The 67,938-nt window shown below is 52.7% G+C and overlaps 6 protein-coding genes across 6 annotated transcripts in view; 4 read left to right on the top strand and 2 right to left on the bottom strand.

Moving 5' to 3' along the window:
- The first annotated feature begins 14,884 nt into the window (after nt 1-14,884).
- On the top strand, nt 14,885-29,111 carry hs3st1l2 (heparan sulfate (glucosamine) 3-O-sulfotransferase 1-like 2). Its single transcript, XM_030105493.1, has 3 exons — nt 14,885-15,104; nt 26,779-27,171; nt 27,974-29,111. Exons 2-3 carry the CDS (start codon nt 26,911-26,913, stop codon nt 28,637-28,639), a joined length of 927 nt encoding a protein of 308 aa, XP_029961353.1. The 5' UTR covers nt 14,885-15,104; nt 26,779-26,910; the 3' UTR covers nt 28,640-29,111.
- A 1,676-nt stretch (nt 29,112-30,787) lies between these two features.
- On the bottom strand, nt 30,788-33,349 carry LOC115398632 (histone H2A.V). The gene is made up of 5 exons (XM_030105494.1): nt 33,131-33,349; nt 32,197-32,274; nt 31,989-32,102; nt 31,783-31,912; nt 30,788-31,696 (listed from the first exon to the last, which is right to left on the bottom strand). Exons 1-5 carry the CDS (start codon nt 33,332-33,334, stop codon nt 31,635-31,637), a joined length of 588 nt encoding a protein of 195 aa, XP_029961354.1. The 5' UTR covers nt 33,335-33,349; the 3' UTR covers nt 30,788-31,634.
- Nucleotides 33,350-33,803: 454 nt separating this feature from the next.
- LOC115398633 (transcriptional activator protein Pur-beta) lies at nt 33,804-36,773 on the top strand. The gene is made up of 2 exons (XM_030105495.1): nt 33,804-34,782; nt 34,823-36,773. Exon 1 carries the CDS (start codon nt 33,840-33,842, stop codon nt 34,761-34,763), a length of 924 nt encoding a protein of 307 aa, XP_029961355.1. The 5' UTR covers nt 33,804-33,839; the 3' UTR covers nt 34,764-34,782; nt 34,823-36,773.
- Nucleotides 36,774-39,844: 3,071 nt separating this feature from the next.
- Nucleotides 39,845-46,571, bottom strand: cnot6l (CCR4-NOT transcription complex, subunit 6-like). Its single transcript, XM_030105491.1, has 11 exons — nt 46,454-46,571; nt 44,085-44,206; nt 43,620-43,806; nt 43,466-43,551; nt 43,285-43,374; nt 42,947-43,015; nt 42,597-42,754; nt 42,216-42,522; nt 41,897-42,124; nt 41,598-41,800; nt 39,845-41,521 (listed from the first exon to the last, which is right to left on the bottom strand). Exons 2-11 carry the CDS (start codon nt 44,194-44,196, stop codon nt 41,294-41,296), a joined length of 1,668 nt encoding a protein of 555 aa, XP_029961351.1. The 5' UTR covers nt 44,197-44,206; nt 46,454-46,571; the 3' UTR covers nt 39,845-41,293.
- A 351-nt stretch (nt 46,572-46,922) lies between these two features.
- Nucleotides 46,923-49,543, top strand: mrpl1 (mitochondrial ribosomal protein L1). The gene is made up of 9 exons (XM_030105492.1): nt 46,923-47,024; nt 47,413-47,506; nt 47,889-48,156; nt 48,236-48,319; nt 48,394-48,465; nt 48,652-48,763; nt 48,887-48,987; nt 49,068-49,149; nt 49,363-49,543. Exons 1-9 carry the CDS (start codon nt 46,997-46,999, stop codon nt 49,473-49,475), a joined length of 954 nt encoding a protein of 317 aa, XP_029961352.1. The 5' UTR covers nt 46,923-46,996; the 3' UTR covers nt 49,476-49,543.
- A 15,091-nt stretch (nt 49,544-64,634) lies between these two features.
- Nucleotides 64,635-67,938, top strand: part of fras1 (Fraser extracellular matrix complex subunit 1) — a 45,578-nt gene continuing 42,274 nt past the window's right edge. The window contains exon 1 of the mRNA XM_030104122.1: nt 64,635-64,710. Coding sequence (XP_029959982.1) covers nt 64,635-64,710 — 76 coding nt within the window. The remainder of the gene's footprint in view (nt 64,711-67,938) is intronic.

Raw genomic sequence — 67,938 nt, 5'->3', positions numbered from 1 at the left:
AGAATGTGAATGAAAAAAATGTGCTGAAATATAAAATTTAAAAAAAAATGTGCATTTGGTCCAGAAAAAAATAGCCAAAGTGTTTAAATCTCACATATACATGTAGAGACAGAAATGTAAAGAAATGTTTTCTGCATGAACATACTGCATGATTTCTTGTGAAGTGAAAGCAGTTTAATTCTGTACAGGTTTGTGAATCAGTGGATCATGAACACATGCAGCTTCATAGTTCAGTCAGTCCTGTCCATGTTCATATCAGGATGATGATCCGTGATATTGTGATTTAAATTCTTCAAATTAGTTCTTTAAAGAACTGGGCTGTGATCAGCTGTTTGTGTTTTTGTTTTCACTTTAGTTCCATTTTAAATGGGATGCTGCTTGTTCATATGGAAACGTGGTTTTTAAGATTAACTAATAACTGACTGATCCAGGCTCAACCAACCCAGAGCCAGAGATTTATATGAACTGGAGCGTCTCGTCTCCTGAAGGCTGCTGCTCTGCTCAGGGCTGCTTTAGCTTTCTGCTGCAAAGCAATGGCTTGAAGACCCCCATTCACTGTTTTTCATTCTCGTATGTACATTTATTTGTTCGCTTTTCCATTGGTTTTGATTTAAGACTGACCTGAATAAAGATGTTCTTTTAAAAAAGAAAACTCCAGAGTCAAGTTATTATTGCCTGAATAGTTGCTTCGGAGGCAGATTAATAAACCAGGGATCTAGAACTCTTGTCCTTCCCTCTGCAGTCTGAAACACCTGATGCCTCCACTGACCCCTGCTGATGCTGCTGTTCTCCCTGTGGCCACCGGGGGGCGCAGGAAACCATGGGAGTCGAGTCTGTGGGCCGTTTCACAGCAGCCCTGTAAAGTCCGGGTTTTAGACCCAACCAGGACTCTCTGGGAAAATCCTCATCATTAAAGCCTGTGTGAAGAGTCTCCTGAACCCAGACCCGGATCTTTCAGGTGAACCCTGGACCTGCTGGACCGGCCGGTCTCGATCGGGACCATGGGAGGATCACCCGGCTGAGAGGGGTCACGGAGGTCACAGTGATGGAATAACAGAATAAACAAAACCAGCAGCCAGTCAACAGTTTCTGGTTTTTATTACAGGAAACTCCAGGTTTATGGTCATAAAATAGAAGAGCTAAAGTGACATGGAATTCAGTGGAGGGACTTACATTCTTTTTTCTTTTTGAATGAACTTTTTATTTTCTTTTTTCAGATTGACATAGAAAAGTGTCTGAGACAGGGTCAGCGTTGGAAAAAAACAGATGCAGGGTCGATTTGATGCCAAAATCTGCCACATCCACTTTAATGAAAATCCTCAGAATGGTAACTCAAAGACATTTTTATTTTCTGGCCAAAAACGGTGAATACGATGAATCTGTAAGAATCTGAAAAGGTCAGTTTTGTGATTGGTGTTTTCTCCTGATAGAAAATCTTTCAAAGCCCCATGCTTCCTGGAGGAGAGATGTTCCTTCTTTTTTCAGTTTTGTCATGATTTTGCTCCGTTTGATTGGATTTCTGTAGTATCGCAATGAATCATTAAACTGTTTTGGTAGATTTACATATTTACAGTTGCTACTGTTTACATCCATTGATGACATTATGTTCTGCAGTGTTTGTTATTTGGAGTTCACAGCAGCGCCTGAAAAGCAGTACCTCCGTCAATCCAGCAGAGGGCGCATTGTGATTGCTAGAGGCTTAGTAGTGCAGAGAAGAAGAGTGGGAGAATGGAATCTCAGAGTTATGAGGCATGTTGTCTTTGGACTGTGTCATTAAAAGACAAGCAACGCAATTTCACGTGTGGACAGTGAATCTTTTTAGAGGATATAACAATTTCCCAAGCGTTCACTAGCCTGGGAATTCCCATCCTGCCTGCGCCCTCATCTCGATTTTCAGGGCCGTCTGGCGACCAAGAGGAGAATTTGTCCCTAAGTCTGGGACCCAATCACAGGACGGGGAGGGACAGTTAGACGACGACGCGCACAATGCAGCTCTGCAGTTACTTCAGCGGCTGGAACCGACACGATTGGCTCTGGGTTGCAGCAGCCCCAGACTCACAGACATGCGCAGCGCCCAATCAACAGCTGCGGAACATTTCAAACTGCTGCTCCCTACCAGAACGTGAACAAGTGGTTCCCAGCCTGAATCTCACGTGTGATTCAGGCGGCGTTAGCCAGCCTAGCCGTTCACATTAAAGGTGCTGTAGGCAGGATTCCGCATCTCCGTCAGATGTGGTCAATCAAGATTGTGATTTAACCATCTAAGATGGCGTTTTGAAACCCAGCACAGCCAATCCTGTCCTGTTTTCTCTGACATCACGCCCTTACGCAAGTTAAGCCCCTCCCACAAGAACGTGCAATGAACGCCCCTCGACTAATCACGGTTAGAGCCTCAGGGGCTCTTCTGATTGGTCAAAGATACCTGGAGCTGTCGAGATTCCTTTTCAGCTCAGAACAGAGACAGATGGAAACGCTGCACCCTCGCGGTAGTGCAGTTATGCTACACTCCTAAAGGATTATCAATGGATACTCTAACATTTAATCCAAAGAAAACACAGAAAAATTAGCATTGACTAGCAAAATCCTGCCTACAGCACCTTTAATGCTGTTTTTTTATTGGCCTACCACCTTTCACAGCATCACCCTGCTGCTGAGACGGGGTTTGATCAGCGTCTGAACTATTTAATCCAGCAGAGGAATGGTCCCTGCTTAATACAAGCTAGCTGAATTTTCATGTAAACTCAAGGCCCACACACAGGACTCATATCTGAAAAACACTCTTCAGAGTTCATGATTTGCTGAACTTGCTGAGTCCATCGGCGTTTTCTGAACCAGCACCAGTCTATGGAGCTGTTTACTCCACACCTCAAGTGAAAACACACCTCTTCTGTGTTTTGGTTTCAGAAAGGTTTTCTGTCATTCACACTGAAACTAACCTGGCAAAAGCCAATGAACTGCTTCACACGTCCATCTGGGATTTCACTCGGTGAATCCATTCGGGGAAGGAGGGACTTGCTGCAGAACTCTTTGCGTTCATTGGACAGAAGGACACAGTGCGCCACCTAACCATGTTTAGTTTCAGCCAATCACTGCTAAGAAAAAAACCTCTTGATGATCGTTTTTCAAAGACGCAATAGAGGATTCATCCAAAACAGATTTAATCGCTGTCGGGACATCCATTGTTTTCGCTAGCCATGGTAATATTATTAGTAGTCCTTCGCTTCCTGCTTCCGTCAAAGCTTCATGTCCCGCCCTAAACGTGATTGGTCCGACCGAAAAAAGCCCGATCCCGAGCACATAGGCTCGAGCGGTGCAGGATGGATTCTCGTGGTGTGTGAGAACAAATACAGCGAGAATTCAGCTTGACGGCAAGGTTACACCGAAACACCCAAAACCACGTAGTTTCATGTTGGGCCACTAGAGGGAGCAGGGCCACCCGGAACCAAGTCCAAGTACGTCTCAGAGTCCAGCTGGGTCAGAACCAGGTCTCAGAGTCCAGCCGGGTCAGAACCAGGTCTCAGAGTCCAGCCGGGTCAGAACCAGGTCTCAGAGTCCAGGAGGTCCTGGCTGGGTCTCTACTCATGTTGTCATGGCGGCTGGGCTCACGCAGCGTTCCGTCATGTTGCTGTGCAGCATTCTCCCTCAGGAACTGTTCAGTGTGTGTGTGTGTGTGTGTGTGTGTGTGTGTGTGTGTGTGTGTGTGTGTGTGTATGTGTGTGTGTGTGTGTGTGTGTGTGTGTGTGTGTGTGAGCTGCTCCCAGACCAGGAGGAACCAGTGAAGACCTGGTACCAGTGCAGACCTCCAGGGTGGCGGCTCATCATGATCATGACTGATGGGAGACCCTCTGCGAGATAACGAGGACTGAGAGGAAAAAGCATGAAGGTGACCTTATGTGGCTTCTGCTTTAAGGAAAAGACACTTTAGTCCGTAAATAACCTTGCTGTGACCCGTCTCTGGTAGACCTTACACACACGCTTCTTGGCTCTTAATGGGTGTGCCAATTAATCTGGTCCCCCGAGCAACAACATGGATACATGGAACAAAAAAAAAAGTTCCTCTCTTATTGTTCAAGACCTTTTCAACAAATAAATGAACTTTATCTACATGAACTTGCCGTGTTGATTGTTTATTGTGTATTTAAGCCCTTTTTTAACTGCAGGATTAAATGAGGACCCAGGCGTCTCTGGTGGCCGCTGCAGCTTCCTCTGCTGTGAGGAATCATTCACAACATTTTTCAGCAAAATCCAACGAAATTGGTCTTTTTTAAGCACAACAGAAGAAGTAATAAAGTATTCTCTGGGATGACGTTACGATATCCGTCCATCCTTCCGTCTCCAGCTGAAGCGCTGCAGCCAATCAGAGCTCACGCTGGAGGAAGCCGGAGCACTGCCACTCACCTCCATTTTTGTTTGCGATACAGAAAGAAGAACATGCAAACTCCACACGTAACAGTGGGGCCAGGATTCCTCTGCCAGTGAAGCCAGCAGGTTGCATCAGTCCGCTCCGCCTCCGCCCCTGTCCTCGCTCCTTCCCGTCCCCCCGTCATCCTGTCCTGCCGTCCCAGAGTCCCAGAGGCCCGGAGGAGCGTCATCCTGGAGCATCTCCACGCTCGGAGCTGCAGACGCCGAACGCCCGGCGCTCTGGAGACCTCCTGCCGAGGGATTGGACCGCCAGCATGGACTCATCAGGAGGAAGGCATATCCTGAACCCGCCGGCGTTAATGACAGCCAGTCCGGCATTTCAGCTCAGGAACAACAACATTTCAGCAAGTGCAGCAAAACCACAAAAATAGATCCTCCTGACGGAGCTTTTTGCTTTGAACTGACAAGATTTACCTGCTCCGTTTGAACAAAACGTCTTTGGTGTAAAAACATGATCATCTATATTGTTCCTGAAAAATTCTCATTGTTTAACTCCAGAATCTACGAAGAAAAAAGACAAACAAGCAAAAAGAGGAGATGCTGGAAAAGAATAACAACATTTTTAACAGGAAGAACCAGAATCAGAGACTTTCTGTAGACAAATCTCCTCCTCTGGGTCTGGTTCTGCTGAGTCTCCTCTGGGTCTGGTTCTGCTGAGTCTCCTCTGGATCTGGTTCTGCTGAGGCTCCTCTGGGTCTGGTTCTGCAGGAATTCTCCTCTGGGTCTGGTTCTGCTGAGTCTCCTCTGGGTCTGGTTCTGCTGAGGCTCCTCTGGGTCTGGTTCTGCTGAGTCTCCTCTGGGTCTGGTTCTGCTGAGGCTCCTCTGGGTCTGGTTCTGCAGGAATTCTCCTCTGGGTCTGGTTCTGCTGAGGCTCCTCTGGGTCTGGTTCTGCAGGTTCCTTCCTTTCCTCTGTCTCCTCTCCGTGCTCGTGTTGAACAGTCGGGTTTTCTCTGCTAAAGTTCTTTGAAATGACTCTGTTGTTTTTGGCACTGTAAAAATAAAGTTGAACTGAAACAACTTAAACGACTCATCATTATTGCAACACTGAGGAAATGCATTTAAATCTGCAGTGTTGGCATATCTGATACTTTGTCAATCATTTTGAAATGAAATACAAATAAATGCAGGAGTTTTTCAACCAGCACGTTACAAAGCATCATGGGAGCTCAAGGCCTGGACACCAGAACTGAACACATTAAACCCAGTTGTTTGATAACAGAAATTAAAGTGAAAAACACAGTGCATTAAAATAAGCAGCTTCCACATTCACACCAGCGTCCAACAGAAAAAGAGGCGAGTTTTAGGATGTGATTGAAAAAGAGACGAAGACGACCAGGGTCTCATAAAATTAGCAAAAAAATCCCAATCAGAACCCCGTCTGAGCTGATCCGGGAGCAGCTCCCCCGGCGGAGGGCGGGACTGTCAGGGTGGAGCAAGGAATCATACCCGACTGCCCAGCGAGCAGGGAGTCGGTGGAGTAAGGTCACCTGCAGCTTCTGTTCAGGTACCAACATTTACCACACCATCGTCTGCATACGTGGACATGCACACACTCACACACACACACACACACACACACACACACACACACACACACACACACACACACACACACACACACACACACACACACACTCACACACACACACACACACTGCTTCCACCCACTGGGGGGATTGTTTCACAGAGGACAGCTGAAGACACTGGAACGTTTCCATCGTGCTGTTCTTGATACACACATCCTGCACTACAAAGAACTCCTCACTGTCAGTGTTTGTCCGTGTTACAGAGACTGTTGCATTGTGGGTTTTTTGGTGTTGTGTTGTGCTGTTTTGCACCAAAATCCACAACACAACAGCAACAAGGTGACAGAGCGTCATTGTGTGTCTTTGTAAATTTCCAGTGTTGAAACTGTTTTAATGTTTCATCAAACTCTTGTAATGAAACTGGTCCGTCAGAAAACATTGCCCCCTGGAAACAAGCCTGTTCTGCTGTGGGTTAACTTGCGTTGTGGCGTTGTGTTGCGTTGACCCTTCATTGCTAACTAAGGGCTTTCTCTACATTGTTTTCTAGGGGTCGAAGCAAAACAAGTGAACGTTGATCTGACTGTTTCCTGAGATGAAGCATAGAATGTGTCCATGCTGCCTGTTCTGAGGGCGCTGTGTCCAGCGTGCCCTGACCTCCGGCGCTCCAGGAGCCCACGGCGGCGGGATGAGGGCCTGCTTCCTGTGACCTGATGTTCACAGGTCACATGGTTCCTTCAGCCGTCATGGATGGAGGAGGTGGGGATTGTTCTGTTCTCGATGAACTGCCTTCCATCAGTCAGAACAGGTTTCAACCAAATACTGGAGAAACAGAAACGCCATGGAGACGATGCAGGCTGAGAAGAGGAGGAGAGGAGCGGCGAGGAGAGGAGCGTGGTGGAGGGGAGCGGCGTGGAGCCGGTGAGGAGAGGAGCGGCGAGGAGAGGAGCGGCGAGGAGAGGAGCGGCGTGGAGGGGAGCAGCGAGGAGCCGGCGAGGACAGGAGCGGCGAGGACAGGAGCGGCGAGGAGCCGGTGAGGACAGGAGCGGCGAGGACAGGAGCGGCGTGGAGAGGAGCGGCGAGGAGCCGGTGAGGAGCCGGCGAGGAGAGGAGCGGCGAGGAGAGGAGCAGCGTGGAGGGGAGCGGCGTGGAGGGGAGCAGCGAGGAGCCGGCGAGGAGCCGGCGAGGAGAGGAGCGGCGAGGAGCCGGTGAGGCGTCACGAAGCCCTGTGAGAAAACCCGTCTGACAGCCATATAATGAGTCTGTGTGAAGATCCACCAGCAGCTCATTGTGTCTTTATCTCTTCTTTCTAAACCGGGGGGGGGGGGGGGGGGGGCGGGGGGGGGGGGGGGCAGAAATACGGGGCTGCAGGTTCGGAGCAAATTACCCACGCTTATTTATGCCGAGATGTCGCCTCGTAGAGCGAGGAACCCCCGGGGTCTCTCACAGCGCCGAATCACCGGGCCTCATTGGGGGGGGGGGGGGGTACGAAAAGACCACAGCGTCTTCCAAGAAGAGCTGCACAGAAAAGAGAGGTGGGGGGGGGCGGGGGGCCGGGGGGCAGTCTGACGGGGGCAGCCGGGAACCAGACGATGAGGGGAACGCTCGAGGAAGATGGCAACAACACAACCATGGTTGGGGGGGGGGGGGGGGGGGGGGGGGGGGGGGGGAGCAGGCAGAGAGAGAGTTCACTGAGCCTCACAGTGAGGCAGGGAGGAGGCGGAGTGGGGGTGGAGGCTGGATGAGCGTCTCCCAGGGGTGTTGGAGGGAGGAAAATGGCTCACACACACACACACACACACACACACACACACACACACACACACACACACACACACACACACCCTGCAGAGCCGCTCAGCGGGGGGTTCGCCTTTTTGTTTGGGAGAGTGCAAGACAGCCTGAACACCATCCTCCACAGATAGCGGAGGCTGAGGCGCCGCTCATCCTCAGCTGCTGGAGAGGGCTTTGTTCAGCAGAGAGAGGGAATTCACTCATCTCTCTCACACACACACACTCACACACTCACACACTGTAAAACACGCTTCCCCCTCTCTGTCTTCGCCCTCACATCTCATGTCAGACCTCGGCGCTCTGGCGGCAGCCTGCAGCAGACGCTGATCCCGCTACACAGCGCTAACACACTGCTGCTCCAGAGCGTCCGGGCCGTCCCTCTACACCACAGCAACGCCAAAGGTCACCCACAACGAGAACCTCTCCATGCCTCGCCCATAGTGGACGCCCGGAAGAACTCCCACTTCCTGTTTGCAGGTAGATGGAGGAGACGGAGCTTAGCATCTCAGCAGGAGACAGAAGAGTCGTCAGCATAATACGTGTGTGAGACGGGTGTGAGATGGGTGAGACAGGTGTGAGACGGGTGTGAGATGTGTGAGACGGGTGTGAGATGGGTGAGACAGGTGTGAGATGGGTGAGACAGGTGTGAGACGGGTGTGAGACAGGTGTGAGACGGGTGTGAGACGGGTGTGAGACGGGTGAGACGTGTGTGAGACGTGTGTGAGACGTGTGTGAGACGGGTGTGAGACGTGTGTGAGACGTGTGTGAGGTGTGTGAGACGTGTGTGAGACGGGTGTGAGACGTGTGTGAGACGTGTGTGAGACGGGTGTGAGACGTGTGTGAGGTGTGTGAGACGGGTGTGAGACGTGTGTGAGGTGTGTGAGACGTGTGTGAGACGGGTGTGAGACGGGTGTGAGACGGGTGTGAGACGTGTGTGAGGTGTGTGAGACGTGTGTGAGACGTGTGTGAGACGTGTGTGAGACGGGTGTGAGACGTGTGTGAGACGTGTGTGAGACGGGTGTGAGACGGGTGTGAGACGTGTGTGAGACGTGTGTGAGACGTGTGTGAGACGGGTGTGAGACGTGTGTGAGACGTGTGTGAGACGGGTGTGAGACGTGTGTGAGGTGTGTGAGACGTGTGTGAGACGGGTGTGAGACGGGTGTGAGACGTGTGTGAGACGTGTGTGAGACGTGTGTGAGACGGGTGTGAGACGTGTGTGAGGTGTGTGAGACGTGTGTGAGGTGTGTGAGACGTGTGTGAGACGGGTGTGAGACGTGTGTGAGACGGGTGTGAGACGTGTGTGAGGTGTGTGAGACGTGTGTGAGACGGGTGTGAGACGGGTGTGAGACGTGTGTGAGACGGGTGTGAGACGGGTGTGAGACAGGTGTGAGACGGGTATGAGACAGGTGTGAGACAGGTGTGAGACGGGTGTGAGGTGTGTGTGTGACAGGTGTTTCACACACAGAAACACATTGTCAGTCATTCTAAGGTCAGAACGTCTATAAAAAATAAACCAATCCTTCCTTTCCTCTCAAAGTCCCTCCACAGGTTCTTGACTAATCCTCTGAAGACAGCCTCTCCTCGTCTTTGGTTCTGGACCCGCTGCAGCTCCACCCGTTCAGGCCGCGGCCCCCGCCTGCAGCCCTCTGCTCTCCTGCCAGGCTTCCAGCGCTGAGGGGACGGAGGTAACGAGTCCCGGAGGACTCAGGTGTGCTGCAGCACCTCGTCCTCGCAGTGTCCCTCCTGGAGAAACTGTTTCCACTGCAGGACGTACACAGCCCAGACGAAGCAGCGAGAAAGCCGCTGCACAAGGAATTATCGGGATCAAACCCGACACCCTGTGGTGGAGCCTGCCCACTCCACCAAATGAGCCACAGTCGCACATCATTAACAAATGTGTTTCTGGAGAAAACCCCTCGGAGCTCGTTTCCTGGGCCGGAGACGCCTCGTGGCTGGGTTAGAGAGACGGTCTCCCCTGATGGACCGAGGCTCGGATCTCATCTCTGACTGAGAGGAGGGAGCACTGTGGGGGGGGAGCGTCCCGTCCTAGCAGTACTGCTGTGGGGCAGGGTTGAATTTCTGGGTTCAGGACACATCTTCAGCCGTGATGGTGTTTTGAGGTTGTCCATGTTTGTATGTCAGGCCGTCCTCTGGACATCTGGCACGGCGGCGGTTTCCTCCTCCACATGTGCACGGAAACACAGGAGGGTGAAGCGTGAAGCCAGGCTACAGGAGATGGACGGCCTGCTGTGGAGGCAGGGACACGCCCCTCCCGCCCCAGGCCCCCTGTGGAGCAAGGCATCGTGGGTCTGGAGCTCAATTCTGTAATCGCTGCCATGAGATTAGACAAACGGAGCGGGGGCTCCTCAAGCTGAGCCTGATGCTGGTCTTCATCGGGGTAATTGCCTCCTCCTCCAATCCGGCTCTGTCTGGAGATTAGCCCTGTTCCACTTAACTCTCACCCAGGTTTCATCCAGCTGTCTGCTTTTTGGGATCATTTTTCTGCTGTACCACGGATGAAACATGAATTTAACACATTAAATGTTAGCGTTGATAAAGATAAAGTACTGTTTCACAGCTTTTCTCCACTGAGAGCCTCCTGCTGAATTAACAACGGAAATAATACTCGTTTGCTTCATAGAGAAAAAATCACCACAATGCAGTGTTCCTGTGAGCTGCTTCTGGCCGTGGTCTTCAGTCTGAAGACAGAAGGTTCAGAGCTTCACTTGTTCGCAGCTTTTCTACTGATAGGAAGAAGAATAATCAGTTTTTCAAAATGGTGGATTTTGAGTGAGGAAATTTGAGTTTGATAGATTATTTCTTGAATGGAACAAAGCATCTCTTGGTATTTGAAAGTCTGATTATTTCTCTTTGTAAACAGTGTTTAATGTGTCTGCTGGTAGAAAAACTCCTTTTCTTGTGAATAAGAAGATGAATGTTGTGTCTGCACTGTGGTGTGGCCAGGCTGACTGATGGAGGGCTGTCAGTGGACCAGGACCAGCGTTTTGAGCGGAGCTCTGGCCCAGATATAACGGACTGATGGATTTCCACTCAGCATGACAGGCAGCATCACGCTCATGTGGCCGGGTTTCACGGGTAAAGTCGTCTTCAGAATGCCTGAAATGGTTCCCAGAGCCAGTCATTCACTTTTAACAGTTAAACCAATTAAGGAGCATCTTTTATTGTCTGATCGGCCTTACGGTTAGCATTTCGTTAGCGTGCACGCTTCCACAGGAAGTCAGAGAACACTGTGTGCACGACTGATGAAATCTGACCGCGAGCCAGACTTCACGCTTCGCTTTTCTGCACCATGACTTCCTGTTCCACTTTCAGGTGCCCTGCTCCGGCGCGCCGGGCCGCTCCGGCGCGCCGGGCCGCTTCAGCGAGCGACCAGCTTCTACGAAACACAACATGTGGTGACGGTTTCTCAAAACATCAGCGAGACAGCGAGTGTGTGTGTGTGTGTGTGTGTGTGTGTGTGTGTGTGTGTGTGTGTGTGTGTGTGTGTGTGTGTGTGTGTGTGTGTGTGTGTGTGTGTGTGTGTGTGTGTGGTCTGATCACAGCGGTTGGTGTTTTGATCATGTGATCGCTGGCAGCAGTGCGCCGCCTCACATCGGACCCAGCCAGCAGAACACACATCAAGTCTGTTTGAGATCCGACACAAAGTGGCAGAATAACGGTAATTAGAAGCCCAAACGCGGGGCTCTGCTGTGGTAGACCAGGTGAGGTTAGAATACATACCTTTCGTTTCCTGGTGTCTGGTGAGCGACATGCTGCTCTGCCACAGACCCACAGGCAGAGGGAATCAGGCTCTCGTCTGTGTTGCTTTGTGCTTTTGCACATTTCTGGTTACGAGTTATGATGCAAATAAATCAGAAACTATCCTGTAGGACCACTCACTCACACTGAGCTGATGAACATGTGTGTGTGCAGATGACTTATTGAATGAAGGATGCAGCTAATCGATTTACGTTCATCATAACTCTGAACCAGAAATGTGCAAAAGCACAGAAAACGACTGACCTCTGTCAGTGGACTGATCACTGCAGGCTCCTGTGAGCGAAGTAACAAAAGGTTCATCGTGTCCTTTCAGGGCTTCCGTAGTTACGGGCCTACAGATACAACAGTCTGTCAAATACTAATAGAATCTGCTGTGGAGGTTGTGAAAAGAGATGCACGAGGGAGTAGAGTGTAGAGTGGTTTACAGTTTTTCACATTTGCTAAGACACGCTTCTTGAAACCTCCATCCATTTTCTCAAAACCTTAAACACAAATCCAAAAATCCACACTACATTCACAAAAACCTCAGACATTTCTGTCAAAATCAAACTATCGCCTCAAAACCAGTTTTCCTGTGTTCAAAACCACATTCTGCATTCAGATCTCACACACAGCAGGTAGAAACATCTTCACCTCAGATCGTTCATCAGACTCTACATGAAGTCACTGAGGACACAGCAGCAGTCTCACTCTGAAACCTGCTGGGTTATTTTCCAACCCATTTCCTGGGTAGCCCTAGATTTTGTGCAGATTGAGTCACTTTTACCCGAAATTAGATGAATTGTGTCGACCCAGCAGAGTGAGGTGATGATTTGAACAAAATCACCATTTTGAACACTCCTGCAGCTCCTTCTCCTTCTGGCATCTGGAGACTTCTGGCAACAAACGCAACAGAAAACTGGAGTCCTGTGTTCTCACAGAGGATTATTGCAATGGAAAAGACATGACCTCCCTCTCCTTATACTCATGTGTGGCTGTGGCTCAGTTGGTAGAGTGGTTCTCCAGCAGTTATGAGGTTGTTAGTTGAAATCTTTTCCTGCCCTGAACCCCAGCTGGCTTCCAGTGGAGGGTTTGACAGCCTTGCATGGCAGAGGGCACGTGTTTCTGAATTCTGAGGGTTTACATTTTTACTATAAAGTAACTTTCCCAGACCTGCTGATAAATCCTGACCCAGCATCAGGGTCAACTCTTTAGCCTAAATGTCTGGGTAGAAATGACCCAGCATTGGCTCGGTCCCTTTTGGACCCAGCGCTGGGTCAGCAGTTTCACAAAATGTGGGTTATTTTTACAGTAACAAGCAGTTTTCAGAGTGTGTAGTGCACAGAACATGTTTATTTTACGTATTGGAAATGCATTCAGAAAAAAAACCCATCTAAGTCAAAGTGATATCTAAATTGACCGTCATAACAAAAAATAAATACGAAACAAACAAAACCAAAGCAGACTCCTGCATGGTCCCGGTCCTGGAGGTTCAGTCTCCAGCATCTTGTCTTTGTGCACACTTGGTCTGATCACACCATTAGAAATATGTGTGTTCAGTTTTGAGTTGTTGTGTGTAAAAGATGACGGCTGTGTTGGAGTTGTGTTCACATTTTGCTGCCAGTGAGTACAATTTTGCAAAAATGTTGTGAAATGTGTTTAGTGACTGAGAATGTGTCTGAGGTTTTGCAAAAAAGAGCAGATGGGTTTTGCAAATTGAGCATAGGACCAGAACAGTGTTTAAGTTTTTGCCAAAAGAGTGTTTGATTCGAAAAATGAGTTCAGGCCCCCGAGAGTCTGGTTCAGGCAGCGGGGTTTAGTGTTTTAGCAGTTGTGAAAAACTGTATTACCCCAGCACAGGAGTGACAGCCGTCATTACAGGAGAGCCCCACTGAGAGACGCCTCCGCCTTTTTAACCCCACCATCAGTGCCCCCCCCCCCCCCCCCCACCAAACCCCGCCCCTTCTAATGTGAGGAATCCCCCCTCCCAGGCTCCAGCAGACACCACACTATATACTACGTACTTTGACCAGATTTTGTCCTGAAATGCATCTTGTACAAACGGAAGCGTCCGTCTGGGATCTGCAGTCTGAGTGTCTGGTTCCCCGAGAGCGAAGGACTGATGAAGGAAAGTCAAAGAAAGGGAGGAGAGAGACGGAGGACAATAACCTAATGATCACACAACGTGAGAGAGCAGGAGGAGAGAGGGAGAGGAGGAGAGAGAGAGGAGGAGAGGAGGAGAGAGAGAGGAGGAGGAGAGAGAGAGGAGGAGAGAGAGGAGAGGAGGAGAGGAGGACGAGGAGGAGAGAGAGGAGAGGAGAGAGAGAGAGAGAGAGAGGAGAGAGGAGGAGAGAGAGAGGAGGAGGAGAGGAGAGAGAGAGGAGAGAGAGGAGAGAGGAGGAGAGGAGAGAGAGGAGGAGAGGAGAGAGGAGAGGAGGAGAGGAGGAGAGAGAGAGGAGGAGGAGGAGGAGAGGAGAGAGGAGGAGGAGAGAGAGAGGAGGAGAGGAGAGAGAGAGAGGAGGAGAGAGAGAGAGCAGGAGGAGAGCGAGAGGAGGAGGAGAGGGAGAGAGGAGGAGAGAGAGAGAGCGAGGAGAGAGAGAGGAGGAGAGAGGAGGAGAGAGGAGGAGAGATAGAGAGAGGAGGAGAGGAGGAGAGAAAGAGAGGAGGAGAGAGAGAGGAGGAGAGGAGGAGAGAGAGAGGAGGAGGAGAGAGAGAGGAGGAGGAGAGAGAGAGGAGGAGAGAGAGAGAGAGGAGGAGAGGAGGAGAGAGAGAGGAGGAGGAGGAGGAGAGAGAGAGAGGAGGAGAGAGAGAGAGGAGGAGAGGAGGAGAGAGAGAGGAGGAGGAGAGAGGGAGGAGAGAGAGAGAGAGAGGAGGAGAGAGAGAGAGGAGAGGAGGAGAGAAAGAGAGGAGGAGAGAGAGAGAGGAGGAGAGAGAGAGGAGGAGAGAGAGAGAGAGGAGGAGGAGGGAGAGAGGAGGAGAGAGAGAGAGCGAGGAGAGAGAGAGCGAGGAGGAGGAGAGGAGAGAGAAGAGGAGGAGAAGAGGAGGAGAGAGGAGGAGAGAGGAGGAGAGATAGAGAGAGAGGAGGAGGAGGAGAGGAGAGAGAAGAGGAGGAAGAGAGAGAGAGGAGGAGGAGGAGAGAGAGAGGAGGAGGAAGAGAGAGAGAGGAGGAGGAAGAGAGAGAGAGGAGGAGATGTTTTGCTCCATGGTGATTTTATGATCTCAACAAACTTGATGGGAAATAAATAAAGAGAACGAGAGGAAGAAAGAGATGAATGTGTGAGAGAGAGCAAGAGAGAGAGAGAAAGCCAGAGAGAGAGAGAGAGAGAGCAAGAGAGAGAGAGAGAGCCAGAGAGAGAGAGAGAGGGAGGGAGAGAGAGAGAGAGGACTAATCTCACACATAAACACTCTCCCTCCCAGTCTCTCAGTCAGTTGCGACAACAGGCTCTCCGAGGACGACACCACAAAGCAGCATCGCTCGCACAGCCGCTACACACACACACACACACACACACACACACACACACACACACGCACACACGCGGAAGAGGGAGGAAGGAAGGAGCGCAGAGAAGAAGTGACCCGGAGGAAGTGGGAGAGGCAGCGGAGGTAAGACTGGAGCTCATCGCCTCGTCTCTCCTGGAGCTCGGAGCCCGGCCGGGTGTCCGGACGACGGAGGTCAGGTCAGGGGTCACGGCAGGGCTCTGTCAGACCTGTGAGGGTCACGGGCGGGGAGTGGATGAAAGCTTGTCAGGGGTCAGAGTTCAAGCTGCTGCTGCTGAGCTCCGGCCGGTCGGGAGAAAGCAGGAAAACGCTTCTGTTCATTAAACATCATGGAACTCTCATCAGATTTAATTCAGTTTGTGACAGTTTTAACTTTTCTCTTATTCATTAGTACTCCTAACATTTTATCTATCAGTGTAATTCTCATTTCTCGTGGTAAATGTCTCCCGAGTGTTTGCTTCATGCTCAGATTTCAGATCCGTAGGGAAGTCGCTGCAGGATGAGCTAATTTCACGTTTCAGTCTGTATTTACCGCCGTGAATACAGACCGACTCTCACAGCGTTTAATAATAATTACACTTCTGTTCCATTCAGTTTGTAAAAGAATTTCTAACGTATGAATGTTTTTGAAATTCCAATAAAAAAGGCGAAAACTGTTCTGTTAACTACAGAAACGAGGTAATAATCCTGAAGTGTGAGGCAGCTCAGGGTCAGGGTTTTTAATGTCATAGTTCATTTTTTTATATCCAGACTTAAAGAGGAATTAAAACTGGTGGCTGCTGGGAAACAGCCGTCTGGACGAACTCGCCCTGAGTCCTGACCTACCGCTCCCACGTCCGGTGGAAAAATTAGAAGCAACTGTTGCTTTTTATTTGCTGTTGTTCCGTGGTGGACTCGGCCCACTGGACGGTCCTCTCCTGCGTCCTCCTCCTCGTGTTGGAGTCCCGCTTTGTTTTTTGAAGCACTTCCAGGCTGAGTTTGCGTTGCTGCACATCAGGTATTTCCTCCGGCAGAGTGCGAGACGTGAAGCTGGAACGAGGCCAGCTCCGTGCCACTCCCCTCCGGCTCCCCGCCTCAAAAACAACCAGCGTCAGACAATGGGGGTCTGCATGGAGCCGAGCGGGGCCGGTCCGGGGCCGCGGGGCCGCGGGGCCGCCGGGGGACGCGGTCCTGCGTCGCCGACCTTCAGCCTGGTTACTGAGGGACAATAAGAGCAGGAGACGAGGACAGACGGGCAGAAGGGTGAATGCTCTCATTGTCTGGGCGGCGGGGGGGGGGGGGGGGGGGGGGGGGGGGGGTGATCTGCCTGTGAGGTTAATGTCACACACACATCCTGTGGAGGACCTGGGATGGATCTCTGGAGCCGTGTGGCCGATGGCTCCGTGTCAGACGATACTGCGGTCCTTTGCTCGCCTCACGGCTTCCCTCTAATTAGAGGTGCTGTTTAGAGTCAAACCCGTCCGGCCGAACCTTCTCCCGGTTTACTGAGCAGGTGGAGACCATGCTAGGTGGAGGCGGCGGCCCTGGACCCCCATGAGGAAAGCAGGATGAGAACTGAGACTCTGGCTCTGAGAGAAGTTTCCACTCAGGCAGATGACGGTCCGGCGACGAGGCGCTCCGCCTCACTCGGACATCTGAAAAGCTTTTCACGTCTTTTATAGAGACCTTGACTTTCTGGACGCCGCTTCCAGCGGCTGCCAAAGCTGTTACTGTGTGAAAATGTCAGCGATGCAACAGAAGTTCAGCGGCAGATCTGGACATGAAGCACCGTCCGTAGAAGGCAGACGGGCAGAGCGGGTGGAGATTAACACTCCTCCTGCAGCTGATTCCACAGGTTCTCAGGGCTTTCCTCCTCCTTCAAGCTGTTTTGTGTTTACCTCCGTATGGAGTCACTTTAATTTGTCCAGAAATCTGATAAAGATCACAGACTGCAGCGGCTTCTGACTGAGCCGCAAATCCGACTGGAGACAAAAATCTTAATTCCTCACAAAGCTGGAACCTGCCGGCTGCGAGAAGAGAGAGCAGAGAGTGAGCTTCACCTCTGAGAGAACACAAAGCGGCAGGAAGAGGCTGGCAGAACGGAGCGGAGGGCGGCTTCAGCCGCCGGACCGGTCCGCCAGCTGGAAGACGAGCAGGGAAAGCACAGGCCGCAGGGTTTGAGAGGGTCCGCGGTGGGTCGGTGCGGGGGTGAGGGTCTGCCGTGCGGGGGTGAGGGTCCGCGTGTGGGGGTGAGGGTCTGCCGTGTGGGGGTGAGGGTCCGCCGTGCGGGGATCTGGGGGTCTCGGGGTCTGGGGGTCTCGGGGTCTGGGGGTCTGGGGGTCTGGGGCGCCTCCCTGGGAGCAGAGCACATTCCGGCTGCTCGGCCACATTAGGGCATTAGCTGGAGCAGCAGGCTGAATAATGCATGGCCTTTATTTATGAGCAGAGTGCAGATGTCCTCTGAAGCGTGCTGGACCACGTGGACTCCTGTCTCCGTCACTTCTGTTGACACTGCAGTTTCACGGTGACCGGCCATAACTTTATGACCCCCTGCACTGACTCTGAGCTGCCTGAAGCCAGGCGTCAGCAGCAGGGGCAGCACAGTGGACCACCCTGGACTGGTTAGTGTCCTCAGCTGTCTGGACGTCTCAGAGGACAGAGACACGTCCAGACGATTCACAGAGAAGACCCAACAACTGCAAGAGCGAGTAGAGGGGAGGAAAAATCCTTTAACAGGAAGAAACCTGCAGAACCAGACCCAGAGGAGACTTCCTGTAGAACCAGACCCAGAGGAGACTTCCTGCAGAACCAGACCCAGAGGAGACTTCCTGCAGAACCAGACCCAGAGGAGACTTCCTGCAGAACCAGACCCAGAGGAGACTTCCTGTAGAACCAGACCCAGAGCAGACTTCCTGTAGAACCAGACCCAGAGGAGACTTCCTGTAGAACCAGACCCAGAGGAGACTTCCTGCAGAACCAGACCCAGAGGAGACTTCCTGTAGAACCAGACCCAGAGCAGACTTCCTGTAGAACCAGACCCAGAGGAGACTTCCTGTAGAACCAGACCCAGAGGAGACTTCCTGCAGAACCAGACCCAGAGGAGACTTCCTGCAGAACCAGACCCAGAGGAGACTTCCTGCAGAACCAGACCCAGAGGAGACTTCCTGTAGAACCAGACCCAGAGGAGACTTCCTGCAGAACCAGACCCAGAGGAGACTTCCTGCAGAACCAGACCCAGAGACTTCCTGTAGAACCAGACCCAGAGGAGACTTCCTGTAGAACCAGACCCAGAGGAGACTTCCTGTAGAACCAGACCCAGAGCAGACTTCCTGTAGAACCAGACCCAGAGCAGACTTCCTGTAGAACCAGACCCAGAGGAGACTTCCTGCAGAACCAGACCCAGAGGAGACTTCCTGTAGAACCAGACCCAGAGCAGACTTCCTGTAGAACCAGACCCAGAGGAGACTTCCTGCAGAACCAGACCCAGAGCAGACTTCCTGCAGAACCAGACCCAGAGGAGACTTCCTGTAGAACCAGACCCAGAGGAGACTTCCTGCAGAACCAGACTGTCAGCTGTTCCAGGGGTAGAAGGAGAGAAAAGGAGGGACAGATGGGACATTTGAAGAACAAATCCTTAAACAATGGACAGCCAAACGACGACACGTCAATAACAAACCAGTCAGGTCTGCTGAGAGCCGCCTTGTGTTTGAGTCGCTGTGATCGGTGTGTAGCAGAGCCTCTGCAGTGCTTCAGGTGTGAGACGCTGTGTGGACGGACGGTTGTCGGACCGTAGCTTACAGGTCAGATTAGCGTGCAGAACGCTGTGTTGGGGTGAAACACAGCTAACAGTAGTTTACAGACAGAGTAATCCTCAGGTCACCAGCAGGAAACTCAACACGTCCCTGAAATCAAACGGTTCCATTCTCAGACTAACTTGTTGAATGAGGCGTTGCCAGGTGAGCTGGCGGTTCCTTCGTTAGCGGTTAGCAACTCCGTGCTAACTCAGGCTGTGTTGCCGGTGCAGGAGAAGCTGGGAAGACTTGTGTTTCTGGACGGTCCTGCAGCGGTCCTGGATCTCCCCGCAGTGTCCTGTTCTTTCAGTTTGGCCGGAGGAAGCCGGTCGCTGAGTCAGACACAGGGGGCTGACTCTGAGCTGAAGATCTGGACTGGTCCTGATCCAGGAAGGACTTCTTACTGATCCTGCCTGGAGCTTCTTCTTGTGTCGTTTGGTTGGGGTCAGCAGAGTCCGTCCTGGTCCTCCCTGGTGATGAGGCTGGACCGGGTACGAGCCCTTGAAGTCCTGGAGGTCCATCCTGTCTCTCAGTCCCCCATCATGTCCTGGTCCACAGCAGAAGCACCTGCAGTAACAGCCTCAGACCAGCAGGGGTCTGAGGAGACCCTTCCTTCCTGTGGACGGATATGAAGGACAGAAAATAGTAACAACGCTTTTTCCATTAGTTTTTCCATGAGTCCAGAGTTCAGTGTGTTTTTTTTGTTTTGTTTTGTGTTTTTTGAAATTCGTCAGATCGTATCTGTGCTAAAGCTGGAAAACGTTGTTGTACTTCAGTGTTTCCTTCATGGTGAAAGAACAATGTCTCAAACAGAAACTGTTTGTCCTTCACGGCTTTGCTGCTGTGACAAAGGTCTGATGTGAGCGACAGAACAACTTTAGGCCACGCCTCCTCCACGCTTCTGGTGTCCTGCCAATTAAAATCAATCTACCCAATCCGGCGTCCATCGACCGGCTCTGTACAGTAACACACCGCTGGCCCTGGAGCCTGGCGCACTCCCAAAATTTAAGAAAGACGTCAAAGCAAGGTCGAAGAGGGACGGTCCAGAGGGAGGGGGCCGCTGCCTCGGATTAGCGGGGTGACCTTGATGGATTCAGGACAGCGGGGGGGGGGGGGGGGGGGGGGGGGTTGGGGGGGGGGGGTTCAACTCACAGTCTGGGTGGCAAACTGTACGGACGTGTGCTCGGTTAGTGATGGCTCTCATTAATTTCTAATTCCAGAGAACCCCACTTGGCCCTGGGGGGCTGTGTGTGTGTGTGTGTGTGTGTGTGTGTGTGTGTGTGTGTGTGTGTGTGTGTGTGTGTGTGTGTGTGTGTTGTTGCGTGACAAGCAGGAAGGAAATGGCGTGCGGGGGTTAAGTAGGAAGGCTCTAAAGCTATTTAAGAGTCATAAAGTGCTTGGTCAATCAAAACAGCCCCCTGCTGTGCTCCTCATGGCTGCTGGGTCTGTGCACGTGAGCGTGTGTAATGTGTGTGTGTGTGTGTGTGTGTGTGTGTGTGTGTGTGTGTGTCTTCTTGTAGATACTGAATAGTGAGGACCAGGGGGAGTTTTTAACCAACAGAGTGAGTGTGTGTGTGTGTGTGTGTGTGTGTGTGTGTGTGTGTGTGTGTGTGTGTGTGTGTGAGCGGGCTGAACTGTGGCTCTGTTGACCAGATGTGTGGTTTCAGTCCCTCTGTCGATGGTTCCAGTAGATAGTCCTGTTCACACCACAACGTTTCTCCTGAAGACGCAGCAACGTTCGAGGCAGGCTGGGTCTCCATTCACACAGCGGCACTGGTCCTGGTTCTGGTACCAGTCCATATTCTCCTGGTCCCGGTACTGAACAAGCCAGATTTGGCCAGTCGTTGAGTTTTGGTCCTGGTTTGCAGTGAGGACCAGGTCTTCAGCTCCTCACCGAGCCTCTGCATCGCCGTCACACACCTCAGGTGAAGAGACAGAGCAGGCAGGCCGGCTGTGATTGGTCCGCTCTGCTACGTCAAGGTGGATGTTCAGAACCTCCACATGTGCTCCACAGGATGGTGGACTTTATTTTAGAAGCACAGTTAAATTCAGACCAAAACATCCTGGAACTGGTGCCGCGCTAACAGCTCAGTACACCAGCTGCTAGCTGCTAGCTGCTAGCTGTTAGCTGCTAGCTGTTAGCTGTTAGCTGTTAGCTGCTAGCTGTTAGCTCCCTGCTTCAGTCTGCTGGTTTCACCCCAAGTCAGCTGACTGAGCTTCCAGGGGTGAAGGAACTCTGTCGAGCTGCGGCAGAAAGACAAAACTTCAAGGTGACGCAGAATCGGCTGAATTTAGATCAGCCGTTGAAATGGCAGCGTGGCAGCTTCCTGGACGAACGGTCAAATCAAAGTCCCCTCTGGATTCATGCCTGGAGCATAAAACGCTTTAATGGAGTCATTAGAGAGCATCAAGTTAAACAACTCCAGTACCAGTGAATCAATGAGAGCCTGGAAGCGGCACTGGCTGAGGTCCACCCAGCTTCAGGTCCTCAGTCCAGCCTGAAGGTGAGACAGCAGACCTCTGCAGGTTTCAGCTGCCTGCTTCACACCAGCAGCAGAATGACCCTGATGAGGCTAAAACAGCAGGGATTCCTTTGGGCCTCTCGCTCTCCGTCCTCACTGTAACTCCATCTGTGTTTCCCTGCTTGCTCCCCGTCGGCGGGATCGCGGCGGCGCTCGACCACAAACTCCCGTCCAGGACCCAGTTGAAACGTGGGCCCGCCGGCCCGTGACGCTATCGACCTGACGCTAAAGGCTGGCGGCCATCTGTCCGCTCGCCCTCGCTCTCACACCCAGTTCAGGAAACCAGGCCCATGTGGGTCTGATCCCGCCCCGCAGCCCCTCCGCCGGGTCGGCCTCCCCTCTGTGGGAGAGCTGACATATGTCCTGACGACCCGCATGTAAACAGGGACGGGGGAGGGGGGCAATGCGGCATTAAACTGGATTTACATGGGCTGGGTTATAACTCTCTGTTTGACCAACATTCCCTTCCTCAGCTTCTTACACAGATGTGCTTACTGCACAGCCCAACCCATAGCAATACCAATCTATTTACATCCTCACTCAGTGTAAATTAATTAAGATTTACCATTTCAATAACTTTCATTATGCATAAAACCAGGAGTGTGTTGTACCGCTTTAGCTTAAGGCTGCTCCAGCACAGGCATCAAACAAGGCTTAAAATGAAAACACAGCATGGTAAAACAAAACAAATGAAAGCCTCTCGGTCTAGGAGTGTGAGCGTTTTCTTGTTTTATCTTCGTGTCTGTGTGAACGGTCCTGCCTTTGTGTCCAGGCTGTAGTAATGAACATTCCATCCACCAGAGGGTGCTGTTTTACATCTGTGTACTGAGTGGAGTCTTTATTTCCAGAGGAGGAAGTCGACGCGCCCAGCAGGATGCTGAATTCATGGTCAAATGAAAGGGAAGCGTTGAAGGCAGAGTTCCAGAAATCAAACATCTCTCTCTCTGTCAGCAAACTCTCAGAGAGCAGAGTAACTCGCTGTATGGAAACAGTCGTGTTGCTGAGACGTTATAACGCCGTTGTTCTCATCGTCCGTCTCCTAGCATGTGCAGACCAGCTGTTTGCCACGGCTGCAGCGCCACCAGCTCAAGCAGCGTTCTGGAAAGCTTCGTTTCGCCCCGTTTCCATGGAGACGGAGCTTTTTCAAACACTTGTGTTTTTGTGTAAACGTAGCACCGAAACATTTCATTAGAACACGTCCGAGTTGAGCAGCTCATCGTGCGTTCAGGAGCAGCTGCTGCCAGACTCCGGTGTTCTTGGTGAACATCCTCACTAACGCGGCTTCTTCTGGTCTGGATCCCGTCAGACTCTGATCTCTGATCCCAGACGGGATCCGGCCGACCCGGTGGAGGCATGGCGAGCCGGCACCACCACGGCCATCACCTTCCTGTACATCCAGGAGTCCTACTCACCGCCCGGTCTGTGACGAGGCTTTGAGTCCAGCACGGCGTCGGTGAGGTCCATGTCGGTGATGAGACTCGACATGGTCTGATTTCAGTTCTCTGAAGGTCATCAGGAGGTCAGCGCGGCCGGCTCTGTTAGGACAGACGCTTGACTTAGAGCTGATTCACAGCAGCACAGTCTTCACACCTCGTCTGTTTGCAGGGTGGATTGGGCTTACCGTATTAGATATAAGTGCTGGTATCGGTGCTGGGTTTCGGCATGTAGCTGAAGGCTCGTACTGCCACTTCAACTCTGGGAAGACTCACTGTGAGTTGAGGACATGATCTGGCTTGTCTCCAGTCCAGATTCTGATGCAGCCTTATGGATGCCCTACTTACTGGTTTAATTTGAGAGAGACGTCAGGAGTCTGATGTTACTCTGAGCTGGTTTTAGGCTGGAAGGAGGAATCCAAACAGTCCAGTGACCTAAACTTGTCTTGTCTTGTGTCTGGCTTGGGGAATGATCCAGGATTACTCTGTCTTTATCCAAATAGTCCCCAGCTTCCAGAGCACCGTAACAAGAGGGAGGCTAAAGGCTTCAGTGGAAACACCTTCCAGTTGCAGCTCCGCCAGCTCTCCGTTCAGCAGAACTGCTGGTCCTCAGCTGGTCCGGTATGGCTCCGGGTCTGGTCTGTAAATAAAAACAGGAACAACAGTTATATTATGTGGCCAAACCTTTGGAGGCTGATCCAGCAGCACACAGAAGCACAAACAAAACGTCAATCATGTCACCGTCGCCTTGAGAAGATGCAGTCTGCAGATTATTGGCTGTATTGGTAGATTACTGTGATCTTGTGTTCAAGATCTCCCAAAGTTCTACCAAGAGTTTGTACTACTAGTAGTACTGTGGTCCATAACCACATTGTCAAGATTTAGGTCTTGACTTGGTCCTGGTCTCTGAACGTTTTCGCCTTGTCTTGGTCTTGACTTGGTCCTGGTCTCTGAACATTTTCGCCTTGTCTTGGTCTTGACTTGGTGCTGGCCTCAGAATGTCTCGGTCTTGTCTTGTTCTTGGGATCTTCTTGGTTCTTTAATGTCTGCTCTTCGTGTTTTGAAAGTCATTTCCTCAGCTCAGCAGCGACCTGAACACAGCTTTGATTCCTCGCTGGCCCCGTTAATGAGGTTGAAACTGCAGCATGTTTTACCTCTCTCTCTCTCTCTCTCTCTCACACACACACACACACACACACACACACACACACACACACACACACACACTGGAAGCCTCTTGATTCCACTGGAAGTGGCTCGTATCTCACATTTGCTTCATGTCATCAGAGAGTTTGGAGGCTGGCAAGGCGGCGTGCTGGGCTCTAAAGGCTGTGATGGGGGGGGGGGGGGGGTCTCTGGAGGACCGGCTCTGCATTGTCAGACTCAGAAAAAGAACTTCCAGGCCTTTTCATCTGCTTTTCCTCTCTTTCCCTGGGCGATAAGTGGGAAGCACCAGAGGAAGGTGGCAGGACTGATTCCCGCTCTCTCAGAGCTGGACCTGCTCAGACTGCTGCCCCCCCGCTGTGAGCTGGCCACCTTCCTTCCAGGCGCGGAGCGGGAATGAGACGGGAAACAGCAGCCAGCCTCTCTTACATTTCCTTTGTGCTTCTGAGCAGCGCTCGTCCTCCACCTCAGGAGCGCCGTGATTGGCTGGACGTGGCGGGGCAGTTTGGAGGTGGGGCGAGAGAGACGGAGGTGAGAGAGAGAGCAGAGAGGCCGGAGAGCGAGGCGGAGAGAGGAACCAGTTTATCTGACTGTCACAGCCTGCTCTGTACCACACACTCACACTCACACACACACACACACACACACACACACACACACACACACACACACACACACCTCCTGCCCTCCCTGCCTCCTCCCCCCTTTACAGGATAATCCTCCCCTCAACCACCCCCACCTCCAAAATACCATCGCTCAGTTAAAGATGTTTCTGAGGGTCTGCACACACACACACACACACACACACACACTCACACACACACACACACACACACACACACACACACACACACACACACACACACACACACACACACACACACACACACACAGTCTCGTATTTCTATCCTTGTGGGGACCTTCCATTGACTCCCATTCATGTCTAGCCCCTAACCCTGACCCTTACCCTAACCCTAACCCACACCACAACAAAGCCTAACCCTAAAGAAATGTTTTTGCACTTTTACTTTTTTCAGTAACAACAACATGGTCAAGAAAACACTGTTTCTCCTACTTAGGACCGGAAAAAGGTCCCCACAAGGCACGTCGTTCCACGCTTTGCTATCCTTGTGGGGACATTTGGCCCCGACAAGGATAGAAATACAAGAACACACACACTCACACACACACACACACACACACACGCCAGGACTCATAAGACACTGGTGCTCTGCAGATGGAAACATTTGCCTTTCACAGATAATTACCCCCCTCCCCCCCTCCTCCCTCCCTCCCCCTCCTTCTCCCCCCTCCTCCTCCTCCTCCTCCTCCTCCTCCTCTTCCTCCTCCTCCTCCTCCTCCTCCTCCTCCTCCTCCTCCTCCTCCTCCTCCTCCCCCATGTGTGTTTGTCAGCACGCCGTCTTCATGCATCATTGAGATAATCTTGGCACAGTTTTTGTTGTTTGTTCTTCAATCTGCAGCTAAACATGAATCACAAGGAAGGAATGAGAAAGAAAGAGAAGCATCTGCAATCGTTCATGAGACTATCTATCCATCCATCCATCCATCCTTCCTTCCATCATGCTTCAGGGTATCTCTTTAGGTTGTGATTGTTGGATTAATTGTTTGGAGAAATGCATTATGAAAAATAAAGTCTTTGACTGTAAAGACATTAATAATGAGCAACGCCTCGTTGGTTCTGAGAACGGAGAGGAGTAGCTGGTCCCTGCCCTTCCTCCCGGCCTGGCTCTTCTCCTCTCCTCTGACGTCTGCTTCTCCGGAGGTGTGGAGCGCCTCAGCAGCTCCTTCTCCAAAAGACAGAAGAAGGTTTGCCTGTTTTATTGATGAGCGGCTGAGAGGCTGCTGCAGGGCATCCCCCATTAGCGGAGCGGCGGGGGCTCCGTGAGCAGGAGGGGGGGGGGGCTGGAGGGAGGAGTGGAGGTGAAGAGGAGGGCACGGGGGGCGAGGGGGGGTCAGGAGGTGAGGTGGAAGAGGAGCGACCTGACAGAGGAGTCACAGGAGAGCAGCGCTGCCCGGATAAACACACCGCCCACCCTGACTGACACACTCCTCACTGAGGTCAGCCAGGTGAGAGGTCAGCCAGGTGAGAGGTCAGCCAGGTGTAGGTGAACCAGGTGTAGGTTAACCAGGTTTAGGTTAACCAGGTTTAATGAGGTTCAGCGGAGGAGACTCATCTTCCAAACATTTTATGGCGTTATTGGAAAGCCGTTGTGTTTTTGTCTTTATCAGCCGTCCATCTGACACTGCTGCTGCAGTTATTCTCAGGAGGTCTGATCTTGGATCTGGTCTGACTGCAGACACAGCGGTCCTCCAGTGGTTGAGGGTTTGATTCCGCCCCCTGGTGGTCCTGAGCAGGACCCTGACCTGCAGGGCTCCTCGGTGAGGAGCTGCAGCGTCTCTGTCCCCTGGAGACACTCCGGTCCACAGAGACCCGACCGATCCGTCCGCACAACAACATGACGACAGCGTCTCCACGCCGGCGGGCTGGGGCGGGGCGGGGGTGCCGCAGCGATGCTCCCAAAACGCCCAATTAACAGCGTGGAACAAGCAGACAGGGTTCCTCTCTGAACCGCTTCAGCGTCACACTAATTAATAAGTCGGTCACATCCTGGCCCAGGAACAGGAGAACACCTGGTTCACGGGGGCTTCAGAGCCGGCCCTCCCCACCGCCGTCCTCTCAGCACACCTGACTTCACCTCCCCGCTCTTCGCTCAGTACCGTCTGTCTTTCCTGCGGTTCGGATCAGTCCGACAGTCGTATCAATCAGTGTTTGAACCCAGAGGAGCCTGGCTCAAGGAGCCGTGAAGCACAGCAGCTCTGCTGAGGACATGACTGAGTTCCTCTTCTGTTCTACTGTCCCTCCTCACAGGTGGTCCTACCCAGCAGCCCCCGGCCCCCTGCTGAGCGGCCTGTGAGCTTCTGAGCACCCCTGCACCTGTGTGTGTGTGTGTGTGTGTGTGTGTGTGTGTGTGTGTGTGTGTGTGTGTGTGTGTGTGAGACCATGCTGTGGACGCTGCTGCTCGCCCTGCTGCTGCTCCTGCTGCTGCAGACTCAGCTCTCGGTGTGTTTGAGGTTGAGGGGGCTACGCTCCGGGGCTTCGAGGTCGCCCGCCACCTCTTCCTCCTCCTCCTCCTCCTCCTCGTACAACGCCACCCAGCAGCGGCTGCCGGGGGCCATCATCATCGGCGTGAGGAAAGGCGGCACCAGAGCCCTGCTGGAGATGCTGAACCTGCACCCGGATGTGGAGGTGGCCAAAGCCGAGGTACCAGCAGCCGCTGCCGTCAGAGCACACACACCGTCTCACACACACACACACACACACACACACACACACACACACACACACACACACACACACACACAGTCTCGTATTTCTATCCTTGTGGGGACCTTCCATTGACTCCCATTCATGTCTAGCCCCTAACCCTGACCCTTACCCTAACCCTAACCCACACCACAACAAAGCCTAACCCTAAAGAAATGTTTTTGCACTTTACTTTTTTCAGTAACAACAACATGGTCAAGAAAACACTGTTTCTCCTACTTAGGACCGGAAAAAGGTCCCCACAAGGCACGTCGTTCCACGTTTTGCTATCCATGTGGGGACATTTGGCCCCAACAAGGATAGAAATACGAGAACACACACACACACACACACACACACACACACACACACACACACACACACACACACAGCTCTCAGAGCACGCCAAGAGAACAGCAACACGAGGAGAACCTCCGGCCGTCCGTCACGGCCGTTGGCTGGAGTCTGGAGAAACACGAGCGTCAGATAAAAGCAGCCGCTCACACCGTCACGGCTCAGTGGGCGTTAACGACTGTTTTCCGGCTTTTTCTGGGAATGAAGATAAACGTGATAAAGCAGAAGTTTGGTCTTTGTTCGAACATGAGGAGACTCTGAATATGTGTACAGTACAGATAAATCCAGATGCCATACCGACACGGGGCCGATGACGCACTGCTGGGACGGCCATACTGGGCTCCAGACGACCTGAGCTCCCGGTCCAGGTGGATCAGGTCTTCCTAACCCGGGTCTTCCCCTACAGGTGCACTACTTCAACGTGGAGGAGCACTACCGCCGCGGCCCGGCCTGGTACCGAGCCCAGATGCCCTTCACCGCCGAGGGCCAGCTGACGGTGGAGAAGACCCCCGGGTACTTCGCCGCCCCGCAGGTTCCGGCCCGGGTGTGGGACGCCAACCCCGCCGTCCGCCTGCTGCTCATCGTGCGCGACCCGGCCGAGAGGCTGGTGTCCGACTACACCCAGGTCCTGCACAACCGGCGCAGCCGCCACAAGCCCTACCGGCCGCTGGAGGAGCTCCTGCTCCGCGGGGGCCGGGTCGACCCCGGGTACAAGGCCCTGCAGAGGAGCCTGTACCACCAGCACCTGGCCCGCTGGCTGGACGTCTTCCCCCGGGACCAGATCCACGTGGTGGACGGGGACGCGCTCATCCGGGACCCCTTCCCCGAGCTGAGGCGGGCGGAGAGGTTCCTGGACCTGCCCCCCAGGATCGACCCCCACAACTTCTACTACAACGCCACCAAGGGCTTCTACTGCCTGCTGTCCGCCGGACACGACAAGTGCCTGGACGAGTCCAAAGGCCGGCGGCACGCCCCGCTGAGCGGCGCCGCCCTGCAGGAGCTCTGCCGCTACCTCCGGGAGCCCAACCAGCTGTTCTTCCAGATGGTGGGCAGGTCCTTCTCCTGGTGCTGACCGGACGCCGTCCGGACGCCGTCCAGACTCTGCAGGCTCGTCCAGGGACTCGGGACTCGGGAGGCGGGGACGCCTCGTCCTGCTGGTTCCCTCTCAGGTGGAGGACTGACGTCCTCGGTCCAGCTGTCCGGCACGGCGGCTCCTCTTCGGAGGGATCCACCGTGCCTCGGGGCGCTGGGGGTCAGAGGTCACTTCCAGGTGACGTGCAGACACAGGTTCCTGGATTCCATGGTTGCACTATGAACTCTGATCGTACAGAGAACTGCCCAGGTTCAGTGTGAACACACACACTCTGGTTCGTCTTTCTGCTTTAGTCCCTCAGTGTTCTAGTTTAGACACTCTACTTTCCTCCCGTTCTGTTAGCTAGTTGCTGAAATATCTTTTTCATGAGCTGGTTTGGGTTTTCTTCTCATGCTGAAAGCTGATGTTTGTGTTTTTTAGAGACGGTTCTTCTAATAAATGTTTCCACTCACTCGGCGTTCCGCCTGATTCCAGTTCACAGGGTTTGAAAACGTCAAGCTGCGAGGTGCGCAGACGGCGTCCTCCATGTGTCCACCTGTATGAAGACGTTCTCTCCGACGTGCTGCGAACGCCCCGGATCAAAGCCGGCGGCGTCTCGTTTCATCTCCGTCCTCCAGGCTCCCTCGGCGGCGGCGCTGCAGGTCACCCGGAGGACGGCCTCCTGCAGCTCCGCCCCAGCTGAGAGATCTGGACCTGAGCAGAGGAGCACTGACTGGAAGTGACTGCTGCCGCCCCCCCCCCCACCACCATTCTCCTCTTTCTGCTTTCTATACAAGGCATGTCAGAGCGTTCAGCCCAAAGAGGACAACGAAAAGCTGTCTTGGAGGGTGGATGAGTCAGAAAATGCAGTTTTACTCTGAAAATGAAGTGATATCTGTTGATACATTTCACTTTGGTTTTAGATCCAGATTTGCTTCTATATAAACCATGGATACGCCAGAAATAAGAGCGTTATGATGTTAGTGAGGAGGGAAGGATGCCTGGTCACAGTTTGCCCTGTGGGGGGCATCTGAGCCTCTTCTGCCCCAGCAGAGGAGAGCTGAAGTCTGACCCTCCGGCGTCCTCTGGTGGACGGGGAGACGCAGGAATGAAGAAGAGACAGATGATGGGACTGCTCCAGCACTTTAAAGGTAGAGTTTGTGTCTGTGGAGGAGCAGAGGCTGCGTGATGACCACCTTAATATTTCCTCCAAAACCAATCAGGCACTACAGAGAATGACTCCAGTGTCAACATGAGCGTCCTGGTTTGGAGAAAACACAAACTTCTGGCGTTCCAGAGCTCTGGCTCTCCGTGGGATCTGGTTGGAAGGTTAAGCTGTACCATGAGCCACTGCACCAACTCCTTTACTGTGTTTCTCCATGAGTTTGGCTCATTTCTTGAAACCGAAATTACATTTTCAAAACAGTAAGATCATTTGTCAGAACAGTTCAGCTCAACACCAGAGATCACTGCTGAAGCTCTCCTCTCTCCCAGAACCGTTCTCTCATGTTTCAAAGCTTCATTTCTTTCCCATAAAAACCTCAGAGCCTTCTGAACAGCTTTGGCTCATTTCTCCAAACAGGTATGTTGCTGGATCTGAGGATCAGTAAGTTTAGATCAACATGATATAATCACTTTAAATGGAGCTACATGTAGAGTAACTGTAGCTAATCAGTCGTAAAGATGTTCTGAGACACAGACCTGCACTAGTACACTTCCAATCTGATGAACTCAATCAAAACACTGTTCTGAGTAGTTTGTCCATGTTGTTTTGAAAATGTAATTTCTGTTTGAAGAAGTGAGTCAAACCACTGGAGACAAACTGTAAGAGTGTTATCAGGACTGTGGTTTCACTGAAGTCTCAACACCTGCTTCTGTGCTCTAAATCCATCACTGTCTGGGCGGAAGTGGCAGTCAGCTGCTGCTTCACGAGGGAACACGTGTCAGTGGCGCCCTCTGCTGGCAGAACAGGAAAACAACACTGAAATCGGGCGGAAGCTGGTCCAACGAATGAAAAAAAATCAAACTGCAAACACTTGGTTTGTGTGTGAATGTGTGTGTGTGTGTGTGTGTGTGTGTGTGTGTGTGTGTGTGCTGCTGGAGGTTCAGACCACTGGACACACTTCAGGTTACAAAACAAGTCAAGCAGATCGTGCCAAGGTTATTTATTCAAAGATAAAATACGCAAAGCCATTTCCCTGAACACAACAGCTTTCAAAAAAGGCTCAAACACGTCTGGATGTTTCTGCAGGGACACGTCACACACTCCTGCTGAGAAAAGGTAACAACTGGTGAGGCTGACATGCAGCGTGAGCGCCGCCCGGCTAGAGGATACCTGTCAGTGACATGTGGTGGACGCACGGCGGGACGAACCCGCCGCACCAACACACACTTTCAAGTTTTACTGTTTTCCTTCCTGCTAAGAGCTGTAAACATGAACACGAGACACTGCCGCCCGGCGCCACAGGAAGAGCTTCGGACATTGGCTTGTGGTGTAAAAAAGTCAGTTTAATACATCAGCGTTCTTGTGCAGTTGAACAAATTACAGTAAGTCCGAAGGGAACAGAACAATCAGAAGCACCGTCTCACGTCCAGCTGCTGTTACCTTGTTTGAGTCCCAAAAAAGTCATATTCTTTAAAAACACGTTATAGTAAATATTGTAACTTCAAGAAAATAACCACAAAACAAGTTTTTTTTTTATATAAAAAATGGTTTTAACAATTTCTTTTTTCAGTATAAAACATTACAGAGTCCCAGGCCAATCAAACAAATTCAAAGAATCATGAACTCCCCAGTCAAACGTTCTACAGTGACATACAAAGGGTTTACTGCCGTTAAGGGTTGGATGTACGCTTTTTCTAGTTATGGGAAAATAGAACAACACAAAGTCTAACAATCACTCTTGGTTTGCTATAATAATAATAAAAAAGAACAACTGTGAACTCCTGGTCCGTTCAAAGCCCAATCCCCCGAAATTTCTGCTCAGCGCCGGATCTATGCAGTCTTCTGCTGGCCCTTCTTCCCGATGAGGGATTTGTGGATGTGGGGAATGACACCTGGAGACGAGAAGCACCACAGATCAAACAGCCGGAAACGCTGCTGCTGCTGAGAAAACCAGGAAAAAGCAGAACCGCCGGCTCACCTCCTCCAGCGATCGTTGCCTTGATAAGGGAGTCCAACTCCTCGTCACCACGGATGGCCAGCTGCAAGTGGCGAGGGGTGATACGCTTCACCTTCAAGTCTTTGGAGGCGTTTCCCGCCAACTCTAGTACCTGGTGAGCAAAACAACAATGTGAGCACAGACAGGCCCACCACGCTCCGTCCCGCCACCACGAGGAGTGGCCTTACTTCGGCGGTGAGGTACTCGAGGATGGCGGCGCTGTACACGGCCGCCGTGGCTCCGACGCGGCCGTGGCTGGTCGTGCGAGTCTTCAAGTGTCTGTGGATACGGCCCACTGGGAACTGGCAGGAAACAGGAAGGTTCATCACAAGACAGAACAGAACAAAACAGAACCTGTGTGTGACTACATAGCAGGGGGGGGGGGGGGGGGGGTACCTGCAGGCCAGCCCTCTGGGAGCGGGACACCGCCTTGGCCTTGGCTTTGCCGCTGTCCTTTCCTGCTTTGCCTCCAGCCTGGATGGAGAGAGCAGCAGACACACCGTCAGGCAGCTCAGACGCAGGGTCAGGTAGGGAAACAATGAAACAGCGACGGTGAAGCCCCTCTCCAGCGAGGTGGTGAGGTCTGATCCAATCACAGGGAGGGAGGGCACAAAGGGGCTGCGGCGCTCCCGCAGCCGGTAAACACTCCCGCTTTCCCGCCAAACACCACCAAAACGAAACCAAGCGGCCGCGGTGCGCGAGGCGACCATCGATCACCGCACGATCCGAACCACGCACAAACCCAGACACTCCGCGGGATAAATACACACACACGGAATAAAGAGGAGAAGCCCGGGCGGACGCTGTCAGCGGGATCCGGTGCGTGACCCCGGGACACACCGAAAACAAACCGCCGCCTTCAAGTTCCCCCTCACACACTCAACCCGAGGGAAAAAGTTAGAATCACACACACAGCCGCCTTCACGCCACACAACAGGTTTATATCTTCACACACACAATAAGAAAGAGTCGAAATAAGCAAACACACCGAGTGTAGCCTGCTAGGGCACCGCTCACCGGGTCAAACTGCACTTTTCTCAATCAAACTTCGCACTTATAGTGAATAAACTCACTCCGTTAAACCTGAGACGTTCTAAAAATGTCTTAGAAAAGACTAACTCTGAGCGAAAAGCTTAAAAAGTCGGACTTTTAGCGGTAATGCTAACGCGTTAGCTGACAGTTAGCTCCTTTTGGCCACACACACACACACACACACGAATTTTATCTCCCGGTAATTTAAAATCGCGCTCCCCGCAGCCTCGTGTGAACACCGCCGCACCGGGCCCGGGCCCGCGGGCCAGGCCGTCCGCCGGAGTCCCGCTGCACCTACCATTTTTCCGTGTCCTGGGTTGATTGTAGTAGTGAGCGGATAGAAACAGTTTGGGCTCCGAGAGCGAAGAAACAATAAACCCTTTCGCAAATCTTCTGCATGCGACCCCTCGTGGGAGTCCACGCAGCCAATCAGAGCGCGCCTTGCTACTTCGAATCTGCGCTCGGACCAATCAGGGGGCGGCTTGCGGGAACTCTCACCCATCCCCCACCCGAGGATCACGGAGGCTGCCTTTGCGCACGGAACCAACAAGTAGGCGGGACTGACGGCGGAGTGTCCTTCCAGGAACGTCCGTGCCAAAAAATGTACAAAACGCATCACACGGCCCGGTTAATTCTTCCATTTCAACACAAAGACACGCGTTACTCGCAAAGATACCATTTATTATGCACGGAGTTTGCATGGAACCCTTCGTCCCAACATTAAATTCAGCATGAGACTCACGCTGGGGTGAATACTTGTTTAATACTGACCCGGAGAGCTGAAGGTTGTAAATACAGTACCGACTCAAGTGTCATCGAAGGGGGCGGGTTCTATTTGTTGACAGGCACGAAAAGGAGCCAATGGCGTGCCGCATTCTGAATCTGGTGTTGTGAGTGGCAGCCGCGGCATCCAATCAGAAGGCGGCAGCAGCGTCCGGTTTCCTCCGCTCGGAGGGGGGAGGGCGGGGGTCAGAGATACGCAGAGAGACGGGCTGCTGGTGGCGAAGATGGCGGATGGGGACAGTGGCAGTGAGCGCGGCGGCAGCAGCGGCGGCGGCGGAGGGGGAGGAGGCGGCGGCGGCTTCCAGCACTACCAGCGGGAGCCGGAGACGCAGGAGCTGGCGTCGAAGCGGCTGGACATTCAGAATAAACGCTTCTACCTGGACGTGAAGCAGAACGCCAAAGGCCGGTTCATCAAGATCGCCGAGGTGGGCGCCGGGGGCTCCAAGAGTCGGCTGACCCTCTCCATGTCAGTGGCGGCCGAATTCCGCGACTACCTGGGGGATTTTATAGAGCACTACGCCCAGCTGGGGCCTAGCACCCCGGAGCAGATCGCCCAGTCCTCCGGCGGGGATGACACCGGGCCTAGACGGGCCTTGAAGAGCGAGTTCCTGGTGCGGGAGAACCGCAAATACTACCTCGACCTGAAGGAGAACCAGCGGGGCCGCTTTCTCCGGATCCGGCAGACCGTCAACCGAGGCCCCGGCTTCGGAGTCGGGGTGGGGGGCATGCCCGGGGCCGGCCTGCAGGCCGGACAGACCATCGCCCTCCCGGCCCAGGGCTTGATAGAGTTCCGCGACGCCTTGGCCAAGTTGATAGACGACTACGGGGGAGACGAGGAGGAGCTGTCCGGCGGCGGCGGGGCCGGCGGCTACAGCGAGCTTCCGGAGGGCACCTCCATCATGGTGGACTCCAAGCGCTTCTTCTTCGACGTCGGATCCAACAAGTACGGAGTTTTCCTGCGCGTGAGCGAGGTGAAGCCCAGCTACAGAAACTCTATCACCATCCCCTTCAAGGCGTGGGGCAAGTTCGGCGGCGCGTTCAGCCGCTACGCCGAGGAGATGAAGGAGATCCAGGAGCGGCACCGGGACAAGATGTACGAGCGGAGGACCGGCGACGAGTCCGAGGGCGACGACGTGGACGACGACTGACGGAGGTGGAGGACGGAGGGCGGAGGTGGAGGTGGAGGAGGCTCACGTGTGAGGATGAGGCTGACAACACGATGCGAAGCCTGCAGACAGACAGCGACGACTATTGTGTGCATGACAAACGAACTCTGAAACAGCGGTTTTAAAGTATATTTGACTGAGAAATTATGTCTATAAGAGAGAAAATGTTCTAAAGTTAGAGGTGGATGTTTAGCTAATTGAGTGCGGACTGCAGTAGTCAGCTCCTGTATGAGATTCCCCACTGAGAACAGAATATATATAAATATCTATCTATATATAAAAACCTATCTCTAAATATATATATTGAAATATATATATATATTGATTGTACATTTGATAACCTCACACATGTAGCCCAGCAAATTCGGTTTGACAGTGCTTCAGATAAAGCAGCAGCCTCCTGGTGGGTACCTGATGGAGCGAGCTCACCTGGTCTGTGTGAGGAAGAGGAGGAGGAGGAAGGGTGAAGGATGTGCTGCTAACACAGTAACCAGCAGGCAGAGCGGCGGCCAGGCTCCGCCGTCGCTCAGTGGCGTTCGTTCTCGTCTGAAACGGACTTGGAAACAGCATACAAGAGCCACGGTGTCAGCAACACGCCTGTGTGTGTGTGTGTGTGTGTGTGTGTGTGTGTGTGTGTGTGTGTGTGTGTGTGTGTGTGGCATCACAGGACATCTGCTCCTAGCCCAGCAAGGTCTCACTCCACCTCCACCCGTGAAAGGTGATCTGTTACAAGCACAGGGCTAATTTGGACCCTCTCCAGAGAAGCCCCCCCCCCCCCCCCCTGCCCCCTGCCCTCTGCCCCCCCACCCCCCCCACCCTGACTCCTGGGCATCTTCCTCCTTCCCATCCACACGCTGGTGTCTCAGGTGCCGCCCTGTCCCGCCCGGGCGGGTGGAGGAGGTGGTGTTGCTGGTGCTGGAGCCTGTGCATCGCCCTCCAGAGGTCCCGGGGTGGGGTGGGGGGTGGGGGGCTCCTGCGGGGGTGGGGGCTGACGTAGCTCCACGGTGCACCGCCGGGATCCTCTCCTCTGGAACGGGTACCGTTACGGCTGGAGCAATTTTCAGTCTGATTGTAAGAAAAATTAGGTGCTTTTGGAAAACAAACAGAACCCCGTCCAGGGTGCTGTACCGACAGAAAAAACTAAAAATCTATATATACTGGAAGAGATTTACTTACTAAAACAGATCAAGTATAGATAGAATTATTTTTCAAAAAGAGATATATTGAAATATGTCTCAGAAATATGAGACGTTTATGGAATAATGCTGCCTAAAGTGGCTTATTTAAACACTAAACCTGGACGCAGCTGTCCAGGGCGATGTTTCATACCTGCTTTGTGTTTTTTTCCTAACATTTCGTTTCTTTGAGGAAAATCTGAAGAGAGATTGAGAACACACTCAGCACTCCAGTTCACTTTAGCGAGCATCCAGTCGTTTCCAAACCGCCGGCTCCTCCGTCGCCACGGAGGACACCAACACCGCCCTTTCTCTTTCTCTTTCTTTTTCTTCTCGTCTCCTCAGCGCTCCTTTTTTATTTTTAAGAGAAAAGAATGATGATTTCTGCATGCCTGCTCTGACGCGGAGCTGCCTTCTGTTTGTTCTTCATATTCTAAAGGCTGTAACACGGTATTTATCCATTCTTCAGAGCGGTTTTCTGTTCAGTTTCCTCCTCGGCCTGATCATAAACGGAGCTGAAGCGAGAGCCTCGGCGCTCTCTGGGAATCGTCACCGTTCATCATCCTGAATTTTCCCATTCCCACGCCACTTCCACACAGCAGAGGAACGCCATACACTCAGAATAATCAACCTGGGAGCAATAGTTTTTGTTGGGTTTCTTTTCTATGGATATGAATATGCTATATACGATATTCCACATCCTTCTTCCTGTACTGTGTTACGTGAAATGGCAGCTGTTTCAGTCGTGTGTTCTGCTGTAATATTCTACCCACTTCCTTTCAACAACCAATAAAAAGAAAAAGGTTTTTGCTCAGGACAGGTGTGATGTTTCTGTCCTCCCAGCACTTCAGTGCCACTTTTAAAAAAAACCTTTCTGTTCCATGTTAAATACCTGGATGGGTTCGTTTGGCGGTTCCCTTCAGGATGAGAAAACAGGGTTCTGACAGATTGTTTTTTTGTTTTGAAACTTCTTTATGAGTAAATGTTTTGATCACACTCCCATAGATTTCAGTACGTTAACATTTAATAAAAGGTTTTGAAAATATTTAGCTGCTCTAGAGTGTTAATTATTTTGACAGACATTTATGTGAGGTTGTTTAGCCACACAAAGTAATATAAGAGCAATAAACACTGAACTCTGAAGAACCTGCTTTAACCTCCTGTTCTGGCCGGATCTGTTTTCACTGGATTCTGACACGTGGACTGATTCACTTCTCATTTCAAAGCGTTGAAATCTCACTCCTAAATGTTTGGGGGCTGATTTCACATCAGTGTGTGAGTTTTACAGAAACAGAACCTAACAGAACCTCATATTCCACCTTCACAAACCAGTAAAACGCCACATTTAGCTGTCAGCTGATAGAACCCTGCTCTGAAGCCGGCGAGTTCCTCCTGGAGCCGCTGTGGGAGGAGTCAGGCCCAGCCAGGTGAAAGGTCATGACCTCCGCCGAATCTCATTAAACCAGCCTGTACGTCCCGCTCACACCACAGCAGCAGATCAGGACAGGAAGAACAACCCTGAAGGCTTCCATAGGAATTTACTGTTTCCTCACGAACATCACTGAGCGCTGCGACGGCGCCGAGGAGCGAGTGGAGGCTCTGGATCAACCAATGACACGAGAGGAAACCCACCGACAGCTACAGGTTGAGTCTAGTTCCACCAAAGTCATAACCTCTCTTATTGCAAGAATCAAACACAAAGTGAGCCAAAAATGAGCTGCAACTGCTCTCTGACGGAAGGGTGGAGCGGCGGGTGGAGGGGTGGGTGGAGCGGCGGGTGGAGCGGCGGGTGGAGCGGCGGGGATGATGGAGTCATGGGGATGATGGAGTGACGGGGAGAGGCTCCCTCTGAAATCTCCAGTCTTCTGTTCCTCTCAGTACCTGGTGAGTTCCACCAGCGTTGGAAGAGAAGCCGGCCGCCGTCGGGTCTGTCCAGGAGGTGGCGTTGGAGTGCAGTGGCGAAGGGAAGTATTCACACCCCTGAAGGTTCTCCCTCTGTGTCATTTGGCAAAATTCATTCTTGGGAATGATGCAACAAGTTCTTCACACCTGGATTTGGGGATCCAGTCCAGTTCTGTCAGGTTGGTGGACGGCCATGCTGAGGTCTCTCCAGAGCCGCTCAGTGGGTTCTGGTCAGGATTCTGGCTGGGCCGGTCTAGAACGGTCCCCGGGCTGTTCTGAAGCCACTCCTTCGTTATTCCAGCTGTGTGCTTCGGGTCATTGTTGAAAGGTGAGCCTTGGGCCCGGTCTGAGCCCTGAGACTCTGGAAGGTTCTCCTCCAGGATCTTTCTGTACCTCTACGTTCATCTTTCCTTCAGTGGCAGCCGGTGGTCCTGTCGCCGCAGCTCAACCCCCACGAGATGATGTGAAGAAGCAGAACCGTCTGAAGGAGGATCAGAAGAATGGAAGCATGGGAGTTCAAAATGAACGTCGCTGCAAAGGCTCTGAATACTGACGACCATGAGAGACTTCAGTTGAACTTTTTCAGAAATTTGCGAAAACGTCTACATTTCTGTTTTCTCTGTCAGGACGGCAGCCCAGTGCAGACTTGATTCTGGCAAACGGCTGCAACGACACAGAGCGAGAAGCTGCAAGGCTCTGAAGACTTCCCCAGCCTACCAGCTCCAGCACTCCTTCTCCTGCTCTGTTGGTAAAAACAGCCCCGTCAGCAGGAGGACGGTTCGATCCCCTCAGAGACGAGACAGACGGCCTGTCAACGAAGACGGTCGCAGGGAGGTTCAGTCCTGGAGACCATCAGGACGCTGAGCGAGGTTAGACTGGGACTGAAGTACAGGACTCCGAGCGCCGCCATGAGGGATCCACTCAGCTCAGATCCACCCAGGGGAGGTGGGATCCACTCAGATCCATCCAGGGGAGGTGGGATCCACCCAGGTGAGGTGGGATCCACTCAGCTCAGATCCACACGGGGGAGGCAGGATCCACCCAGGTGAGGTGGGATCAACCCAGGTGAGATTAGATCCACCCAGGTGAGGTGGGATCCACCCAGGGGAGGTGGGATCCACTCAGCTCAGATCCACCCAGGTGAGGTGGGATCCACTCAGCTCAGATCCACCCAGGTGAGGTGGGATCCACCCAGGGGAGGTGGGATCCACTCAGGTGAGATGGGATCCACTCAGCTCAGATCCACACGGGGGAGGCAGGATCCACCCAGGTGAGGCAGGATCCACCCAGGTGAGGTGGGATCAACCCAGGTGAGATTAGATCCACCCAGGTGAGGTGGGACCCACTCAGCTCAGATCCACCCAGGGGAGGTGGGATCCACTCAGCTGAGATCCACCCAGGGGAGGGGGGATCCACTCAGATCCACCCAGGGGAGGTGGGATCCACCCAGGGGATGTGGGATCCACTCAGCTCAGAAACTGACGCCTCCTCCTGAAGACGCTTTGATTCCCGACTCTTCATGAAAATTTGAGAAGCAGAGCAGTAGAGATCCTGTCTGTGGAGATCCAGTCTACAGGGATCAGGTCTACAGGAACCCCACTGGGTCTCAGACCTCCACCTCGCTGTGTTTCATCGCTCTGTTTTCTATTGAGTTCTGCTGTGAGGGATCCTGACCAGCAGCATGAGGCTCCTCCACAGGGACATGTCCTCCTCCTGTCCAGCACTCCTCCACAGGGACATGTCCTCCTCCTGTCCAGCACTCCTCCACAGGGACATGTCCTCCTCCTGTCCAGCACTCCTCCACAGGGACATGTCCTCCTCCTGTCCAGCACTCCTCCACAGGGACATGTCCTCCTCCTGTCCAGCACTCCTCCACAGGGACATGTCCTCCTCCTGTCCAGCACTCCTACAGGACGCTCACGGAACCACGAGGGACATTTAGCCCCGCTCCCCTGGTAATCTGTGACAGATTGTACACCAAACCGATCACATTTATATTGAAGTTTATTGATAAAATCTGTCTCCAAATAGGATAAAACTCTCCAGTAAAATAAAATGATTTGCTTGTGGTCTTGTTACAATCTATACATTATTAGCTGCTACCGTCCCGGTCTGATGTGACGCCGCCGTGGTTGGACTGACAGAAGGCTGAGGAGCTACACTGGAGACCCGGGAGGACGCGGCGCTCCGTCCGTCCCAGAACCCAGAACGCCGCTCTGCTTTACAAAAGGCAACAGTGTTTTCTGCTGAAACTAAAGTACATTCCTTTGCCTCTGGACCTGAAGTAGAGCTGGACGCCCGCCGGGCCCAGGCCCACCTCTAAGACCCTGTCCACCTGCTGACGGAGCACCGGCCCGGCTCGCAGGCTGAGGGGTCAAAGGTCAAAGTGCGTCGGCAGAGCGGTGCGACGCCGTCTGTGCTTCTCCAGGATGGTTTCAGAAGAGCTGCTTCCTGCCGGGACGCACAGCACCGCCCTGAGGGACTGCCTCCTCCACACACACACACACACACACACACACACACACACACAGAGAGACACACACACACGCACACACGCACACACACACACAGAGAGACACACACACGCACACACACAGAGAGACACACACACACACACGCACACGCGCACACGCACACACGCACACACGCACACACGCACACACGCACACACACACAGACACAGACACAGACACACACACACAGCTCCTCACTGGAGGAGCAGACGGACTGGCTGGGGTTCTTTGGTGGGCGATCGGGAAGCGTTGGTGGGAGAGCGGGGGGGGGGGTCTGGTTCTGACGGGTTTCTCGGGGGGCAGGGCGGAGCTCAGCGGAATCTCGTCGGCTGCAGACCCTCTCAGATAAAACGATTAGTGTTTTAAAAGCGGCTCCTCCGGAACGCCACGGCCCAGCGAGGCAGCTCTCCTTTTTAAAAACCGCAGCTAGCAGCGTCCCACGTGTTGAGAGACGGGTGAAGGCGTCGGTCTGAGCCCCCTCCAGACGGACCGCGGCCCCCTCGCCGCCGAGAGCCCCGGCACGGGTCTTCACGTGTAAAAAAACCCAGACGGAGTCCGTGATTTCAACTTTAAAAACCGCACGGGTCAATCTTTGAAGTAAAAATCTGCGTTTTAGAAAAAATATGGATGTAAACAAACGGAGAGCCTGGTCTGGCATCATGACCCCCGCTGGTGAGGAAGGCTGGAGGGGGGGGGGGCTCAGAGCGGACCCAGGAGCAGGTCTACCGGCAGCCCCAGGCCCACTTTTGGTTTGAAGCCTTTGAAAGGGAGGAAAAGAACAAGATGGCACGATGTGCAAAACCCAACGGAGCAGCGGGGGGGCAGGGGAGGGGGGGGTTCCCTCCTGGGCGGGGGTCTGAGGGGGTCTGAGGGGGTCTGAGGGGGCGTGGACTGTACAGCGTCCCGGACCCGTCCGGCTGCACTACCTGGGCGCCGGCAGGTGCAGGCCGTTGAGGGGGCTGAGCGGGTGGGGCGGGGGCGGCGGTGGGCGGAGCTCCAGCTGGGCCAGCAGGGAGAAGTGGTCCGACGGGATGTGGGGGTGGGGGCAGCCCGTGATGCTGTTGTCCAGGAGCCACTGGTGGTCCAGAGGTCCCAGCAGCCCCAGCACGCTCATGTGGGTCTTGGAGAAGAAGATGTAGTCGATGACCCCCTGCAGACACACACAGCGTCAGACCCTCAGGTTCCCCGAGAACCAGAACCGCGGACCAGGTCCTGGTCTCAGGTACCTTGAAGTCGTAGGTGTAGTTGGTGTACGGCATCAGGCTGCTGTCGTAGGCGCTCCTCAGCTGGAAGCTGTGGGTGATGCTGCCGTCCGAGGCGCCGTTCTTGCCGTTGCAGCTGAAGTTGGTCAAACACTCGTTGTAGCGCAGCTCCTTGAAGTCCTTGTGGTTCTCGGCCACGCCCCCGTTGCTCAGGTACTCCACCACACCTGGGCGGACAGAGACGGCGTGTTGACCACGGCGTTTTCCAGAGTGCCGCCTGCAGCCGGACTCAACACGCAGGACCGGACGGCGAGCGTTCCTACCGGAGTCGGGCAGCGAGTTGAGGTCGGCACACAGCACGATGGGGATGGAGGACACGTCGGAGGCCGGGGAGCCCGCCGCCGCCGAGCCCGACGCCCGCTCGGCGATGCTCTTCAGCTCCGACAGGAACATCATGGTCTGGATGAGCTTGACGTCGGAGTACTCGGGGTCCCAGTGCATGTGGGCGTTGGCGACCAGGACCAGCTGGCGCTCCGGCGGCGTCTTCACACCTGCAGACGAGGACCGGACGTCAGACTGGAACCAGACTGGAACCAGAGGGACGGGCCGACAGGACACACACCCCACACCCTCCCCGCTTACCGCCGGAGAACAGGTCCTTGTTGACCTCCAGCAGAACGGCCACCCCGATGTTGTCTTTGGTCATCACTCTGTTCAGCATGACCTCCGACCCCTCCGAGTTGGCCATGGCCACCTGGTTGAACTCCACCGTGTGCTTCTGGACCAGCGTGAACTTCTGGGTCTTGAAGAACACGGCGCAGCCGTCCACGTGCCTCCGCTCCTGCTCCGACACCAGCTTGGCGCGGGACTTGGGGCAGAAGTATCCGTCGTAGCCCCGCCCCTTCAGCGTCTCCAGGAACAGGGCGTAGTACTGCTCCGTCTCCACCTCCTGCACACACCGGGACAGATGTTGTCCCAGGCCGCCCGGCGCCAGCGAGGCTCCGCCCACTCCCCGACACACACCTGCAGGCTGATGATGTCGGCGTCGCAGTGCGTGATCTCCTCCATGATGCCTTTCTTGCGGTACTCCCAGCTGAGCGCCCAGGACGGGCAGTAGCCGTACAGCTGCCGCGTGGCGTACTTATCGCACAGCACGTTGTAGCACATGACGGTGAACGCAGCTGCAGGAGCGCGCGCACACACACACACACACACACACACACACACACACACACACACACACACACACACACACACACACACACACACACACACACACACACACACACACACACACACACACACAGGGAGGCCGTGACGTGCCGGTCAGTGTGTGGGGCCTGGCAGACCCTCCGGGGCCCTCAGAAACCCACCTGTGGGCGTCACCTGGTCCCGCTCCTTCAGAGTGATCCAGGGCCTCTGGGGCAGCTGCTCGGGGTGCACTGCAAACAGACCGCCAGCGTTAGACCCCCCAGGGTGCACTGCAAACAGACCGCCAGGGTTAGACCCCCCAGGGTGCACTGCAAACAGACCGCCAGGGTTAGACCCCCCAGGGTGCACTGCAAACAGACCGCCAGGGTTAGACCCCCCAGGGTGCACTGCAAACAGACCGCCAGGGTTAGACCCCCCAGGGTGCACTGCAAACAGACCGCCAGGGTTAGACCCCCCAGGCACCCGCGCTGCTCAGGGGAGTCCGGGCTGCAGCCTTTACCTGCCAGATTGTCCAGCATGTAGTTCAAAAGCTTCCTGGTTCCGTCCGGCTCCTGGTACAGGTTGAGGATGTCCTGGGACAGAGGGTTTCCTGCAGCACACACAGCAGGGGGGGGGGGGGGGGGGGGGGGGGGGGTGAGACGTCTGAGCCCACCAGGGGGTTTCTGCTGGACCAGCCTCACCTTTCAGCCCCAGAGTCTGCAGCTGGAAGAGCCTGCCCAGCTCATAAGGCAGGACTCGGAGAAGATTGTTGTTCAAGAGCAATTCCCTGAGAAACGAGGAGAGCGTCAGGAGACAGCAGCTGGCCAATCAGAACCGAGGGGGGAGGGGGGGTACCTGAGAGAGACCATGTTGCCCAGCTCGGCCGGCAGGCTGCGCAGCTTATTGGACGACAGGTTCAGGTAGACCAGGTGGGGCAGCTTGGCGATGTCCGGCGGCAGGCGGCTCAGGTTGTTGTCGTTGATGTGCAGCGCCGTCAGGTGGGTGAGAGTCCAGAGGGAGCTGCTGAGACTCCTCACCCGGCCTGCACACACACACACACACACACGCACACACACACACACACACACGCCGCTGCTTTCATGGACAGAACTGAGAAACAAGAGATTTCTGTTCAAGACAACATGACTGAAACATCCTGGAAGCCGTGAAATCATTCATAGGAGTTCAGTTTGTGGGTCCAGGTCCCAGATGGTCCCAGATGGTCCCAGATGGTCCCAGATGGTCCCACATGGCAGGAGGTCAGAGTGTGCACGGGGCTTCAGACACATGGACAGCGTGTCTTCTCGCCGGGACACTGACCTGACATCTCCAGCTCGGCCCAGTGAGACTTCTTCCCGCTGGCGGCCTCCTCGGTCGACATGATGGTGTAACATCTGCGAGGGTCTGGAGGGTCATATTTTTCCTTTGGCATACCTGTTAATCTGACAGAGGAGACGCAGCTGATCGCACCAACAAGCAGCTGCTCCTATATCACCACCATCAGCGTCCAGCGCCAAGAAACTAACAATAAAGACCTTGGCCTTGAACATCTGGATGTGTAAATATTTAGTACATTGTAAACTGGAACCAAAAATGATGCACTATGAATACTATGCAACAGGAAACATACAAAATACTAACAAATACTCGAAAACATAATTCACTCTTCTCAGGCATCAAACAAATGATTTAATGTATCACAGAGTGCAAACAGCTGAGTGAAACAAGGCTCTGGGCTCAGGGAATCCGACATTAAACCTGCTGGAGGCTTTTCTGAGCTTCATTTGTCTCTGGCATCAAGCACAGCCACATCTTAAAGCACTGAATAGAGCTACAGAACCAAATGAGGGAGGCTTCAGAAAACACAAAGAAATTATGCACAAAAATTAAGTTTTGTCTCAATCATACAAAAATAAAACTGCATTTTGTGCTCAGAGCTCACAGCTGGATTCAACTTTACTGCATTCTTATTATATTATCCGGCCTGCTCGGACTCTACATTATCTCTACACACGCTCAGGTACACACTGCGCCGTTAGCGCTGCGGCTCTCAGCTAGCGCAGCCACAGACATGCCTCAAGCACTGAACTGGAATCTGCTGGGTCCGAGATGAGACGGTCCACTGGAACACCTGCTAGAACCCTCTTCCTTTTCTTCAAGGCCCCCTATTAAATCACTTTTTAACAATTCCTTAGAAGTTCAACAACACTGTATTCCAGGTGTTTCACCCCAAACCCAGTCCTGGTCCTCAGTCCATCCAGACTCAGTCCCTCTAGCGAGCTGGGCTGAGAACAGGCCGTTTCTGCGTCTACACCTTCAAATGCTAATGAGCGGTCTCTGGCCACGCCCCTCTCAGGGAGAGGGCGGGGCTTATGCTCCTTGGAGCAGCCAATAAGAGAGCAGCTGTGGTGCTTTGGTCTCACCTCAGCCATGTCTGTTCACTGAGAACATTTCAGTATCCAGAGGGCGGGGCTAAATCCAGAGGGTGGGGTTATGTTAGGGGGCGGGGTTAATCCCCCTCGTGATGTCATGAAGGGAAACTCTCTGAATCGCCACACATTCACTACAAAGTGAGGGAGATGACAGTTCCTTCACCTCTGGAGCCTCATGGAGGACATGAGGACAGAAAACCAGCAGGAAGTGACGTCCGCCTGGTACGGGACAGTCAACAAACCAGAGAGACAGACGAGACAGTCTGCTCCACAGCCGAACCTCCCTCCACCGAGTGCAGCAGGGATATTTTAGGACTCAGCTGTCACATGCTGTGACTTGTGTGACCTCCTGGTGTCAGGGAGACGAGCTCGGCTCCGGGACGTTGGAATGTTTGATGTGGGCCAGTGGTGACGGGCCACTGAGCCGGTCCTGGTTCAGGGAGACACACCTGGATCTGGGACGTTTACATAAAGAGTGTAGCAATGCTTTATGAGCGGTGAGAGTGTGTCCCGGCCGGCCTTCCTCAGACCAAGTGACTTACATAACCTGTTCACACTGAGAGAGAGAGAGAGAGAGAGAGAGAGAGAGAGAGAGAGAGAGAGAGAGAGAGAGAGAGAGAGAGAGAGGGGTCACAAGCAAGTGGCTGGGGCAGATAAATGACCTGCTGGCATCAGTTCATCTCACTGCCATATGGAGACAGAACTTCTTCCAGTTCAGATATCTCTCTCTCTCTCTCTCTCTCTCTCACACACACACACACACACACACACACACACACACACACACACACACACACACACACACCAGCAACTCATGACTGCCACAGGGGTATTTCTGACAAAGTGAGAGTGGGGCAAATGGAAAAAACAAACTGCCCCGACAGCTGAGGGGGCTGCTGTCCAAACATAGCCGTGATGTGGGGTGACTGACAGGCGCGGGACGGGCCTGCTGGGGGGCTGGAGTCAGCTGGCACACCTGACAGCCAGGTAAACACAGGTAAACATACCACACACACGCGCGCGCACGCACACGCTGCAAGCTGGGAGCCCGGGGCCGACACGAGCAGCCGCGCCGCCCCCCGCTGCTGAAGCCCCGGCTCTGGGTGCTTGGTTAGCGGGCTGCCGGACGCACGCCGCCCGGGCTCAGCGAGGCGGCGGACCGCTGGCAGCGCGAGCGGCTTCAACACGTCCGGTGTGAGCCGGACTCGGCCGGAAGAGGTGGCCGGAACAGCGAAACCGAGCGAGCCTCGACGTTACCTTCATCCGGGGGCAGTAGGAGAGGATTTGTGCAGTGGAGTGGAGGAGACATGCAGACCCGCTCCTGAACCCGTTCAGACCCTGAACAACAAACGCTGCTTCCGCTCGTGCCCGTCCGCGCGTGCTCCCGTGTGCTGGCAGCGCGGCCGCCATGTTGGATGAGGACATACCTGTTTTCTGGAGGTCTATCTGTAAACTATTACAACAATCAAATCTCACGGAATTAACAATATCCTCATCTACTATGATTTGGTTTAAAATTGAGAAGCAATTTTTATTCAGCATCATTTGAACAATTAAAAATACATATAATACAAAAATACTCTTGTGGGATGAATCATCGTATTCTATTTTACGCTAAAAATGTAAACTTACTATCAAGGTATTTTTCTTTTTTTAATATACGTTTAAATTTTCTCCTCATGCATTACTTTAGTTTGGATAGCTGCGCGTGTGCGTGCGTGTGGGTGCACGGCGCGTTTTGATGGCGGAACTCTTGAATCGGTGCTGTTGTTTCCGCCCGGACCCGCAAAGCTCCGGGACATGGCGTGTACAGTGAAGGTGTGGAAAGGTCAGTTTTTCTTCATCTTATCTTCTCTCTAGCGGTGTTTTCGTGATGGTCAGTGGACTCCACCACCCGATGTGTGTTGTTTGTGGACCGTGAGCCTTTGCGGTTATGTCCGGGTGAATTTAGGAGAAACTGTTCAGGGTTCGATCGCAGACGAGCTGAAGCTGTGGAGTGATTTATCCTGTTTGTTTTGCTCTCTTTATTCTCACATGTGTTTGTCTTAATGCAGGGATTCTCTTGATGTATTTCAGCCGCTGTGTTCAGTGTTCAGTTTTAGACCGACGTGGATCAGGTTCACTGTGGTGCAGCTTCATTCAGAATGTCTTTAAAACGTCTGCCAGTCTCACCTGGGAACCTAAAGCCGTCTCGTGCGTTCTGACCTGTCCTGCAGCGCTGGCAGGATGTCAGCGGCAGCTGCTGCACGCCGGGGCCGCCGCACCGCTGCCTCACAGGATCCTGCCTGCCAGGACGTTTGCAGCTGTCAAGTGAGTTTACAGATGTGTGAAAACAGTGAATGTTTACACTGTCGACCTGAATGAATGAATGAATGAATAAGAATCAGTTTCTTGGATATAATGGTCTTTTCTGCAGTTCTCTCAATAACAATAATAGATATTGTGGTGACACAAACTGTGCAGCAGCCTCTCAGTAGGATTGCAGGTTTCTAGTTTTTTGTGTTCCTTATTCCATTCCTGTTACATTTTCAGCTTTGATACATTTGAAGGGTCAGAATTGTTAGATTATTGGCCTTTAGCACATTGCTGGTTACGAAGAGCAGGAGACAGGTTCATGTCAGTAAGGCTTTTTGAGAAGTGCTGCGGTGTATTTTCCTTTTCTTCGTCTGACACCGAGCCGTCTGACTGTCAGGGCGAAGAAGAAGAGCGCCAAGGAGGAGCCGGAGAAGCCGGCCAAGAAGGAGAGGAGGGTGGTGGACGATAAAGACAGACACAAACCGTTTGGAAAGACTGCCTGGGCGCCCGTGGACGACGTGTACATCAACCGCTACTACCCCCGGACCGTGCACGGCGCGGCGGACGCCATCGACAAGCTGAAGCTGTTCCAGCGGCTGGACTTCACCCCCCAGGACCAGCCCGTCTACGTGGATCTGAGGCTGGACATGAAGCTGGAGAAGAAGGTGAAGGAGGGGTGGAGTGCGTGATGTGGGGGGGTCCAGAGGAGCTCCTGGCGTGACGGGTCTTCCTCCCTCCCCTCAGAAAAAGGTGGATCCGTTCGTCAGCACGGTGCAGCTGCCCCACCCCTTCAAGACGGAGGCCAACAGAGTGCTGGTGTTCACCGAGGTGAGTCCGAGCGGCGCTGCCGGAGGACGCTCTGCGGCGAGGCCGCTGACTTCACCTCCGTCTCCCCCCCCCAGGACGAGCTGCAGGCCGAGGCCGCCCGGCAGGACGGAGCGGCGGCGGCCGGAGGAGCGGAGCTCATCCAGCCGGTCAGTCGCCCAGTCAGAAGACGCTCCAGACGTTCTTCAAATCAAACTCTTCCCAGGGTTCCAGGGTGGAGGGGTTGGAGCAGTGATGGTGGAGAAATGACAGAGCTGTGGTGTTTAACCTTTGACCCTGCGCTGCGGGGTGAGTGGCGGCCTCCTGTCAGCCTCCTCTGATTCCCTCCTCTCCAGATCCTGGACGATGAGCTCTCTGCAGACTTCTACCTGGCCGTTCCAGACATCGTCTCCAAACTCGTGCCGCTGAAGAACAAACTGAGGAAGAAGTTTCCAAAGAGCAAGAGAGGTGAGGTGGGGGCGGGGTCAGAGGTGAGCCGGGGGCGGAGCTGGGGTGACCTGGGGGCGGAGCCAGAGCCTCCTGGGAGTCGTCTCTGAGCTGACACTACCGAGGATTTCTTCTCTCCCTCAGGGTCCGTCGGCAACGACATTCCCAGAATGTTGGCGCTCTTCAAACACGGCCACGAGTTCATGGTGGAGGACGAGTGCTACGTCCGCACGCAGATCGCCACGGTAACGTAGCCGACTGTCCGTCCGCCGGCGTCCCGCTCAGCAGGGGGTTCCAGCTCTGTGGTGTTTGCTCCTCTGTGCAGCTGGACATGTCCGCCCAGCAGATCTACGCCAACCTGCAGGCCGTCCTGCTGGACGTGGTCTCCCACCGCCCCGCCCACATGGGTACGTAGCCCCGCCCTGCCCCTAGCCCCGCCCACATAGGTACATAGCCCCGCCCCACCCCACCCCACCCAAAATAGAATGGCTCAAATTGTTTATACCACAAGAAAACAGTTTTAAAAAATCCACTGAAATAAGTTAAAGTTCCAACAGAACCTCCTCCTGTGTGTCTGCGGCGTCCATGTGAGCCAGCTCTGCCTCCTCTTCCTCCGTCAGGACCCTTCATCGAGCGAGCCATCATCTGCAGCCAGACCAGCGAGGCCGTCTGGTTCCACGGCCCTGACGTCCTCCCCCAGGAGCCGGAGGAGGGGGAGGCTCCGCGGCCCTGACGTTCTGCTCACGCTGTGCTGAATAAAGCTGTTCCCCCGGTCTGAGCGCTGCTGCTGTTTCTTCAGAGATCCAGGAAGTGGGATTACTCAAGTATTTCTGTATTCTAATGAAGTAACTAAAAGTCTGAGTGTAACTTCCTCGCCGTGCCTGCCCCTCTGGCCCTGAGCTTGAGCGAAGCGCTGCAGTAAAGTGGATTTCCAGCTGAAGCTGTCGTCAGCGGCCGTTACCGCGGTAACATCACTGATGATCTGATTCACGGAAACGACCCCGGCAGCCTCAGAATGAGGGACTGGGCCCACGGGCCCACCGCGGCGTCGCACCGCCAACCTCCGTTTAGGAAACCCGTCCTGTGGTCTGAATCATCTGACGCTGCTGTCAGTCACCATGACGACCTTTAACCTTTAAGGGTTCCTGTGCTGCGGTGTCAGGGAGGAGTTTTTGTAAAGTCTGCTTCTGAAACACATTCAGTCTCAGCGTGAAGCTAACGTTAGCTCAACTTCCTGTGGAGAAGTGGTGGTTTCAGTGTTTCCTCTGGAGGCGAGCGAGACGCTCAGACCCTGGTGTCTTCAGGCCCGATTACCCCGATGTGACCTGAGCCTGACCTCTCCGTGACCCCGGCCTTCCTGAGGTCAGTCAGGACCCGCTGAGGTGCGATGCTGGCTTCCTGACAGCAGGGGGCAGTGTCTACATGAGTTCACCTGGAGCACCTGGACTCAAAGAGGAACCAGAAGGAGGCGGGTCCTGTTCGGAGAGGAGGACGAGGACGCAGTGGTGGTTCAGGCAGACGGCCTGGCCGGGCCCTCAGCTCTTCAGTTCAGTTCAGTTTATTTGAGCATATGTTGAACAATCAAGCAACAAATTAAAAATAAAAATAAAAGGACATGACAGTCATACAAGGCTCTAAAGGAGTCAGAAGTAGAGACTTATTCCAGCTTCCCCCCGTTTCCACTTTCACATTCATAGCTGCATTGTCGGCTATTTACATGTCAGCTTTTGTGACGAGGAGGAAAATAAATAAGCAAATACGTGAGAAGACAACCATAAAGATACAACAATGATATCAGAGTACATGCGCATGCCCACACACACACACGGTGTGTCTGGGCATGCGCATCAGTGCTTAGGTGTAGTATACTATATGCATGCACCTGCATACCTACGTGGATGTGGATGTGCATAGCTTGTGTAAGTGCAGTGTTGTGTAGTTCCTTCACATGCTCACATTTGCACACATGAGCGTACGCAGGTAAGTGTTATACAGTAGTGAATTTTAAGTCAGGTAAAGCCAAAGAGTGTACAGTTTTTTAAAAGACAACCATGAACAATCTGTAAACCGTAACAAATACTGTTGGATTAATTGCTATATATTTCATTTATATCGTCCAAATGGTATAGTAGCAGTTAGGATGATGGTAATTCTATAATAGAGCATACATTATATAAACATATTTTTTACAGCAGACTTTCATCAACAGCATATCTCATGAATACATTTAATTTGTACAGTCTCTTAAAGCTTGCTAATGACGTAGTGAATTTTAAAGAGTCATCCGATTCATTCCATAAGTCAACTCCTCTTCAGGTGATAAACATACTTTTTAAAGTGGTACGAACCTGCTGGTTTTTAAAATTCATTTGTCCTCTTAGATTATATTTAGGATCTCTATCAAGGAACATGCTCTGAATATTGATCGGAGGCAGTTTGTTCCGGGCCTTATACATGATTTGTAGTGTTTTAAATTTCACTAGATCTTCAAATTTCACAATCTTAGAATGTAGAAAAAGAGGGTTCGTATGATCCCTATAACCAGCGTTGTGTATAACCCTGATAGCCTTTTTTTGCATGATAGAAATGTCATTAACATTGGTTTGATATGTATTTCCCCAAACCTCAACGCAGTAGCTAATATATGGTAATATAAGCGTACAATAAATTGTGAAAAGCGCTTTTGAATCCAAAAGATGTTTTGATTTTCTCATAATTGCAATAGATTTAGCCATTTTATTTTTCACAGCTGTTATTTGTGGCTTCCAGCGGATCAATAATAACTCCAAGAAAATTATATTCCTTCACACATTCAATTATTTCATTATTTATTAGTAATTTAGGTTCCATGTCGATTTTCTTGTTACCTATTACCATGAATTTAGTTTTTTTTTTAGATTAAGTGATAATTTATTATAGTCAAACTATTCTTTCAGTTTGATCATTTCCGTAGAGGCCTCGGCCAATAGCTGGTTTAGATTCGTTCAGAGCACAAAATTGTTGTATCGTCTGTGAAAAGTACTAATTTGAGTTTTTTGGAGATAGCACACAAGTCGTTAATATACAGTAAAAAGAGGACTGGTCCGAGTACAGAACCTTGAGGCACAGTCACCAATCTGAACACACTGATGTCTGTTGTGCAAGTATGATTTCAACCAGTGCAACGGGCAGCCTCTGACTCCATATTTTTCTAGTTTTGTTATTAAGATACTGTGGTCTATCGTATCAAATGCCTTTTTGAGATCTATAAAAATGGCAAGAGAATTTTTTTGTTTCTCCATGTTGTTGCTAATCTCTTCAGCCAGGTCGGTCATGGCCAGAGTGGTGGAGCGGTTCTCCCTGAAGCCAAACTGGCTCTCCTGTAATAAGTTATTTCTATTTATATAGGTAATGAGTCTATCCTTAAAATGTTTTTCATGAATTTTTGCCATTTGAGGCCGCAGAGAGGTTGGCCTATGGTTTTGAAAAATATGTTCATCACCATTTTTGAATATAGGTATTACTTTTGCCATTTTCATTTGTGGTGGGAATTTTGCAGTTTCAAAGTAGAGATTAAAGATGTGAGTAACTGGAGTAATTATATCAACAATAACTTGCTTAATCAGGCTCATGCTCAGGCCATCACAGTCCTGAGAGGTTTTGCTCTTAAACCGTCCCACCACTTGAAGGATTTCCTCATCATCGACTGGGCAGAGGAAGAATGAACCAGGATTACTGTTCACACTGACATCAGTTTGAGGGACATTATTTGGAGTGACAACTGCTTTAGCAAGATCTGGCCCCACTTCAACAAAGTAGTTACTGAACCCTTCAACTATTTCTTGCAAATTAACCAACTAAATTAACCGTCCTATCCTTATGTGTAAAATATTCTGCAATTGTATTTAATTTAGGCTTAGTTCCAATAATTTCATTTAGCACTCTCCAAAAACCTTTTATATTATTCTTATTACAATCAAGCAAAGTCTTATCGTACTCTTTCTTACTTCTTCTCAATATTTCTGTAAGTTTGTTTTTATATTTTTTGTATCGGTTTTCAGATTCCAAGGTTCCAGCTTTGATAAACTTTTTGTAGAAAACATTTTTCTTTTTACAAGCATTAATTAGTCCGTTTGTCATCCAAGGGCTTCGGTTTTAATGTTTAATATCATTTAAGTTATTCAAGGGGCAATGAAAATCAAGACATGCTTTAAAAGAAGTCATGAAATTATTATAAGCAATATCAACGTCTCTTTCATTGGTGATGGTTTCCCAATTATGTGTCTTCAGACTTTGCTTGAGAGCTATATTTATCTGCTATATTTCATTGTATTTGAATTGTTCTGGAATGTGTATTTTTCTTTTACATCAAGAAACAAAAACAGGTAGGTGGTCTGTAATATCACTGATTAGTATCCACTATGTGCTTTATATTTAATAATATTTGTGTACATGTTGTCTATTAATGTAGCACTGTGTGAGGTTCCTCTTGTTGGTCTGGAGATTTTGGGGTACAGCATCATACTATACATTGTGTTGACAAAAATTCTCAATTTGACTTTGAGTTTTCATCTTCAATAAATCCATGTTAAAATCACCACATATGATTAGAGCTTTTTGTTTTTGAAAGTGAAAAATTGTTTCTAAAGATTCAGTAAATTGATCAATAATTGAATGAGGAGCTCTGCAGACACAGCTAACTTGTACATTTTTTTGCTTTCCCCATGTCTATCTCCACCGTGATACATTCCAAAACATTATCAATTGCTAAAGACATATGATCAGTTTGTTTAGTTTTAAGACATTTCTGCACGTAGAGTGCTACACCACCACCGTTTCTATGTTTCCTGTTTGTGTTGTAACAGTTATAGTTGTCCAGCACAAAATTCACATCAGTTCCGTCTTGCATCCATGTTTCAGATATTGCTATTATGTCAAAGACAACTGGTGAAGGTAACTTTCTATGTGTTGAAAGTGAGCATTTAAGCTCCTACTATTTAAGTGTATTACAATGTCTTATTTTCATTTTTTTGATTAAGCATTGTAATTTCCTTTCGATCTTTATAATACTTACAATCTCCCACAATATGATTAAAGAAATTACTATCAGGGTCTGTTTCATACACAATATTATTAGTACAGTTGATATCATTTAAAACCTCCTCAGCTTCATCCTCTGTATCATTCAAGGTCTGGTCCTGCCATTTACAAGAGATTGGGCAGTTCCACTGTGTCATTTGAATTGTTCCAGTTCACTCACGTCCTTTATCCACAGTGCTTTGGCATTCTCAGGAGACTCCATCAACTTAATGAATACCTTGTAATTGAATGACCAAGTTGACAGGATTTTGTTTTGTTTTTTCAGAAATCTTGCTTCTCTGGCTATTTCAGCATTTCTCTTTGTTAAGTGATCATTTAAGTACACATTTGTCCCTTTTAGCTTTTTTCCTTGTTTCAAGAGAGCATTTTTTTGTTTTCTGTTTACAAACCTCAGAATAATGGGTGGCTTTGCTTGGCTGTTTCTCCGTGGCATGAAATGGCATGCTTCAACGTCCCTGGGGTCAAGAAAGAGATCAAAGAGATCACCTGCTGCTCGACAGAGTCCAAGTCCGGTCGCGTTGACTCTCCCTCCGCTGCTGTCCTGGCATATGAGCAGCTCCTCCTCTCTTCCTATTGGTCAGCCAGTCGCCGCGGCAGCGCTGACGTCTGGCACTGACGGGTTTATCTCAGGAGGTCTGCGGTCTCAGGAGCGTGAAGCAGGCGTCCCGGACCCGGTCCGGCTGTGAGACGGACGGAAGATAGAGAATAGAAACGCAACGGAACCCACACCTGGCAGACAACCAACCAATCAACCAACCAACCAACCAACCAACCAACCAACCAATCAGCTAACCAACCAACCAATCAGCTAACCAACCAACCAACCAATCAGCTAACCAACCAACCAACCAATCAGCTAACCAACCAACCAACCAATCAGCTAACCAACCAACCAACCAATCAGCTAACCAACCAACCAATCAGCTAACCAACCAACCAACCAATCAGCTAACCAACCAATCAGCTAACCAACCAACCAATCAGCTAACCAACCAACCAACCAACCAATCAGCTAACCAACCAACCAACCAATCAGCTAACCAACCAACCAATCAGCTAACCAACCAATCAGCTAACCAACCAACCAACCAACCAACCAATCAGCTAACCAACCAACCAATCAGCTAACCAACCAACCAACCAATCAGCTAACCAACCAACCAATCAGCTAACCAACCAATCAGCTAACCAACCAACCAATCAGCTAACCAACCAACCAACCAATCAGCTAACCAAACAACCAATCAGCTAACCAACCAACCAATCAGCTAACCGACCAATCAGCTAACCAACCAACCAATCAGCTAACCAAACAACCAACCAACCAACCAACCAACCAATCAACCAGCTAATTAATTAATGAACCAACTAATCAATTAAAAAAAATCAAGTAACCGAAAGCTAAATAAAGAACCAATCAATTGACTGAAATGTTGGAGTTTGCTCCTTATCCTTCGTACTCAGATCATGTGTAGTCCTGGTTTTGTTGTGATTATTCAGCTCTGGACCCATGTGGACTCCCCCCAGGTCTCTGGACCCATGTGGACTCCCCCCAGGTCTTTGGACCCATGTGGACTCCCCCCAGGTCTCTGGACCCATGTGGACTCCCCCCAGGTCTCTGGTCTGGTCTCTGGACCCATGTGGACTCTCCCCAGGTCTCTGGTCTGGTCTCTGGACCCATGTAGAATCCCCCCAGGTCTCTGGACCCATGTGGACTCCCCCCAGGTCTCTGGTCTGGTCTCTGGACCCATGTGGACTCCCCCCAGGTCTCTGGTCTGGTCTCTGGACCCATGCGGACTCCCCCCAGGTCTCTGGTCTGGTCTCTGGACCCATGTGGACTCTCCCTAGGTCTCTGGTCTGGTCTCTGGACCCATGTAGACTCCCCCCAGGTCTCTGGACCCATGTGGACTCCCCCCAGGTCTCTGGTCTGGTCTCTGGACCCATGTGGACTCCCCCCAGGTCTCTGGTCTGGTCTCTGGACCCGTGTGGACTCCCTAGTTCTGCAGCCTGCGGTGCTGACTGAACAGACCCGGGTTCTGGCGGCGCCGGCTGACTTTGGAGGCCGGCTGAGGAAAGCGGGGGTTTATTGGTCCCTGAGGGGAATCAGTGGACAGGAGACAGACAAACTGAGAGGAGGTGGACCGGTCCTCCTGGCCCTGAACCTCCTAGACCGCTCCGCTGTCTCCTCACTGGACACTGGTTCCGGTGTTTCTGGTCCTGAGCTGGAGTCCAGACAGAACAGAGACGAGGCTTTATGAAGAAGAAGCTTGAGGTGCAGTGAAAACCTGGTCCTGGTCAGGAGGTCCTGAAGAGGACCGTCCCTGTGGTTCTTCAGTGAAAACCTGGTCCTGGTCAGGAGGTCCTGAAGGGGACCGTCTCTGTGGTTCTTCAGTGAAAACCTGGTCCTGGTCAGGAGGTCCTGAAGGGGACCGTCTCTGTGGTTCTTCAGTGAAAACCTGGTCCTGGTCAGGAGGTCCTGAAGGGGACCGTCTCTGTGGTTCTTCAGTGAAACCTGGTCCTGGTCAGGAGGTCCTGAAGGGGACCGTCTCTGTGGTTCTTCAGTGAAAACCTGGTCCTGGTCAGGAGGTCCTGAAGGGGACCGTCTCTGTGGTTCTTCAGTGAAAACCTGGTCCTGGTCAGGAGGTCCTGAAGGGGACCGTCCCTGTGGTTCTTCAGTGAAAACCTGGTCCTGGTCAGGAGGTCCTGAAGGGGACCGTCCCTGTGGTTCTTCAGTGAAAACCTGGTCCTGGTCAGGAGGTCCTGAAAGGGACCGTCTCTGTGGTTCTTCAGTGAAAACCTGGTCCTGGTCAGGAGGTCCTTAAGGGGACCGTCTCTGTGGTTCTTCAGTGAAAACCTGGTCCTGGTCAGGAGGTCCTGAAGGGGACCGTCTCTGTGGTTCTTCAGTGAAATGTGGAGTTTGAGTTCCAGATCTGAGCAGGCTGCAGCGATCGACCAGCATCAGACGGTAAATCCTCACAGACACTGTCCTCACAGGCTGTCCTCAGAAGACACTGTCCTCACAGACTGTCCTCAGGAGACACTGTCCTCACAGGCTGTCCTCAGGAGACACTGTCCTCACAGACTGTCCTCAGGAGACACTGTCCTCACAGGCTGTCCTCAGGAGACACTGTCCTCACAGACTGTCCTCAGGAGACACTGTCCTCACAGGCTGTCCTCAGGAGACACTGTCCTCACAGGCTGTCCTCAGGACACAGGACCCAGACAGCAGGCTGGTCTCAGGCCGGAGGGGACAGTCCAGATCCCCTTTCTGCAACACGACTCTGAGGAACCTCTGTCCACACACACACACACACACACACACACACACACACACACACACACACACACACACGTACTGATCCACTCACATCTAGCTTAACACACACCACTTTCTGAGGTCCATGAGTCAACCCAGCACCAGCAGACCTTCCTTCACGAAGTCTGTCAGTCTTCGGGGACGTGCTGTCTCCGCCCTGTCAGCGCTCCAGAGACGACTCAGATATATTTATCAGTAATCAATAAGTGTTAAAAAGAGTCCCAGTAACAGTGGAAATGTAGAACTAGCGGTCTCTATGACAACTCCAAGAGAGTGTGTGTGTGTGTGTGTGTGTGTGTGTGTGTGTGTGTGTGTGTGTGTGTGTGTGTGTGTGTGTGTGTGTGTGTGACCTTGATGGAAGGTGCGGCTTTGTTTTTATACTTTGTTTACCTGTGTCGTCCAGCAGGGGGCAGCAGAGCCGAGGTTCTGGCTGCTGGAAGCTTCCAGACAGGTTTGTTCTTCAAGAGGAGCGTCGAGATATAAAACTCTTGTTAACACGGTTTCTGGCTTTATTTGAGCTATTCTGAGTCCTGGTCCACGAGCCAGAGCTGACAGGAGGACAGACAGACAGGAAGAGAGACAGGAGGACAGACAGAGGTTCCGCCATCCTTCAGTCAGAACCCACACTCCAGAACCTGAACAGAGGACAGAACCTCCTCTGGACTGGAGCTAGAGAACATGGCTGGTAGTGAAGCTGAGGATCCAGGAGTCAAATTACAGAGCAGAGCATCAGGAGAGACCGGATCCAGAAGGGACTGGGTCCAGAGGGGACTGGGTCCAGAGGGGACTGGGTCCAGATGGGACTGGGTCCAGGTGCAGAACATGAAGACGGGTTTAGGAGAAAAGTTTGATGAGATTTGACTTTTGAGCCTCGGTGAAACAACTCTGAACAACTCCTGCATGTCGAGGGAGAAGCGTTGGTGTCGCAGTGAAAACCTTCCCCGTGTGCGGAGGAGAGCTTCATCACATTCACCCATTCACACACACACTCACACACCCGTGGAGCAGTGGAAGCCCTCCGTCCACTGCCAGGCTGAGCTGGGAGGGCTCGGTGTGGAGGTGGAGGAAGACGGACTGCCGTGAGTGGAAGGTCGTGGGTTTGATTCCCAGTGTTCACTGTGCTGAGCAAGGCACTGCACCCCAGCCTGCTCCCAGTGGACCAATAGAGAGTGCCTTGCTCCTGGGTTCTTACATTTTAAACACACACGCCGCAGTGGTCGGGAGGATGGTTTGATGTCTCTCTGTAAACGGATTAACGCATGAATCCCTCAGATGATCTGCATCATCCAACACCCGGGACAGTGTTAATCCCCAAGGAGGACCGTCCTCCAGATTATGATGGCCGGAGGGTGTGTGTGTGTGTGTGTGTGTGTGTGTGTGTGTGTGTGGCAGCAGCCAAGGAGAGAGGTGGGACGTCCTCCCGCTCAGAGGAGGGGGGCGGACAGAAAAAGCAGCCGGGGGGAGGAGGGGGAGGAGGGGGAGAAGTGACTTCTTCTCCCAGCACTCACTGCAGGAGCGCTCAAAGTCCGTCCGCCGCGCGCTGCCGTGCGCCGCCCCGTGCGTCCCGTGCGTCCCGTGCGTCTGTCTGCGCTCCGCGTCTCCGCCGCTGCACCGGGCATCAGGAGCCTTTCCCCCGAGTCCGCCCGGCGGAGCGGCGATCTGCGGTGTGTGTGTGTGAGTGTGTGAGGGTGAAGAGTTGTCCAGCTCTCGGGACCGCGCCGCATTCCTCCCGGAGCCGCTCGTCTCCGCTCCGCGTTGGCCCGGAGCGCTCCGTGCCTGCTCCCCGGAGGACCCGCTCCTCTGCCGCCGCGCCTCCCTCTCCTCCCGGACATCCACCATGCAGAGCCCGGCCGGGCCGTGTGAGAGCTAGACCCGCGCCTCCCGTCCCGGTCCGCCGGGGCCATGGCCGCTGCAGGGTGGCTCCTGCTGGGCGCGCTGCTCCGGATCCTCTGCGCCCCCAGTTCCGTCCACGGTGAGACTCCGCGCTCCGGTGCCGGCTCTATGTAGGTCAGGTGTTTGGAGGGAGCTTCTGCATGGCCGTGTGGGGCGAGGGGCCGTGCTGCACCCCGGTACCCCCGGTACCCCCGTCCGGGGTCACATTCCGGGTGCGGGTTTGGAGATTTAGCAGAGAAATCCTCAGGTCCTCTTTCTGCAGGGGCAGTCTGAAGTTTTAAAAAGCTCAGGGCACACACACACACACACACACACACACACACACACACACACACACACACACACACACACACACACACACACACACACACACACACACACACACGCTCAGTCTCGTATTTCTATCCTCGTGGGGACCGTCCATTGACTCCCATTCATGTCTAGCCCCTAACCCTGACCCTTACCCTAACCCTAACCCACACCACAACAAAGCCTAACCCTAAAGAAATGTTTTTGCACTTTTACTTTTTTCAGTAACAACAACATGGTCAAGAAAACACTGTTTCTCCTACTTAGGACCGGAAAAAGGTCCCCACAAGGCACGTCGTTCCACGTTTTGCTATCCTTGTGGGGACATTTGGCCCCGACAAGGATAGAAATACAAGAACACACACACACACACACACACACACACACACACACACACACACACACACACACACACACACACACACACACACACACACACAGTTTAGAACAGGAGCCTTTAGCCTTTCTGACCATTTCTGTGATTTTCCTCCAAATCTGATGATCCTGCAGCCGCAGAGCTTCAGCTGAGGATGAACGAATAGAAACGAGGAGAAAGACTTCAGGGATTCTTTTAAACTTCGCTCCACACAGAAGGAAAGTTCCATTTCAAGACAGGATCAGACTGAAAGAAGTGTTTTTAAATGATAATCTGTACGAGACTCCATATAAAACACTGACAGAAGTAACAGGGAGGAGTCATTCTAGAGACACGGGATGGAAGGACCTTTTACACGTTTTAAACATTTCAGCTCCTTTTGAAGCTGTTTTCCTTGTTTGAATCCATTTAAGTTATTTCATTTTTAAATAAAAGCCTTTTGAACCCAAGAGATGCCTTTCAGTTTCTAAAAGACTCTACATGAAACTACTATTAAAATACTGTTAAAATGTTGAATAAGGTTTAATTGTGTAAAGATTCAGGGAGCCGAAAGAGACACAGGTTCAACAGTCCCGGTTCAGGTTCAACAGTCCCGGTTCAGGTTCAACAGTCCCGGTTCAGGTTCGACAGTCCCGGTTCAGGTAGTCCTGGTTCAGGTTGGTTCAGGTTAGACAGTAAACTGTTGGTTGATTCCGGTCTTCATAAACCTGCTCTGAACATGTTGAACCAACAGGGGGCAGTGTCACCAGTCCAGACCAGCCAATCAGAATCCAGTAAACACACTGATGGTCCTGTCTCATCCTGGATCTGGTCTACATGTAAACAGAGTTTTGACAGGTCTCTGTGGCCGCTGTTTTTTTAGAGATGACCTTTCCCGTGACCTTTGGCTCCGTTGAGACTTGAAGTGTGAGGTTCTGTCTCGGTTCCGTCGTTTCATCCTGAGGATGTCGGAGCTGGTTCTGTGTTCGGTGGACCTGCTTCATGCTGTTTTGCTTCATTTCCAGTGATTCCAGCTGTGAGCTGGACTCAGGCCACGTTTCAAACCAGAAGCAAGTCTCACCTGTTCAGAGACGCTCAGGAGCGTTACCGCTTCCAGTGGATGGAAATAGGACTGATGGTGCAATACTTAAAGACTTTTTAATCATCTGTAGTCGATGTAGAGTCGTGTTCCTCTGACAGCAGTCTGCCTCATGTGGGGGAGAAATGAGACGAGTTCCTGAACATGCAGGCAGGAAACCTCGGTGTAACGATAACGGATCAGGATTTAATGTGTCTCGTTATTTTAGATGCAGTGATCTGACCTTGATTAGTCGAACTGGAGGCCGAATTAAAATGTGCTTTTTCTTCAAACTTCCTCAAAGCTACCAAACACCTACAGGTTCTCAGGACTTTTACCATTTTCAGTTAGATTTTATGGATGTTTTCATAGTTTTCTGATGAAAAATCACAAATATCAGTGACATGAGTTAAACAGCGGGAGGCTGGAGCTGATTGTTGGTCTCAGATGAACAAGAACCTGCTTTAAAATGAGACATTCTTTCATGTCCTCAAAATGTCCCTTTGACCTTCTTTAAACCCACTCTGCTGATCCGTCTTCTCCTCGTCTCCTGCTGTCTGAGACTGAGAAGTTTCTGGTGTCCAACCTGAGGCCCTCAGCCCCAGTCGGCTTCCACACCCCGTTTCCACCTTGATGAAAGGATGAGGGACTGAGACTGAACCTCATCTTTACACGGTGTTTTCTGAGCTCCTGTGACGAAGCCGTCTGTCAGTTTGTTCTGGAGTGGATCAGGAGGAGTCAGGAGGAAGTAGCTGCTCCTCAGAGCGTCAGCAGCAGGGAGGCCTTTCTCGCCGTCTCCGTGGAGCTGGTTCCTCCGTCGGCTTTCTGAGCTCTGCAGAGACGTATTGATCCGTTAGAAAGTGCTCAGCGCCGGGTGTGAGTGAGGGGCGGCTGGAGTGACTGATGCTTCTGCAGGAGTTATGACTGATTGTTCCTCCTCTGGCCGGACTGCGGGAGAATGCTAATGCCTGTTCTCCGTCTCTCCACAGGAGCCTGCACCTTCCAGGGAGCGCTCTACGCGGTAGGTGTTCGATTCCCTCCTCTGCTTGCTGCGAGTGGAGTGTGAGGCTGACGGGACCTTCTCATGCATTATTCACACGAGCAGGCCGGTGCTGTTGAGTGTGTGTTCGTGCACGGCGGCGAGGTGGAGCAGTGTGTGTGATCAGCTGGGACTGCAGCGCGTCCTGTGAGGTCTGAGACGCTGCCGGGGACAGACGCCGACCCTGTGGTGCCGCGCCGCGGCGTGGCAGGTCTGCAGGTCAGACCCTGGACTGGACCCCTGGAGGGAATGAGTTTGCCACTGTGTGTGTGGTTACAGGGTGTTTTTTTTTTAAAAGTCAGAATTGTTTTTTTCTGAATTGAGTAATTCTGAATAATATTCCTGAGCTTGGTGTTCATGTGGGAAAAATGAAGGATTAAATCCTCTTGAACGCTGGGGGCTGTGAAGCGTTCTGATTGGACGTCCAGTGTGTTTACATGGGACTTTTTATTCCTCTATAAATCTGAATAAAGCCTGACTCTGCTCTGAAATCACCATGGAAACGTCTCAAAACTTTATTCAGAGTCAAGTTTAAATCCAAACAGACCGGCGGGTTTATTCTCCTTTGGAAGCAGAATTATATGCTAATTAGGCGCGACCTCATTCTGCTCGTTCTGCGCATGCTCCGACGTGATGACGCAATATTCCAAGATGGCGGCCGGCGGTCCGCGGCTCTAGTCGTATGGAGACGATTTATTTAAAGCTGCTGTAGGCAGGATTTTGCTAGTCAGTGCTAATTTTTCTGTTTTCTTTGGATTAAATGTTAGAGTATCCATTGATAATCCTTTAGGAGTGTAGCATAACTGCTCTACCGCGAGGGCGCAGCGTTTCCATCTGTCTCTGTTCTGAGCTGAAAAGGAATCTCCACAGCTCCAGGTATCTTTGACCAATCAGAAGAGCCCCTGAGGCTCTAACCGTGATTGGTCGAGGGGCGTTCGTCGCACGTTCTTGTGGGAGGGGCTTAACTTGCGTAAGGGCGTGATGTCAGAGAAAACAGGACAGGATTGGCCGTGCTGGGTTTCAAATCACCATCTTAGATGGGTCAAATCGCCATCTTGCTTAGGTAAACCTAAGCAAGATGGCGGAGATGCCGAATCCTGCCTACAGCACCTTTAGCTGCAGTTTTATAAGAATTGGATGTAATAAAACGAGCGGGTCGACGGGCGCTTAACAACGCGGACATTTTCAAAGCTGAAGCGTCAAAGTTAACCGAGAAAGAAAGAAGAGAAAAAAACTGTTTACTTCCGGGAGACGTCAGGACGTCACGGCAGCCCCGTCCAATCAGAACGCTTCACAGACCCCGGCGTGAGAGAGGAGTTAATCCTTCATTTCCCCAGGTAAACACCAAGATCATGAATATAATTCTGAATGACTTAATTTAAAATAAACCAATTCTGAATTAAAACCACCCTGGAACCGCACTCTCCTCGAGTAACGTCTCCCAGAAACAAAGTTGTCAGGTGTTCATTTGGTCCATTTAGGGCAGAATTCGGCTTTATTCAACAGACTTTAACAGGAATAAACAGTCCCATGTGAGCAGACGGAGTGTCGGCTTGGAAACGGATGAGCAGCGATTCTCAGACGTCCTCCGCCTGGCGGCTCTGATGAAGCAGCATCAGTCTGAACCGTCTCCGCTCCGCCGGCTTCAGGCTGAGCAGGATTGTGGGGAAATCCCTGTAAACTGTGTTTGACTTGTCAGAGCGCGTCGTTTATTCCACTGAACCTGTTTCCCAGGTGATTCCACCAAACACTGCGCCTTGATATAACACGCTGCAGAATCCTCGCGGCACGGCGCGTCGGCCATGTTTCCTGTGCTCCAGGCAGCAGCAGGTTACAGGAAGTGGCTGATGGGACGCAGCCGCCAGCTGCCCTCCCGTCCCGCTCAGGGCTGCTCTCCAGACCAGGACCCGTCCCGCTCCCGCCGCAGAGCGGCTAAAGCCCGGAGATGCTTTTAGCAGGCAGAGCGAGGTCAGAGGTCAGAGGGACTCTGCTGACCTCAACTCACATTTCAGGGTATTTAAACTGTGAGGCTCTGGAAGCAGCTGATCAGCTAATGCATGCGCTGTGTGTGATGTAAAGCTGGATTATGGAAGGCAGTGCGGGTTTGAGACGCACAGCTGCTGCGGTGATCTGATTAGTGCCGCGAACACACACTCTGGAACACACACTCTGGGAGGTGCTGTCAGTCACAGCGGCTGTCCTGATCACCCCGGCCCTTCACATTCACTCTCTCTCTGCCTCGTTTCTCTCTTTGAATGATAGAAAACGAAGTGAGGCGTTCCGGCTCTGCTGGATCTGATTCCCTCTGAGGGTGAAGGGTGAACGGCGTGAAGCTGGAGGGATCCTGGATCAGAGCAGGGACAGTTAGAGGGACACGTCCTCTGCTCCAGTGTCTCTCAGCTCCTCACTCCACTCTGGAGGAAATGCCAGCAGGGCCGTCACGCCGCCGGGTCCGGGGCTGAGGAGCCAGAAGCGTTCACTTCCTGTTCCTCAGACTCCTGGAAGCCAGCAGTGAATCTTGCTGCTTTGCACTTTGGAAAAACACTTGTGTCTCGCAACAACTGGTAATCCGCGGTAAAAGCCTTAAAGACCGCCGTCAGCAGGACGGCCGCGGCGGCTCCTCGCCGTGTTATCAGAATAATTACAGCCGTGCTCAAAGCGGGGAGCGAACCTGAACATACCTACAACCAGAAATCCTGTAAATCCACAGCCGCACATCCTGCCCCCCCCGTTACTTTTCCCTGGCTTTGAAGAGGGATCAGCTCAGTGCACAGACAGACGGGCTGGAGGTATGGAGAAGGGAAAGGCGGGGGGGGGGGTGACATGTCGGAGCACTCTCACGGAAAGGCCCCTCTTGAGTTCAAAGCCACGAAGCCCGAACACCTGGAGCCGGGCTCAGGTAGGAACAAATAAGGGGGAACGAAGAGGCAGATTACAGTGCAGCTCTGAGAACAGCCCCCCTCCCTCCGGCCCCCCAGGCATGTCCAGACCTGCTGCAAACACAATCCCAGCGGATCACTTCCTCTCCGTCACACTGCCTGATGGGAAATCTGCTTGATTCTTCCTCAGACTGGTGAAATGCGAGGCAGCTGCTCTCTGCTCCCTGAACACCAGCAGTGCTGCTGTTCCCTGACCTCCCCGGGACCGGACTGTGTCCTGCTGGTCCTCTTGGACCGGGGACGTTCAGGTCCTCCACGTCTCCCTGCTGTCCTCCGTCCCCGCTCCTCTGGTCTGTCTCCTGAATGTGTTTCATGCTGGAGTCCTGAGGCGGAGTCCAAACCGACACACTCGTCTGAGAGCAGGAGGAGCAGTGGAGGAGGCGGGGTCAGCCGGGGTCAGCGGGGGTCAGCAGGGGTCAGCGGGGGTCAGCAGGGGTCAGCCGGGGTCAGCCGGGGTCAGCAGGGGGTCAGGCAGAAACCGTCCTCCTCTGGAATCAGCCGATTCATAGAAAACGATGAAGAAGAGGAATTTATTCAGGAGCGGATCCTCCAATCAGCTGCTCCGCCGTTTCCCCGTCCGCACTGATAAGTGGTGAGACAGAAACAGCTGACGGATTTCTCTCTGAGTTAAGTCTTGTTCATAATGTTGAAGACAAATTGAATGAGGTTCCATGTTGGGCCCTCCCTCCTCGTAAAAGCTGCAGGAATGTGTTTCTTCTCCGTTCAGGACGAGCGCGGAGCGGTTTGCGGCGGTGTGGCGGAGCTCGGTGTTTACCTGCTGCTGCTCACTGATGCTGCTGGTTAGGAGACCAGGGCCGTTCACACACAACCCAAAACTTCTTAAAGCTGATGAATAATGCAGGACACACACTGGGTGTGTGTTCTGCAGCGTTGAGTTACGGCTGAGACGTCCTGACAGCCGCCATGTGGACGGGCCGGGCGCTCCCTCTGAGCCCTGTGAGCCCGACCGGCCGCTCCCCACACCGCTTTTTATCATAAAGTCCCATAAATATGGACCGTGGAAACCCGGCAGGAGCTGCTGAGGCTGTGGGACCCGGTCCCTGCTCCGCTGGAGGTACTGAGGCTGTGGGACCCGGTCCCTGGTCCCTGGCAGGAGCTGCTGAGGCTGTCAGACCCGGTCCCTGGTCCCTGGCAGGAGGTACTGAGGCTGTGGGACCCGGTCCCTGGTCCCTGGCAGGAGCTGCTGAGGCTGTCAGACCCGGTCCCTGGTCCCCAGCAGGAGGTACTGAGGCTGTGGGACCCGGTCCCTGGTCCCTGGCAGGAGCTGCTGAGGCTGTCAGACCCGGTCCCTGGTCCCCAGCAGGAGGTACTGAGGCTGTGGGACCCGGTCCCTGGTCCCTGGCAGGAGGTGCTGAGGCTGTGGGACCCGGTCCCTGGTCCCTGGCAGGAGGTGCTGAGGCTGTGGGACCCGGTCCCTGGTCCCTGGCAGGAGGTGCTGAGGCTGTGGGACCCGGTCCCTGGTCCCTGGCAGTAGGTGCTGAGGCGTTCAGACCCGGTCCCTGGTCCCCAGCAGGAGGTACTGAGGCTGACAGACCCGGTCCCTGGTCCCTGGCAGGAGGTACTGAGGCTGTGGGACCCGGTCCCTGGTCCCTGGCAGGAGCTGCTGAGGCTGTGGGACCCGGTCCCTGGTCCCTGGTCCCTGGCAGGAGGTACTGAGGCTGTGGGACCCGGTCCCTGGTCCCTGGTCCCTGGCAGGAGGTACTGAGGCTGTGGGACCCGGTCCCTGGCCCGCTGGAGGTCACGCAGTGTTTCTGCCAGACCCCCGGGTTTCAGTGGCTCACACAGGTTTAATGCTTTATCTCAGTACTGCCTGAAGAGAAGATGTCCAGTGTCTTTAGCGGGACATGTCTCCTCAGGACATCAGAGCCGTTTGCTTGAACCCTAATTATCATCTGATCTGATGTGACAGAAAACAGTAGAACCCGTCTGTCTTCTCCTAATGGAGTGGACTGTTTGAAACGGGACGACAGATCCTTCCTGAGTCTGACCTGCTGGACTGTTCAGTAGTAAAATGATGTTGATGGTTGTCCATCGGGTCGGTGTTGGAGTGGGACATGTAGGAAGCAGCCGAGGACCCTTTGAGCAGGACCTGTGGCTGTGAGCCCCTCCCTGACCCTGTGCCAGACTGAAGCAGCCTCCCGGGACCTGCAGCAGAGCTCTGAACGTTCAGCTCCTCCTCCAAATATACCAGCCGGCCCTGCAGGCCACATTCCAGGCTCCGACACCCAGCATGCCTCTGGGGGATTCAAATGTAGGCCACCGCAGGAGGAGCACCGCCGGGGCAGGCCAGCCCGGGTCTGCAGGAAGGCTCGGCGGTGTGCTGGAACTGCCGGTCTCCTCGCCGACTGAACCGTCTTGTGATTTCTTGGTGTGAGTCATGCCGGTTGAGACGACCCCCCGCTCTTCCTCCTTCTCCCCCTCCTCCTCCTCCTCCTCCTCCTCCTCCCCCCCTCCTCCTCCTCCTCCTTCCTCCTTCCTCCTTCTTCCTTCCTCCTCCTCCTCCTCATCCTCCTCCTCCTCCTCCCCGCCCCCCCTCCCCCCTTCCTCCTCCTCCTCCTTCCTCCTCTTCCTCCTCCCCCCCTCCTCCCCCCTCCTCCTCCTCCTCCTTCCTCCTCTTCCTCCTCCCCCCCTCCTCCCCCTCTCCTCCTCCTTCCTCCTCCTCCTCCTCCCCGCCCCCCTCCCCCCTCCTCCTCCTCCTCCTTCCTCCTCTTCCTCCTCCCCCCCCCTCCTCCCCCTCTCCTCCTCCTTCCTCCTCCTCCTCCTCCCCCCCTTCCTCCTCCTCCTCCTTCCTCCTCTTCCTCCTCCCCCCCCTCCTCCCCCTCTCCTCCTCCTTCCTCCTCCTCCTCCTCCTCCTCCTCCCCGCCCCCACTCCTCCTCCTTCCTCCTCCTCCTCCTCCCCCCCTCCATCCCCCCCCCCCATCCTCACTCTGATGTGTGATTTCCCGTCATAATGAAGCGGACCAGGCCACACTGAGGGCTCTCCCCTGCTCTGTGGTCCAGGACTCAGCAGCGGATCGTTTGAGGACTCGCCGTAGGCTGCTGTGCTCCGTCTGAATTATTCAGCGTCCCGGGCTGAGGAGCCGGCGGCGGCTGCACTTCTCAAGATGCTTTTAAAGCGAAGCTGCCTCTTCCGTCTCAGTCCTCCGTGCTTTTGAGCCAGAGCAAAC

The sequence above is a fragment of the Salarias fasciatus genome, chromosome 12, assembly GCF_902148845.1.
Source record: "Salarias fasciatus chromosome 12, fSalaFa1.1, whole genome shotgun sequence".
In the NCBI taxonomy this organism is placed as follows: Eukaryota; Metazoa; Chordata; class Actinopteri; order Blenniiformes; family Blenniidae; genus Salarias; species Salarias fasciatus.
Note: the sequence above shows the minus strand (reverse complement) of the source record. Positions and strands in the feature narration are given on the sequence as shown.

Excerpts from the sequence above, each read along its gene's own strand:
- hs3st1l2 (XM_030105493.1), top strand. The coding sequence starts at position 26,911 with ATGCTGTGGACGCTGCTGCTCGCCCTGCTGCTGCTCCTGCTGCTGCAG. Across the intron at positions 27,172-27,973 it reads TGGAGGTGGCCAAAGCCGAG|GTGCACTACTTCAACGTGGA; the intron begins GTACCAGCAGCC and ends CTTCCCCTACAG.
- LOC115398632 (XM_030105494.1), bottom strand. The coding sequence starts at position 33,334 with ATGGGTGAGAGTTCCCGCAAGCCGCCCCCTGATTGGTCCGAGCGCAGA. Across the intron at positions 32,275-33,130 it reads ACCCAGGACACGGAAAAATG|GCTGGAGGCAAAGCAGGAAA; the intron begins GTAGGTGCAGCG and ends CTCTCCATCCAG. Across the intron at positions 31,913-31,988 it reads TCGAGTACCTCACCGCCGAA|GTACTAGAGTTGGCGGGAAA; the intron begins GTAAGGCCACTC and ends TTTGCTCACCAG.
- LOC115398633 (XM_030105495.1), top strand. The coding sequence starts at position 33,840 with ATGGCGGATGGGGACAGTGGCAGTGAGCGCGGCGGCAGCAGCGGCGGC.
- cnot6l (XM_030105491.1), bottom strand. The coding sequence starts at position 44,196 with ATGCCAAAGGAAAAATATGACCCTCCAGACCCTCGCAGATGTTACACC. Across the intron at positions 43,016-43,284 it reads CATGCTGGACAATCTGGCAG|TGCACCCCGAGCAGCTGCCC; the intron begins GTAAAGGCTGCA and ends GTCTGTTTGCAG. Across the intron at positions 42,523-42,596 it reads CCGACATCATCAGCCTGCAG|GAGGTGGAGACGGAGCAGTA; the intron begins GTGTGTGTCGGG and ends CGGTGTGTGCAG.
- mrpl1 (XM_030105492.1), top strand. The coding sequence starts at position 46,997 with ATGGCGTGTACAGTGAAGGTGTGGAAAG. Across the intron at positions 48,320-48,393 it reads GAGTGCTGGTGTTCACCGAG|GACGAGCTGCAGGCCGAGGC; the intron begins GTGAGTCCGAGC and ends TCCCCCCCCCAG. Across the intron at positions 49,150-49,362 it reads CCACCGCCCCGCCCACATGG|GACCCTTCATCGAGCGAGCC; the intron begins GTACGTAGCCCC and ends TTCCTCCGTCAG.